The sequence below is a fragment of the Mercenaria mercenaria genome, chromosome 3 (genome assembly GCF_021730395.1).
Source record: "Mercenaria mercenaria strain notata chromosome 3, MADL_Memer_1, whole genome shotgun sequence".
Classification (NCBI taxonomy): domain Eukaryota; kingdom Metazoa; phylum Mollusca; class Bivalvia; order Venerida; family Veneridae; genus Mercenaria; species Mercenaria mercenaria.
The window spans coordinates 21,685,945-21,758,033 of NC_069363.1; the positions used below are offsets into that span (position 1 = coordinate 21,685,945).

General features: G+C 35.1%; 3 protein-coding genes and 1 long non-coding RNA gene across 4 annotated transcripts; 2 read left to right on the plus strand and 2 right to left on the minus strand.

Annotated features, from left to right (window-relative positions):
- Positions 1-6,921: 6,921 nt before the first annotated feature.
- On the plus strand, positions 6,922-10,869 carry LOC128555855 (uncharacterized protein K02A2.6-like). Its single transcript, XM_053539623.1, has one exon. It carries the CDS (start codon positions 6,922-6,924, stop codon positions 10,867-10,869), a length of 3,948 nt encoding a protein of 1,315 aa, XP_053395598.1.
- A 531-nt stretch (positions 10,870-11,400) lies between these two features.
- LOC123523621 (uncharacterized) lies at positions 11,401-12,789 on the plus strand. The gene is made up of 2 exons (XR_006681146.2): positions 11,401-11,674; positions 11,948-12,789. It is a non-coding gene; the product is annotated as an uncharacterized LOC123523621 (long non-coding RNA).
- Positions 12,790-14,801: 2,012 nt separating this feature from the next.
- On the minus strand, positions 14,802-30,015 carry LOC123525288 (exportin-2-like). Its single transcript, XM_053539624.1, has 3 exons — positions 29,934-30,015; positions 16,261-16,354; positions 14,802-14,992 (listed from the first exon to the last, which is right to left on the minus strand). Exons 2-3 carry the CDS (start codon positions 16,343-16,345, stop codon positions 14,802-14,804), a joined length of 276 nt encoding a protein of 91 aa, XP_053395599.1. The 5' UTR covers positions 16,346-16,354; positions 29,934-30,015.
- Positions 30,016-60,669: 30,654 nt separating this feature from the next.
- Positions 60,670-66,298, minus strand: LOC128555856 (uncharacterized). The gene is made up of 2 exons (XM_053539625.1): positions 66,169-66,298; positions 60,670-62,404 (listed from the first exon to the last, which is right to left on the minus strand). Exons 1-2 carry the CDS (start codon positions 66,296-66,298, stop codon positions 61,854-61,856), a joined length of 681 nt encoding a protein of 226 aa, XP_053395600.1. The 3' UTR covers positions 60,670-61,853.
- Positions 66,299-72,089: the final 5,791 nt, after the last annotated feature.

Sequence of the window (72,089 nt, forward strand, 5' to 3'; positions counted from 1 at the left end):
AACCAGATTAACTTCTAATTTTACTAGGCACATTTTCAATTTTCGCACTATCGCCTCCTCTAATATGTTTTATTAGAGTCACCATTTTCATATAAAATAGCAGTTTCCGAAATTTTATATTAGCGAAGAATATTGTGACTTTTTCAATTTTTTAATTATTTTGGATGTGATTTCTGCAATTGTCCATCAATATTATTAGATTAAAGCAATTTGAGTATGTTCTCTGAGCAAAATTTCACTTAAAAAATTGTTGAAGTGGGTAAATCATTATTCTAATTAGTTTGTATTGGTATAAAATGTAACTTAATTTGCAAGTTAAACTTCCAATAATCTAATTATATATTACACAATTATATTATATTTCTGGTGCAGCTGTGTTTATGAAAAGATGAATGTCTTACGTACATTCCTTTCAATAATAGTTGTGCCTCATTTGTTTAGATATATATATATGTGGTCAACCATCGGGTCAAGTTGCGTCCACTATACTAGAGGTCAATCAATTACCCAAATAATAATCCTACCTTGCATTTACATTTACACTTGTACGACAAAAATTTAAAGGCAGAATGCAGTAACTGTATGGTTTAAAACTTGGTGATAAGTCATTTCATTTAAGGACGTATGCTAGAATTTGGTGCCAAAATTTTCCCAATAACAGAATTTCTTCAAACTTTGGATATTGAAGGACAACCATCTAAGAAACAAAAAAAATGCAATAAAAATCATAGGTCACCGGTATCGAAAAAGAGTTATCTGCCTTGAAAACGGCATTCCCCCCAAAAATCAGTCTTAATTCGAAGTAGGCCTTGAGAAACAAAAATCTAACAACACCAAATCATAGAAAGGAAGATTTGTTTGACATGAAAATTGAACAGCATGTAAAACATGTATATTACTTTACGAAACAAGTATCAGTATACTGATATAAACTTTGAATTCCAGAAAATGACTGCCTTACAAATGGCATTCCTTTTCAAAGGGAGACAACTTTTCCTCGACGATTACTTAAAATAATCGGAAAAGGTCTCCCTTTGAAAATGAATGCCATTTGTACTCACGGTGGGGAAACCAAGAATGCAACGTCATCAAAAAGCAGCGCAAATGAGCTGGCCACACACAAATTAACGTCGATTCAGGTAAGAAAATTCTTGTAACTTTTTTATTACTGCAGCTTTCGACTCGAGATAAAGAGCACCGTACCCGGCCTGGAGTATACTATTCTGCGGTAGTGTTCCATGTTGTACGTATAGCTTGGTTTTTGCTCGAAAACGCGAACAGTTGGCAAAGAGGGTATGAGCTGTCTAAGAAAGTGAGTTTTGATCGTATTTTCGTGAAATGAGGACAGATTTGACGCTCATTTTATATCAGTGACGAGCATAATAGTCAACCACTGTTTTATTTTGCTATTTACAAGGATATCTGACGATATTTTATTCAAAACAAACAACATTATTAAAATGAGAACACCCACACTGACGACTTTGTTGGAGAACATCCACACTCTTAATATTTGTCACGGCAAACAATTAAACACATACAAAATGAGTCAGCATTCGGGTAACTTACTGTCAAACGTGTAGTAATTTGACTTTAATCCTGCATGACAATGCCATAGTGATGCTTGATTGGGGGTGGGGGAGTGGGGAGCGGGGTGGGGGTATCATGTACGAAATGCAATGATTATAATAATATTGTAGCCGACTAATATGTTTTCATATTTGTTCATTACTTTAAAGTAAAATATGTGAAAAAAGAGTAGTTTTAATGTGACTACATGCATTACTTTCCGATAATTGTCCTTGTGTGGTATTTACATGTACAGTATTAAGTTTAACTATGAACATGTGTCTGTATGTTTTAATAAATAATTTTAGTAGTGAAAATAAGTAAATGAATTAAAAACAATGAAATATTTTTTATTCAGGCATGTAATTTAGATCAACATCTTTTTTTCATTGAATCTGATAAGGTAATAATATTAAACACGGAATTAGACCGACACACATGTATTAGCAGACGAACAAAATGGATTCCGTCGGAACCGCTCCTACGAAGGCCATATATTCACATTGAACAGTCGTATACGTAATAACGATCACGTATTCACAGCGCTCATAGATTTACGGAAGTGTTTTGACTTCATAGATCGTGATATGATGCTGTACAAACTACTTCTGAACAAAGTTGATGGAAAAGTGTACACCTCTATTAAACAGACAGACAGAAAGTATATATAGCCAATCAACCTCTTGTATATGTATAAATGGAAAACACACAGACTGGTTCAACTGCGTCACAGGCGTTTTAACAGGGAGATAATTTGTCCCCGACGATATTTTCCGTGTTCATAAATGATTTAGTGTCAGAATTAAATGCCCTTGACATTGGGTTCGAAATTGGTGAACAGAAGCTGTCAGCTTTGTTATATGCAGACGATATCGCATTGTTAGCAACATCAGATATTGCTTGACGTTATGTATAGATGATGTAGAAAGTGGAGAGTACTAATTAACACTGAAAATCGAAATGTATCCACTTCAGAAAACAAGATCCGCACAGATGGAACATGAATTTACTATTGGCAGTAATGTACTTGAAAAAGTCGACTCATATAAGTATTTAGGGGTCATCTTTCACTGTTATAAGGACTTTTCTTCAACCTGCCAAGCGCTTGCTTTCAAAAGGTTTTAACTAATAATTCCAAGTTATGGTGTATATTTGTAGATTATAAACGTGCTTTTGATACTGTCAACCGTGAGGCATTATGGGAGAAACTTATTAAATCAGGTATAAGTTGCAAGATGATTAGAATGATTAAGTTACTATATAACAATGTTCAGTCAAGTGTACGTATGTCAAGCTCTATGAAAATGTCAGAATTTTTCAATGTCACTGTCGGCTTAAAACAAGGAGAACCCTTGTCACCGATAATGTTTATTCTTTTTGTTATTGATATAGTTGATAATCTTGATATGAATTCTTTGACTGAGAATGACTTAGATTTATTGTCAAAATATCTTATTTGCAGACGATATTGTTTTATTCACCACTGACCCAAATAGTCTGCAAGCACAAATTGATAGTCTATGGCACTATTCTGTTAAATGGGGCTTAGAAATTAACATAGATAAGACTAAAATCTGTATTTTTGAGAAACGAAAATGCAATCATAACGTAGAATTTTTCATAAATGATAAAAAAGTTGAAATTGTTGACAGTTTTATTTATTTAGGAATTAAATTTACACGTACTGGAACTTTTAGAGATGCTGTTAAGCTTATACATGATCAAGCTCTTAGAGGTTATTTTAATCTTCTGTCCTTATTTGATCGTGTGGATATGGATGTAAAAACAAAATTGTCTTTATTTAATTCAGTGGTCCTACCTATTTTACTATATGGCGCAGAAGTTTGGGGTGTCTACAAGTTAAAAGAAATTGACAAGTTACATGTTCGGTTTTGTAAATACCTCCTGGGTGTTAAAAGTCAGACCCCAAATTATGCGGTGTATGGTGAATTAGGGGTACTACCTTTGTCTGTTGTTTGTAAAATAAGAGCAATGAAATTTTGGTTAAAGATCATGAAGAACTCTAATTCTGCTTTATATGACATTTATCTCGACCAGTGTAGAACTATTAACGGTATTTGTTGGTCAAATCAAATTAACTCTATTATAGATCACCTTGGTTACAATAATATACGCACGAACTTTGATAATAATGTGAACTATTTCCCGTTGTTGAAAAGCAGATTATATGATCAATTCGTTCAAGAGTGGAGTGAATCTATAAATGCTATGCCTAAATGGGACAGTTACTGTAAATATAAAACGTCATTCTGTTTTGAGGATTATATTGTGAAATTAAAAAATACTGATTTACGAAAATTGTTTACTTGCATGAGATTAAGTTCACATCAACTGGAAATTGAGATTGGTAGATATAATAATATAGATAGAAGTAACAGACTATGTAAGATTTGTAACCAAAATGTTGTGGAGTCAGAATATCATTTCATTCTTTGTTGTAGTAAATATAGTGATATTAGAAAAAAGCACCTTGGTAATACACAATGGCCCACTGTCCAAAAATTTAATAATTTAATGTCTTCGAAAAATGCGAAGGTGCTTGTTAAGCTAGCTAAGTTTATTAAAGAAGCCACGCAATATAGAGTCGATACACTTAAAAACAATACTACATAATGTCACGTAAATTGTTATATATGTTTTGTTTGTTTGGATGTTTCCTAACATTTTTTTCTGTAATTTATACGTTTGTTTATTGTATGCATACACTTTTACTTTTTTGAACTGTATATGTATACATGTATTTGTATCAATTGTTAATATGCCATGTTCCTATTATATTTGTTAATGGCCAAAGGCATGTATAAGGCCGAATTTTTGCTGAATAAACCTTGAACCTTGAGCTAAAAGTGGTGGACGTGCACTCGGTAAAATCATCTCGAAGATACACAAAATTAAAGATTTTGGATTTAAAACCTTCGAAAAAATGTACTATTCATGTGCCACGCCCATACTGGATTACTCAGCTGCTGTCTGGGGATTTAAACATAGTCAAGCTATAGACAATATACAAAACAGAGCGATTCGTTATTTCCTCGGGGTACACAGGTTTGTCCAATTTTGGCTTTAACGGGGGACACGGCATGGCTACCAAGCGATTACAGACGGTGGATTAGTATTGTCCGATATTGGAATAGGATTATAGCATTTGATGACAACAGAATTTCTAAAAAGGTTTTCAATATGGATTATGATAAATGCAGAAATAATTGGTGTAGTGATCTGAAGGATATGTTACATAAGCTAGAATTAACGGATTACTTTGACCAAAAGATTGCTATAAACCTTGAACTGTGTAAATCTAGAATAGAAACTTATTACTCCGATGGAGGCAGTAAACAGTTTTGAGCTGTTAGTGTCGAATTGGCCGGTGAAATTTACAAATAAGAGGCAATTTACGGAATGAAGTGCATATTTGAACTTCTAAATAATAATAATTGCTAGAATTGAAGTTTCAGCGGCTAGAATTGAGTTTCACTTATTTAAAAAAAATCAGTTGAGTAGCCTTGATCTTGATAGTATGACGTAATGACTTGCAGGAGCGTATACATGCTTCCTCTGAGCTAGCTTAAAGTGGGGTTGTCATTTTAGCAGGGGCCTCAGGAAAACTGGAACAGTGAAGAAACGGTGCAGATGGCACATATATTTGAGCTTATTTTCAGATTTTACAGTGTTACTGGAGTATGGAACAGTGTAGCAGTTGGGGCTATCATTTTCAGGAAATTTTCTGCAGCGATTTAAAAATTGGCAAATTTAGCTTTTTTCGTCATCAGTTTCCGCGACCGGGAGAGCACAAAATTCAGGTCTTGTAAACAGAAAACTAGATATTAGAGATGTATTGTAGATGGTTTGTAACGATAGACATACAGTGATATTAATGTTGCAATATCTTTATTTCAGGTGTGTGGTTACAGACTTTTGTGTGAGGTTTTGAAAGTTAGGTAGGCGACTCCAGGCCGAGGAGCTCAGAAAACTGTTTACTGCCTCCTTAAGAGCAAATCTTGAAAATTTGTAAGTTCTTCCATGTGCATTTATTTGATGTCTTAGAGGTTTTTCAGTATGATTTGTGAAGGAATATGAGTTTTAAAATTAATTTTGAAGCAAAATGAGAGTTTTTAAGAGCAATAACTAAGGGGAGATAACCGCGATTCAGACATGAAAGTCAGTTTTACAGTGTTTTCCGAGCCGATATAATGAAAGATATATCTGTTCTGACACCATTTTACTTCGACATATGCTTACTGTGACATTAAAGTCGTCAAATAAGGCATTTAAATGCAAATCCATTGATTTCTATTAATTCAGTAAGCTTTTTAACAGCAAAATAGCGGCTCGGACTGTGGAACAGACCTCGGGGGTACTTTCGGCAGTATGTCCTCTGAATCAGTGTTTCGTTGTTCGTTTCAGTTTAGAAGTTATGTACATATTGCATATAACATAGACGCCAGTCACAGCACACAAAGTTTAGAGAATAGACATCTTTTTCCCTAAAATAGATAGGTTTTGAAAGGTTTGTCTCAAAAATAACGTTTTTCTCATATTTCATCACTCGCGAAAAGTGATCATTATCAAATTGAGGTCTTAACATGGACTCTTGGTCTGATGCAGTCAGTTCTATGGGTTGAAAGTCATGTACATCATAGCTTAATATCACAGTGCAGATAATTATCTTCAAATAGACACCATTTAGTGTCTAGGAATAGACAAATAAGCATGTAATGGTATTTCGTGAAACGTTAAGACGGTGACATATGGTGCTCATGCATGTGCTTGTAGCTTCCTGGAACAGGTCCAGCACAGTACCAGTGAGTTAAAATTGCTATAATATTCAGCCAGCTTGGCAGCTGAACATATCTAGATACTAAAAACATGGTTGAGACCTCATTTTTGTATGCAATGGGCCCTAAATGAAGCTGTAATGTTACTAGTTAATTTCGGTACGCGTTCCTGGTAGAATTTCTGCATACATGATGTATTTCAGTTGTTAAAATTTTCAACAGCATATGTTGGATATGTATGAAATTGGGTTTCTTTTGGTCTGAATTGATTAAATTACAAAATAAACAGCAAATGTCATACTATTGGTGTTGTGTATGATACTGCCATGTATAAAGTTTAATTATAATGGACATCTACTAACCCCACCTTTGGGAGGTTCTTAGCTTATAATGCTTAAACCATGTAGTATACTCTCTGCAGTTGTAACTTGTTAAGCAATGAGTAATAAACTATAAAACAATAATCTCTTCTCTCTTAATCCTGTAAAGACATAACAAAGTGGCGACGAGGATAAGTGGAATTTACATTTAAATTCTAAGTTAATGAATTGATAAAATGGCTGGATATATTGGAAAAATTGAACCATATGATGAAAACATAGATTCGTGGATTTCGTACGAGGAGAGACTTGTGCAATACTTTTCGGTGAATGACATCGAAGACGAAAAACGAGTTTCTGCCCTTCTTACATTGATCGGTGGAAAGACTTATAGTTTATTACGAAACTTATGTTCGCCGGTGAAACCAGCAGACAAGTCGTATGATGAATTGACAACGCTGTTAAAGGAACATTTGGCACCCAAACCGTTAGTTATCGCCGAAAGATTTAGATTTCATAAACGAAATCAGGGTACTAGTGAAAGTGTACATGATTATATAGCTGTTTTACGGAAGTTATCAGAGCACTGTGATTTTGGTGATACGCTAAATGATACCTTGAGGGACAGATTTGTGTGTGGTTTGAGGGAAGCAAATATACAAAAACGGTTGTTGTCGAAAACAGACTTGACATTACAAAAAGCCATCGAAGAAGCGGTTGCTATGGAAACGGCAGCAAGAGATGCGTCAGAATTACGAACATCGGCAGAACAAGTGCACAAGACTGCAAGATTTCCGGTAAAGACAAAAAAGCCCGAAAAACCGAAACAGACTCCACCTTTGTTCGATCCCTGTAAACATTGTGGTAAAACTAACCACCAGGCAAACAAATGTTTCTTTAAGAACAAAAAGTGTTACATTTGTAAGAAAACAGGACATCTGAAAAATGTATGTAAATCAAACAAAGTGAAGTCAGTAAGTGATGAGGAATATGACATCAACTATGTTAATTCGGTACGCGGTCGTTCATCAAACAAAATTTGGATTACGCCGGAAATTGACAATATTCCTGTAAAAATGGAACTTGACACTGGCTCTGCTGTTACATTGATATCCAAAGAGGAATTCCAAAAATTGTTTGGAAATAAGGAATTGGACAGACCAACGTCAATATTAAGGACGTATTCAGGTGAAGAAATCACACAAGCAGGGACAAAATTAGTACGTGTCAAGGTCAATGACCAATCTAAAATGTTGCGGATTTGTGTCATAAATGAAAAAGGGCCAGCTTTATTCGGAAGAGACTGGTTACAGCAAATCCAGCTTGATTGGAAGAACATTTTACAGGTAAATACAATTGACAATAATAAATTAAAGAGTCGGTTGAAGGAAATACTAGATCGACACCGCTCAGTATTTTCCGAGGGCATCGGAAAAGTCAAGGGCATGCAGGCAAGTTTATCGCTCAAAGAAAATACAACTCCAAAGTTCGTTAAAGCAAGACCAGTTCCATACTCACTGAAGCCGAAAATCGAGAAAGAACTTGAAAATCTCGAACAACAGGGAATTATTTCGAAAGTAAATAACAGTGACTGGGCAACTCCAATTGTTCCTGTAGTAAAAGCAAACGGAAACGTGAGAATATGTGGTGACTTTAAGGTTACTGTAAACCAAGCGCTTAAAGTAGACAAATATCCTCTCCCTAGAACTGAAGATATTTTCGCAAATTTATCGTCAGGGCAAAAATTTTCGAAACTGGATTTACGACAAGCCTATCTCCATCTGGAAGTCGACGACAAAAGCAAAAAGCTTCTAACAATAAATACGCATAAGGGACTGTATTCATATAGTAGACTTGTCTACGGAATATCTTCAGCGCCATCAATATGGCAGAGAGCGATTGAACAAATCCTCCAGGGAATCGATGGAGTACAGTGCATTCTCGATGACATGGTCATTACCGGTGCTACCAACGAGGAACATTTTAAAAATCTGGATTTAGTATTAACAAGACTAGAACAGTATGGATTACGAGTGAACAAAGACAAATGTGCATTCTTTCAAGACCGGATAAGCTACTGTGGTCATGACATTGATGTTAGTGGATTATGGAAATCACAAGCTAAAATTGGAGCTATTTTAGACACACCCAGGCCTACGAACGTAAGTTCTCTTCGTAGTTATCTTGGTCTTCTCATGTACTACCATAGATTCTTGCCTGACATATCTACGGTCGTCAAACCCTTGAATGAATTGCTCGAGAAAAATCGAAAGTTCGAGTGGAATGATAAACAAGAGCGAGCATTTCAAAATTCAAAAATTCTGTTGACAAAAGAGCCCGTGCTCACACATTATAATCCGGATTTGCCAGTACGATTAGCAACTGATGCCTCACCAGTTGGTATCAGTGGAATACTGTCTCATGTAATGCCAGACGGCTCGGAAAAGCCGATCGCGTTTGCGTCAAGAACTTTGACAAAAACTGAACAGAAATATGCGCAGGTCGATAGAGAGGCCTTGGCAGCCTATTACTTTGTGAAGAGATTCTATACATACCTGTATGGTAGAAAATTCACATTGATAGTCGATTGCCAGGCTCTGCTTTCTATCTTTTCTCCACAAAAACAGATAGCAGTAACGACCGCTGCACGCGTCCAGAGATATGCCTTGTATCTCTCGGGTTTTAATTATGATATAGAGTACAAGAGTACAAAGAAAAACTCAAATGTCGATGCATTGTCACGTTTACCCGTGCGTACGCAACAAGAAGATTGCAATGATGGCGCAGATGTATTTTACACTTCACAAATAGAACAATTACCGGTTACTAGCGCTCAAATTGCACGAGAAACGCGACGAGACAAAATTTTGTCACGTGTTTATGAAGAAGTGCAAAACGGTTGGAATTTGAGTGAAAATGATTCGGTGCTAAAGGCATACGCAAATCGGAAAAGTGAATTATCGATCCATCGTGGATGTTTATTATGGGGAATAAGAGTGGTCATACCTACAAAGTTACGGAAACAGATTTTAGATCTATTGCATGCTAGCCATCCTGGCATTGTGAGAATGAAGAATCTTGCAAGAGGATATGTATGGTATCCTGGCATTGACAAAGATCTAGAATTGCTTGTTAAAAGTTGTGTCGGTTGTCAAAAACAGCAGAAGGCACCTTCAGCAGTTAACCTTCACCCCTGGGAATGGCCTAGTTCTCCATGGGAGCGCGTACATATAGATTTTGCCGGACCATTTTTAGGAAGAATGTTTCTTATTATGGTCGACGCACATTCAAAATGGCCGGAAGTCATTGAAATGAAAAGTACTACGGCCGAAAGAACGATAGAAGTTTTGCGTACGGTATTTTCAAGAAATGGGTTACCTACAAATATTGTGAGTGACAATGGAACACAGTTTTGTTCAGATATTTTCGCAAAATTCATGAAAGACAATGGTATTTTGCATTTAAGGTCTGCACCGTACAACCCGAGCACAAATGGTCTGGCGGAAAGATTTGTCGGTCATTTCAAACAAAGTATACGAGCTATGCATTTTGAAACAGGAGATTTCAATCAGAAACTTAGTTGTTTTCTGTTACGGTATCGCAATACACCGCACAGTACTACAAATGAATCGCCTGCAAAGTTATTTCTAGGTAGAAGTTTGAGGTGTAGGCTCGATCTTGTCAAACCTAACACAAAACGTTATGTGTCTGATAAGCAAATGAAGTCTTCCTTTTCTGATGACAGAAAATTTCGAGAATTTGAAATTGGTGAAAATGTGCTAGCGCGTGATTACCGCGGTAGAGAAAAATGGATTGGCGGTACTATAGTTTCTCGTGAAGGTCCGCTTATGTATCAGGTAGATGTAGGATACAATATAAAATGGCGTAGACATGCAAATCAATTGCGGAAAACTGAAATGATTGAACCGCGATCGATAGATCAGCCGCATGAAACTGACATGGATTTATCAAAATCATTACCGCAAAATAATCCGACTTACAGCCCGGAAAATCTAAATAATCAGGCACAAGGTGACCAGAAAACAGTGCATGAGAAACAAGATAGTACGCAGAAAACTACTGATAATACACCTGTGGTGATTAACAGTAAACAGGACATTGTTTCTGAAAGACGATATCCATTACGGAATAGAAAAGCACCAGATAGATATGGTTTTGATTAGAGGTTTACTCCCCTAGATAAAACAAGTATTTAATGTGTTAATATAGAGTTAAATTAGAACTGGAATTTGGTCAATTAACACTCTTCAGGACTTTATCTCATACTTATTTTATTACAGATAATTTCTACAAAACACTTTCGTGAGGAATTTTACTGATATGAATAATCATGGGAAAATATTTCATTCATAAAAATTCATTCATAATTCTGTAGTATTAGTGTAATTGTTAAGGTTAATGTTTACTTCTAATGAATTTGATGCAGAAGCTTCAAATTAAAAAGGGGAGAAGTGTTGTGTATGATACTGCCATGTATAAAGTTTAATTATAATGGACATCTACTAACCCCACCTTTGGGAGGTTCTTAGCTTATAATGCTTAAACCATGTAGTATACTCTCTGCAGTTGTAACTTGTTAAGCAATGAGTAATAAACTATAAAACAATAATCTCTTCTCTCTTAATCCTGTAAAGACATAACAATTGGGATCACTTTTGTCTCCCTTAAAGAGGCAGTAAACAGTTTTGAGCTGTTAGTGTCGAACTGGCCGGGTGAAATTTACAAATAAGAGGCAATTTACGGAATGAAGTGCATATTTGAACTTCTAAATAATAATAATTGCTAGAATTGAAGTTTCAGCGGCTAGAATTGAGTTTCACTTATTTAAAAAAAACAGTTGAGTAGCCTTGATCTTGATAGTATGACGTAATGACTTGCAGGAGCGTATACATGCTTCCTCTGAGCTAGCTTAAAGTGGGGTTGTCATTTTAGCAGGGGCCTCAGGAAAACTGGAATAGTGAAGAAACGGTACGGATGGCACATATATTTGAGCTTATTTTCAGATTTTACAGTGTTACTGGAGTATGGAACAGTGTAGCAGTTGGGGCTATCATTTTCAGGAAATTTTCTGCAGCGATTTAAAAATTGGCAAATTTAGCCTTTTTCGTCATCAGTTTCCGCGACCGGGAGAGCACAAAATTCAGGTCTTGTAAACAGAAAACTAGATACTAGAGATGTATTGTAGATGGTTTGTAACGACAGACATACAGTGATGTTAATGTTGCAATATCTTTATTTCAGGTGTGTGGTTACAGACTTTTGTATGAGGTTTTGAAAGTTAGGTAGGCGACTCTAGGCCGAGGAGCTCAGAAAACTGTTTGCCCCCAATATATGGTCTCAACAAATATCGTCAGTTAGGAAATTAAGAACATATGATATGTTACATTTAAAACGGCGTTTACGCAAGAAAATTACATTAAGTTAAATTTGAACCGTCATGAATGATCAATGCTTGCACAATTTCGTATAGGTATACTGCCATTGAGAATTGAAACAGGGCGATACGTTGGAGAAGAAACAGAAAATAGACTGTGTACATTGTCACATGATTGTGTAATATGAACTTAGTAGAAAATGAGGTTCATTTTTTAGTTGACTGTGTTTTTTACGAAGAATTTAGGGATCAGTGGTCAGACATACAGTTCGTCCAAAAGAACAGTAATGATAAGCTTAGAACATAAGTGATGTCATATCGTCGAAAGGTTGCTAGGTATCTGGCGAAGGCCTATTCCAAAAGACAAAGTGCACTTTTTAAACGGTGAAGCTTGCGATACTATTGATACTATATAATTGTAATATGCATCATTTCAAACAATAAGAATTATTTATGTGTGGTAAAATTTTTACATATAATAAATTTAAAACTGTTTTAATCATCAAAATATCCACATATTTGCTCTGAGTTAATATCATATCTTATTTCATATTATTCCCAATTTTTAGATCATGTTATAAATGTGTAACAAGTTAACAGGTGACATATAGGCCCATTGGGCCAGGTGTTGTGAATGTTGATCATTTATTGTAATATGTATGTACTGTATATAACACATGTCACGTTAATAAACAATTTACTTACTTACTTCACATGTCTGAACAGAAAATTATTGTCAGCTGATCATGCCAATCCAACATAGGTCAGCACTGAGTAAATTTAGATGTGGAGTAGCTCCATAACGCAAAGAAACTGGAAGATTTTAAAATTTACCTGCCGAGGATAGAAATAGACAATTTTGTGAAGCTGTAGAAGACGAGTCTCATTTAATTTTACATTGTAGAGCATATGATCAGTATCACACATTTTTGTTTACTAAAACTGTTGAAATAGATCATTCTTTCATGTCTCCTAGCGATACTGAAAAACTGACCTTTATACCATATATATATATAGTCTGTAATTCTGCATTGCTGCGTTATATTGCCAAAACCTGTCATCTGGTTTTAAAGAAAAGAAATTTTTATCTTTGTAGATAGGTGTTCACTATGGTCATCATGCTTACACTTACATTAATAAGGTGGAAAGCTCTGTTTTAAATGTAAATAAATCTGTTACTTCCCACAGAAATCTGTGAGACTCTGGATCAAAATGAGTTACTTATTTCAAACGCTAAGGGAAGGTAGAAGATCATATTTTATTTTATTTAAATTATATTGAAAGAAAGTGCAAATATTGCAGATTACTTCAATAACTTGAGGACACGTCACGGCTGAGAACGTTTAGCATTATTGCAATACACAGTCGGTTTCCAATACATGTGCTCATTAGATAAATCCTCAATATCTATGAAAGGGATGTGTTTTGTATGATTGCAACACTATGAGTTGCTCTAATTAGTGACAAATGACTGAAACAATAGGAATTTGTACGTGACTTGGATAGACAAAACGACAGTGAGGTAACAATATATTCTTTTATTGTTTTTATTCACGAGTTGTAAGCTACAATATAGAATACCCATTTTTAAGAAAATCAAACTGGAAGTTAGAAATAACAGAAAAAAATAATTAGGTCATGAGTCATCACACACCTGTTAAAATTTGTCAGGAAGGCATCACCATAACATGGGCCCATTTCATTTTCCCTATCTGATCTTGTTTTAGCCGAAATGTTCACTAGTAAATATTATGTAGTTAAAAGAATTTTACTTACCATGAACATATTCTATGAATAAATATTTTGATACAATTTGTCCCCTGTGCACCATTTTTAGTAACATTATAAAGTATGTATGAATTTTACTATTCCATTTTATCATGCATGGTATTTTGTCATTTTTCTAATATAAAATAGGTAGTTCATGTAAATTAAATGATTTCAATTTGTTAGTTATGTATAAAGTCACTTATTTTTCATTTAAAGCATTACATTTTGTTGAATTTTCATGTTTTTGTAGTGAAAATTTTCAATTTTGTAGTTATTTTGTGGAATAAACTATTTTTTGATAGTATTTGTCTAAAGTTTATTACCAGTAGTCTTTTTATGAATAGAAAACTAATAATGGATGAATATTACACTGATCTTCAGTATGTGTCCCCTGTGCATCTTTAAAATAACTCAATTTTGAGTAGACAATTCTAGAAATTAGAATTACTGGACATTCTTGAAATTTGGCATGTGGTTTATAAACATGCAACATGTCAGAAAAAAGTTGGTTTTATAATTATATGATAGTTATTTTGCATTCAGCAACAACTTTTCTAGGTAAAGTTTTATTTTCATGTCAAATTTGTGCAGAAAGGGTGATTTTAAAAACCAATGTCCACAAACATATGATTAAATAAGTTTCAAACCATACACATACACCCATTACTTATAATTTATGTTGAAAAAATTACTGTTATACATATTTCCTTGTCATAAAACCATGCAACATTTATCACCCACCTTACTGGAAATTCACTGAACTTTCGAATTAAAGGCTGAAATATTTTCTGATTGGCATTTCTCAACACTTCCCCAAAGTTATTTCCTTCAAATTTGAAGTATTTGCTATAATAAAAAATAGGTGACCACCATAAGAAATAAGTTTGAATTTTCAACCCCTATGTCACACTTTTGCTTCATTATTTTGAAAACCACCTATATACTAATAGCTCAACCTTGACATTCAGAGGAGTAAAAAGGATTAAGTCTACCTACCACTCTCCAGTTACGTTTGACATAATTCTTGAATGTTATAGCTGCTGACACACGTATTGGCTGTTCAACATTGGCCTTATCTAGCAAGTTCAGCAACAGCAATGGATAATTCTGGTTACCTTCTACAGATTCCAGAAACTTCTCAGCTGAAAATGTAACATCAAATCTTAACCTTTAACCTGCTAAATTTATAAAATGGACTTGTCCATCATTTAATTTGGACAGGACCATTTAGAATTCAAAGGACTGTTCAATGAAAATTTACTGACTGAATAGCGGACAGTGCAGATCATGATCAGACTGCAGGCTGATCTTGGTTTGCACTGGTTACAAAGGCAGAATCACTTGCCGCCAGTAGGCTAAAGGTGAATGTTCAACTCCTGCTTACAGCAAAATACCAGGTATTTCTCACTGGATATGATAGTATATCTAGGATACCTGTCCAAAACTTGAAAGATGGGAGAATTCAGCAGAACAAAATGTTAACCCACTGCCATAAGACTTGGTTTAAACAATGCTAAATGCAGTGTAACAAACTGTCACAGGTATTAAACTACTGTAGTATGACACATTATGTTTTAAACAAGAGCTGTCTCCATAGGATGATACATGCCCCCGATGGCACTTTAAATGAATAGTTATGGCCGATGTTCGAGTTTAGGACCTTTGACCTACGGAGCTGGGTCTTGCGCGCAACACGTCGTCTTACTGTGTCACACATTTATGCGTAGTTATTTTAAAATCCATGCATGAATGACAAAGATATGGACCGGACACGCCCATCAATGCACTATCATGAAAAAAGACCTTTAACATCTAAGTGTGACCTTGACCTTTGAGCTACGGACCTGGATCTTGCGCATGACACGTCGTCTTACTGTGGTACACATTCATGCCAAGTTATTTGAAAATCCATCCATCGATGACAAAGATATGGACCGGACACGCCCATCAATGCACTATCCCTTAATGTCTAAGTGTGACCTTGACCTTTGAGGTACGGACCTGGGTCTTGCGCGCGACATGTCGTCTTACTGTGGTACACATTCATGCCAAGTTTGAAAATCCATCCATCAATGACAAAGATATGGACCGGACACGCCCATCAATGCAATAACCTTTAATGTCTAAGTGTGACCTTGACCTTTGAGCTACGGACCTGGGTCTTGCGCGCGACACGTCGTCTTACTGTGGTACACATTCATGCCAAGTTATTTGAAAATCCATCCATCGATGACAAAGATATGGACCGGACACGAAAAATGCGGACAGACCGACAGACGGTTCAAAAACTATATGCCTCCCTTCGGGGGCATAAAAAATTAATGCATCAATTTAACAGAATTAGACACTTAATATTACCTTTATTTCCAGTCACTCACTACCATGACTACTACTCAAATAAAACACTAACCTGGTTTTCTTACAGCTGGGTCCGGTGACAGGGTTTGTTGTAAGAAGTTAGACAATGTCTGAAGATTCTCATCTGTTATCTCCATTGTAATATCCTAGAAATATAAAATATCCATTTCAACTACCTGCTTTTCCACTTCGGTTTTAACAAAGTACAATGAACATTTTCATTTGGCAATCTCCTGCTTTAGCATCCCTGGGTATCAACTCTACGGAATGAATTACAATGTCACCTTAACAAATTGAACTTACACACATTCATTCCCTGGAGTTTATACTGTGATTTTTTTCTTTTTCCATTGTACCCCATGGGCTAAACCAGGATTATATAAAAGTGACTCAAGATACAGTGTCCAATCATCTATAAGAATGGACCTGAAGAATGTTGTATATCCATCATCATTGCCATATATATACTACTGTTTTAGACCCCGGGGCTAAACCAAGAGTATACAAAAGTGATTTGATTTTCGTATGATGTCATGTGAAGCATAATACAACAAGCAAACATTTAAAATGTATGTCAGTTTGTCTGTCTGCAAGCTGGCAAAAAGAACGAGATGGAAATTTATACAATAATCTGCGTCTACATGCAAAAATTATCAACCTATCCTCTAAAATCTGCTACACCCTAAAGCACTGTTCATTAACAGGTCGAAGAAATGTCTTTAGATTGAAAGACTCAAATAAGCCTAAAAAATAAAAGCAATGAAAACCAATGAAGGAATAATTAAAACCCTCATTTTAGAATGCGCAAATTTATTTCGTAGATAAACAAGAGCGCCGCCAAGCGGGGCAATATACGCCCGAAGGCTTACATCATAGGATGGGAGCAAAATTTTAAGAACTTGACTGTTGTAGCCCCAAAGGACTGGAACAACAAAAGGAAAACTTCAAAAAACAAATCTAAGTCCACAAAAAAAATATTCAAAGTCTAAAAAAAAATCCTTATCAGGTACAGGTATGTAAAAATACACCTTAAAATTGGAGGTACCATACATGTTGTACCACAGAAAAGTGGTCTCGGTTTTTCCCTACGGCCAATAATAAAAAAGTTTCAAAATAAGCTATTTATAGTAACATAAAAGGGAAGTAATTCCAAAAAAAATTTATTGTAAGTACAAACAAGAGCACCGCCTTGCGGGTGCTGACGCTCATCTGATTTTTTTTAATAATAGAAATATTGTCCTACCCATGATTTTCTAAGTCTAAAAAGTGCCATCACTCTTGCAAAAAGCAGGATAGAGTTATGTTTCTTAATGTACAGTGTCCACTTATGATGGTGAAAAACTGTTGCAAGTTTTAAAGCAATAGCTTTGATAGTTTATGAGAAAAGTTGACTTAAACATAATATTCAACCAAGAAAATGATTTTTCTAAGTCCAAAAGGGGCAATAATTATTGCAAAAAGCAAGATGGAGTTATGTTGCTTGCTGTACAGGGTCAGCTTATGATGGTGAACAAGAGTTGCAAGTTTCAAAGCAATAGCTTTGATAGTTTAAGAGAAAAAGTTGACCTAAACATAAAACTTAACCAAGAAATCTGATATTTTCTAAGTCCAAAAGGGGCCATAAATCTTGCAAAAAGCAGGATGGAGTTATGTTTCTTGCTGTACAGGGTCAGCTTATGATGGTGAACAAGTGTTGCAAGTTTTAAAGGAATAGCTTTGATAGTTTAGGATAAAAGCTGACCTAAACATAAAACTTAACCAAGAAAACTGATTTTCTAAGTCCAAAAGGGGCAATAATTCTTGCAAAAAGCAAAATGGAGTTATGTTTCTTGATGTACAGGGTCTGCTTATGATGGTGAACAAGTATTCCAAGTTTCAAAGCAAAAGCTTTGATAGTTTAGGAGAAAAGTTGACCTAAACATAAAACTTAACAAAGAAATCTGATATTTTCTAAGTACAAAAGGGGCCATAAATCTTGCAAAAAGCAAGATGGAGTTATGTTTCTTGCTATACAGGGTCAGCTTATGATGGTGAACAAGTATTCCAAGTTTCAAAGCAATAGCTTTGATAGTTTAGGAGAAAAGCTGACCTAAACATAAAACTTAACCAGGCAACGCCGACGCCGACAACCGCTCAAGTGATGACAATAACTCATCATTTTTTTTCAAAAAATCAGATGAGCTAAAAAGAGATCTGCCAAATAAAAACAAGAGCACTGCAATGCAGAGCAATATACAAAAAGCAGTCATATATGACCTTTGACTCTTAAGTGTGACCTTGACCTTGAAGCGAGTCATCCAGAACATGCGCTCTGCACATCGTTACAATGTGGTGAACATCTCTGCCAAGTTTCTTTGTTTATATCAATGCGCGTAAATTGAAGAGAGCGATTTGCACTATAAATATTACAATACATATTAATTAGGTGTAAAGTCCTTTATTAAAATCAATATTTATTTATTGTCATATATATCGATAATTACCAAAAAACAGATGAAGTTACTTGCAGCCGATTTATCCGGTTCCGTTGCATGTTCACCGGTTCCGGCGTATTTTCATACTTCCATGTAAATTAAGCGAGGGACACCCGAAGGGAAACTTACAAAGTATTTAAGATAGCTCAACACTCTGTTCAGGAAGTGCAAAATACAAATCAAAGTACACATCAAAATATATGTGAAGCCTGTTCTGTTATATCATCTTGGAAAAATAACCCCACAGACAGTCATGTTTGAGATGACAATAAAACATTGTGCATTAAAAGAATATACAGCAAGATTATTACACCAACAATGAACACTTTGTGAAAGGTAGGTTTGTAATATATCTAATACAAATATGTATGAAGATGATGCTGTCTTGGTATGGGTGTCAGCTATTGAAGGGTTCACATCAAGAATGCATGGAAGGCCAAGCTCAATAAGAACTGTCAGCTGAGTTTTAAAATTTTAAACATTTACATTCCTGTTTGTCAGTTCAAATGTGAATTTTAATATAAAAGGATATGGTGGCTTTGTCAGTGAAAAGGTCAAATGAATAACACCAGTCATGCCAGAGCTTTCATCCATGGTCTATATGTATGAAATGCCAATATGGAAGTATGTTATTAAACCAGATACTCATAAACATGGGGATTATCTGCTGTCTTTGGAAGCTGAGGATGCAATGTTTTATGTATTTCAAGAATAACAAGAGCTGTCCGTAAGACAGCCAAGCTCGACTATTCGAAATATTGTCACAGAAGCAGGAAAATATTATCCAAAATGTTAAATATCAAAAGAGTTTTAAGTTCGAAAGGGGACATAATTTGACCGAAATGCATATCAGAGTTATGGGACTTGATGCTATCAACTAGTTTTATAATCCGGAAGACACATGTTAAGTTTCAATTCCATATCTGCATTAGTTTTGGAGATAGTAACTTGCATGTAAAACTTTAACCAGGATTTTCTAAGTCTAAAAGGGGGCATAATTTGCCCAAAATACATGTCAGAGTTATGGGACTTGACCCAGTGAGGTAGGTTATTGATCTAGAAAAAGAAAAATAAGTTTCAAAGGTATATGTCTTTTAGTAATAGCTGTATGTACTTGCACGCAAAACAAACCAGAATTTTCTAAGTCCAAAAGGGGGCATAATTTGGCCAAAATGAAGGTCAGAGTTATGGGACTTGGTGCTGTCAACTAGTTTTATAACCCTGAAGACACATGTGAAGTTTCAATTCAATACCTGCATTAGTTTTGGAGATAGTAACTTGCATATAAAACTTTAACCAGGATTTTCTAAGTCTAAAAGGGGGCATAATTTGCCCAAAATACATGTCAGAGTTATGGGACTTGACCCAGTGAGGTAGGTTATTGATCTAGAAAAAGAAAAAATAAGTTTCAAAGGTATATGTCTTTTAGTAATAGCTGTATGTACTTGCACGCAAAACTTTAACCAGAATTTTCTAAGTCCAAAAGGGGGCATAATTTGGCCAAAATACATGTCAGAGTTATGGAACTTGACCCAGTGATGTTGGTAATTGACCTAGAAAAAGAATAAATAAGTTTCAAAGCTATATGTCTTTAAATGATAGCTGTATGTACTTGCATGCGAAAACTTAACCAAGGTGTGACGCCGACGCCAGGGTGAGTAGAATAGTTAGACTATTCTTTGAATAGTCGAGCTAAAAACCACTTTTTTACATGTGTATGCTTTATTTCAAACATATCATTGACAGCAAAACATGTTTTAAAATTCTACCTGTGACAGTGTCATTTACTTAAAGCAAAGTTGATATAAATTATATAGCATGAATAATGTAGTATGAAACAAACCTTGGCTAGAATGTTATCACAAAAGGAAATAACACAATCTAAATAGAAAACTCTATATGGTAATATATCAAATGGAGAAATAACATGTAAGAAATAATGTCATTTTTTTTTCTTTCAAGAATACATTGAAATCAGGGCATTCGGTAGGCTCTGAAACTCAAGAGTCATTGACTCTTCAGTCTTAATTTTCAAGGGTCAAAATCAGATTTTCAAGAGTCAAAATCAGCTTTTCAGGGGTAAAGCTATACTGCTATTAATGAAACTCCCATAGACTTTATCTAAAATAAGTACATTAGTCATTACAGATTTTCTTAAGCAATTCATATAATTTTAGTTGTCTTTAGTTGCACATTGCCTGAAAGTGGATGGGGTTGGTGCCTTGGCATGATTTTTCTCTCGGTAAATCAGGGTTCTCACTAGCAATTTCAAGTTGCAGTCCCAACTAGACTGAAGGACAGACTTTAACGTTTCGTCAAAACACAGGCCTCTATTGTACTGTTAAATTAAGTGTAGACCAACAGACATTTTGTAATCACAATTCTTCACCCAGATATTGTTAAGGTGAGATAAAAAAAGGTAAAGACTAAATAGGTGAAAAATGCAAACAAAAATGAAAGTAGGACAAAATCACCCCTGGACAAACCCCATCCCCCCACCCCTCCAACCCATTGCTGTTTCTGATCTACCTGGACATAATCCCCCTACTTTTATTTTAATACTTATTTTGCAGAAAAAATAATCATGTTAAAACCACATGGACAGCATCTTAAAACAAGAGGGCCATGATGGCCCTATATCGCTCACCTGTTATCATTGCACTTGAGGACAAGAAGGTCCTCAGAAAAAATATCTAAGTCCAAAGGACAGGAACAACAAAGGGAAGAAATTTAACCAAAAAGAAAAAAAATTCTTACAAGGTACAGATATGTCAAAATACACCTAAAAATTGGAGGTACCATCCATATTGTACCACAGAAAAGTGGTCTTGGTTTTTCCCTATGGCCAATAATAAAAAAGTTACTAAAAAATAAGCTATTTATAGTAACGTAAAAGGGAAGTAATTAAAAAAAAATATTGTAAGTGAACAAAAGAAGGATCTGCCAAATAAATCTGTTCATATAAATGAAATTTCAGATCAGTATCTTCATTAGTTACGGAGATATACCCATTTTAATTTGAAATAAAGGGAGGTAATTTGACATAAAATCAGTCCATAGTTATCTATCCCGATTGTCTCAGTCCAACTAATGACAATAATGAAATTTGAAATAAGTCCTATAAGTACTTACTGATATAAATCCATTTTGATTACAATCAGGGGAGGTAATCAGATATAAAATATCTCTGGAACCTACGATTGGATCTGATTTGTCATGGAATCCAAGATTTATTGTTGTTGAAGATATTTTGGAAGTTTGTATCAAATAAAACCACAAATGAAGTCTCTATATGGCTGCAAAAGCCAAAATAGCCGATTTTGGACCTTTAAGGGGCCATAACTCCGGAACTCATGAAGGAATGTGGCCACTTCAAGAAATGAACCAAGATCTTGTGGTGATACAAGTTGTGTGCAAGTTTGGTTAAAATAAAATCATAAATGAAGCTGCTATTGTGCAGACAAAGTCAAAATAGCTAATTTTGGCTCTTTCAGGGGCCATAACTCTGGAACCCATTATAGGATCTGGCCGGTTCAAGAAAGGAACCGAGATCTTATGGTGACACAAGTTTTGTGCAAGTTTGATTAAATTCAAGTCATAAATGAAGCTGCTATTGTGCAGACAAGGTCAAAATAGCTAATTCCGGCCCTTTCAGGGGCCATCACTCTGGAATCCATAAAGGAATCTCGCCAGTTCAAGAAATGAACCAAGATCTTGTGGTGATACAAGTTTTTTGCAAGTTTGGTTAAAATAAAATCATAAATGAAGCTGCTATTGTGCAGACAAGGTCAAAATAGCTAATTTTGGCCCTTTCAGGGGCCATAACTCTGGAACCCATAATGGGATCTGGCTGGTTCAAGAAAGGAACCAAGATCTTATGGTGACACAAGTTTTGTGTAAGTTTGATTAAGTTCAAATCATAAATGAAGCTGCTATTGTGCAGACAAGGTCAAAATAGCTAATTTTGGCCCTTTCAGGGGCCATAACTCTGGAACCCATAATGGGATCTAGCCAGTTCAAGAAAGGAACCAAGATCTTATGGTGATACAAGTTTTGTGCAAGTTTGGTTAAAATAAAATCATAAATGAAACCACTATCGTGCAGACACGAAATTGTTGACGCACGGACTGACGATGGACGAAAGGTGATCACAAAAGCTCACCTTGTCACTATGTGACAGGTGAGCTAATTACTAGGACATTCATAATTAAGCCTAATTATCACTTTTTCTAAACAAGAGCTGTCGGATGACAGCGCGCTCGACTATTCGAAGAATTGATTGAAGAATGGGGTCAAAATATTTCCATAGATTTTCAGACTAAACAAAAAAATGGATTAAACAAAAAATGTTCCTGTATTTGTGGATTTCGATTAGTCTTGCACTAAATGGCAATGTGTGACCATGATGGCAAATATGTTAAGTTATATGTTAGGCAAAACATGGACTTATATGAAAAATTTAACTAATTTCTAAGTCCAAAAAGGGCCATAATTCAGTCAAAATAGTTGACAGAGTTATGTACTCTTGCCTACAGATGGAAATCATGTTGATAAACTAGTGTTAAAAGTTTCAAAGCCACAGTTCAAACAGTTTTGACAAAACGCTGACTTGTAAGAAAAACTGAACAAATTTCAAAGTCCAAAAAGGGCCATAATTCAGTCAAAATAATTGTCAGAGTTATGTACTCTTGCCTACAGATGGAAATCATAATGATAAACAAGTGTTTAAAGTTTAAAAGCCATATGTCAAATAGTCTTGACAAAACATGGACATTTACAAAACAGAACCAATTTCCAAGTTCAAAAAGGGCCATAATTCAGCCAAAAAAGAAGAGAGAGTTACGTACTCTTGCCTATTGATAGAGACTATTATACTGAACAAGATATAAAAGTTTCAAAGCCATATGTCAAACACTTTACACAAAATATAAACTGGTACGAAAAACTTAACCTAGATTTCTAAGTCAAAAGGGGCCATAATTCAGTCAAAATGCTTGATGGAGTTATGTACTCTTGCCTACAACTGGACATTGTGATGGTAAACAAGTGTTGAAAGTTTCAAAGCTTTATCTCAAAAGACTTTGTCAAAATGTGGACTGGTACGAAAAACTTAACCGAGATTTCTAAGTCAAAAAGGGGCCATAATTCAACCAAAATGCTTGATGGAGTTATGTACTCTTGCCTACAACTGAACATGGTGATGGTAAACAAGTGTTGAAAGTTTCAAAGCTTTATCTCAAAAGACTTTGTCAAAATATGAACTGGTACGAAAAACTTAACCAAGATTTCTAAGTCAAAAGGGGCCATAATTCAGTCAAAATGCTTGACAGAGTTATGTACTCTTGCCTATAACTGGACATGGTGATGGTAAACAAGTGTTGAAAGTTTCAAAGCTTTACCTCAAAAGACTTTGTCAAAATGTGGACTGGTACGAAAAACTTAACCAGGGTGTGACGCCGACGCCGACACCGACGCCGACGCCGTGGTGAGTAGGATAGCTCTACTTATTCTTCGAATAGTCGAGCTAAAAATTCTTTAATTCTGCCTGGTAATTATTACGTGAGAAAACAATTGGAGTTATGTCAAAAGCTTCGTAATCCGTTGTTTACAATCAAAGGTTGTCACCTATGCATATGCAATCACGCCGACAATCACATGTAATTGAGTTCATCATATGTATGCCTTCTGTCTCGCGGTGTAGTGGAAACGGGCAACGCTGATTGGCTATACGCGGCCATCGGTGACAAGTGAGTAACTCCGCCCACTTATTTTGCTCTCGAGTCAATCCTTGTGTATTCGTAGGTTTATGTAATCAATAAATTTTCATGGTTTTAATGCTTGCGTCCCACTGCAGAAAGGTGCGTCCGGGGACTCCCAAGCTGCAATAAACACGCATATACCGGGACCAATTATGCGTACAGGGACCGAGAACCCTGTGTAAATTCTTCAAAATAAGAGCTGCTTTTGCAACAGTGATCATATTTTTCTTAAATGCAGACTTTTTATTGGCCTTTTATATAAACTGTGCTAGGAAAATCTTGTAAAAAATGATAAAAATGTCCGGAAATGGCGGCCGCGAAAACGAGTGACAAATATGGAAAACGAAAGTAAACATTTAAAATTCTTGATAAAGCACCCTTTTTAAATTTCATTTTTTCACCATACCATTAATAATTTCTGCTTTTAATTATTTAATTTGTTTTTGCCCAAACAAAGCCTTGGCAATGATAATAAATTTGCTATAGACCGTACAGCCGACCGGCTCATTTAATCGTATCAAGCACACAAAATATTTAACAAGTGGTACAAATACGATAATCTAAGGCTGCATTGTTTATCAATTAACTTTTACACATTGATCAATAAACACCTTTGATAATGACATGGCATTGTTGTACTAAATACTAGGGTTGGATATCGTTAAGGACGAAGCGGTCCGATACCGATACCAACGAAACGATACAGTATTTTTAACGATACCGATATCGATACCATGCTTTGTAGTACATCACATAAGCAGTGATTTGCTTAGTATTATATACACCTATATAAGTAGATATACATGAAAATTTGCTGTGATAAATAAACATTTTAAGTCTGTTAATGGAATGTTGTATCATTAGATTATGAAAGAGTAAAAAATAAACATATCTTACAGACTAGTTTTCCAAAATAAAAATCTAGAGTAGATACCTCGCTCACTATGTAATTTAAATCTATGAATACACTCACTGTAGTAATGCTTTTAAAGCTCAGTACTGTCTAGAACTGTTAAACTGAACACTTATTAGCTTTCAAATTACCACTCTAACAAGTCAGACTCATTTTCACTCATGATAATCTTCGACTAGGTTGACTAGTAATGTTTTTAATGTGAAACACTTTGCAACACATTTTAAATTGAACAATAACCTTCAAAACACTTCAAACAACCAACATTCCAACAATAACATTATTTCTAATGGTTCGCGAAAACCGATTATTTGTTTACTAGGTTACAGCTTAGTCTCGTAACTTTTTATTTACATAATTTTTTTCATTAGTTTTAAAAGAATACTACAAAGAAAAATAGTGTCGTATATTTTGAAATGAAGTATTGGTTTACGTTGTTTAAAACGGCGGGAAAAGAAGTATTTCAGGTAATATTTAGCACACGAAAAAACTATTCGCACGGTTAGCTCTCCATGTCAAGGGAGGTTACTCGAAGCGGTATCACAGTAAACAATGTCGATCGTGTTATAACGTTATTTGCTTAAATTTCTGCTTTATTTTGCCGCAGATTTTGTAAGAATTTTGTTTTTACTTTTATGGAAATACCGAAACAGGAACCGGTTCTTTTACGAAACGGTATATACCGGTACCTTTCGAAGTGATTATTCGGTATTGTACCGATACCGGGAACCGGTATACAACCCTACTAAATACATAGTTTACATACCGCGAGATGACCACGTGTCAGTCGACGCGTGGCATGATTGACATCTGTCAGTAGCTAATTAACATACGACGCTCCGCCTACTGCCATAAATTCGCTTGTGCTGGTGAACAATATCGAAATTCACTGGGATTTTGACTGACAAGGGACAGAACTTTCGAACTCAAGAGGCATCAAAGTAAATTTCCGCAAGTCAAGCCGACGCACAGGACATATTCTGTGCGGGTCAAATACGAGTTTTTCTCGATTTTCGCGGGTCAAAACCCAGGACCTCCGTCAACCGAACACACTGGAAATACAGGTCCATGACAATTTATATTTTCTACTGGTACTTATCATTTGGACCTAGTCTTCTTCTCAGATATCTCAAATCATGGAAGTCTATATCCTTGGATGCTATAGTTACAAAACTACCATCATAAAATTTATTCATATGAATATATAACTTAAAAATCAATATTGACAGCCTTCCAATGTGGTTTTCTTTTAATACATTCTTTTGTGCAGCTTTAATAATAATACTCTGTGCAGACCAGTCTCATACTTCAATTTTAAAGGTGGAGGGGTTCTGTTGCATTGACATGACATCTAAAACAAACCAAAAATATAAAAAATGTGTTAAAATGCCTATAGTAGCAAATATATATGTCAGGGGATATTACAATTTTAACATTTGTTAATAATGCACAGACAGACAGACAAACAGACAAGCTTAAAAGCAAACTGGCTCCTTAGAAGTTAATTCAAGAAGGCAAGTTAATGTCTGTAACATATGCTTTCCAAAGAATAATGGAATCAGCTGTTTTTTGGTTCCCCCCCTCTGGATACCTCTTCCATATGGCATTTCATCAACACATCCATCAGAACTGGAGAAAAGGGATACATTGTAAAATACACATGTTTAGTAACTTCTGAAGATTTTTTCCCCAAGATTTTTTCTGTGTTAACAGACAAAATAGAAGTACAATCTGATAATAAAATGAAATGGAATTTGTTTCTTACAAAAAATAACTGCTTCATGTAAAATTTACTCTCAAAACGCGTCACTTGGACACACTCAATTTACACCCATTTGGCGCAATATAATTAAATTTTTTGTTTAACTTTAAAACAACTCCGGGAGATGAAATTTCTAGGAATAGTTACTTGTTAATGAAGGATAATACGGGAAAACCGAAGGTTTTTCCGTCTATAGATAATGTGTACGTGTATATATGTCAAAGTAAACCTATATACCGTTCAACTTGGGAATATGTTCTATACCTTCACCGGTTTTGTTGTGTTGTTCTCCCATAATTCTACCGGACCTGCTGCCGTGCTTGCGCAATAAATAATTTTCAGGACGACATCTGATAAAATAAAATTTCTTATGAACGATCGGGCGCCGCATTATTAAAACAAAGTATTCTATCCAGTTGAAAATTGCGGTATCAATAGAAATCGGTGTTATTCGGGTTTCTTCATGAAACGAGTTTATGGATGATTCAAGCGGCCCGCTTTTTGTTTCCAATAATGAATTATGATGTAAGCTACATTACTGCACTGTTTGAATAACAAAACCATTGTTTATTTATTTCTTTGAATGTAGAAAACCCAATAATTTCAAAAATGTCAATGTAAAACGAATATAGACACGCTGTCCTAACAAAATTTATTTATATACATAATTTTATCACATATTTATGTCACAAGTCACTGTGGTCCAGTGGTTAGCGCACATATTTTCCATGCGCGAGGTCTGAGTTAGAATCTCGTAAGGTGCTTGAATTTTTTTTTTAGCTCAGGCCCAATTTATTTTTTTTTCTTTATATTTATCACACTTTTTTCAATTACTGGAACACAAATCAATAATAAGTATAGTTAACCAATGTTCTGTCTGTAAATTTTGAACAAAATATTCGAAGGCATGGAAAAGCATATATCGATATTGCTTATCTCCCCTCCCTTCCACAAACCTTCACATACATTGCAACTACTTTCTAAAAGTCAATTCATTGACTAGAGTTTTAGTAAAATTACACTTGGAAAAAAATGTTGGCTATAAACTTGAGAGGCTCACTACGATCACTATCAAGCTAAGAAATTAACCTTAATCATATTCAAAAAAAGGTCCCAGACTGTTAGCAGTTAGGTAAATTAAACTGAATTTTGACCAAGAGTGTTTGTGTTATATATAAAATTCCGGTCAAGAACTTTTTACAATGAATTTGAAATAAGAATTTCACAAGTAAATGGTTGTTTGTCATTCTCACATACACGAGTTTTACCATAGCTGTATTAGTGGAACACAATTTGTCCTAAAAGAGTGTCATTTGACAATAATGGCATTTAAAAGAATTAAAATAGTCCGTGTTTAGGATAGCAGGATTATGTAAGTTCCGGTATCTATACTACAAAAGAATATCAGAACAAGATGATATTGAATGTGATGTTACGCAGGCATAATGTGTAAATTGTTGTGTTTTATTTTTTGGACTGTTTTGTCGTTTTTAGAAACTATTTGTTTGTAACAAATGAACTGAAAGGAATATGTGCATTTCCGGATTCAGAAATTTGTATTAGAGAAACACATTGATAGCAAAGGCATGATCGTTGTAAACAGAAACAAAATTGGTAATATTATGTATAAATAAATGACTTGCATTTATCTGTATATAATAAAATATTTATCAAAAACTACTGAGGAAGAGTGTGTTTTACGCATGCTCACTGACAACACATAAAGGCCTGATATTGGGTCACTTTTGAATGATTGTTGCACCATATATAATACTATGAGGAAAATTTTGTAAATGACAAAGTGTTCGAATTTATCAATGTTCGTACAGCCCCCATTTTACATACCCCTCACTCACTTCGTGTGAGTTAAAATTTGATTTCTGAATATAAATTTGAATTATGTAAAGTTTTCAGCAAAAGCATTATTTTGATACCAATAAATGATAACTATTTGCAGAAATAAAAAAGTGACAGGTAAAAAATCCCTCGTTATCTGTCCGGGTTTATGCAACAGTTTCGTTTTTGTCGTGTTGAGCGACATGTGAAGTTTCCACTTTTCTCTATTCTATCATCAGTACAACTAATGGTGCATTTTGGGACTAGATTCTGTGCACTTAAATATCACTGTTATCTTTAACTCATGAACACTATTTTCTATTGTCTGTCTAGTCTTGATACATTTGAAGAAATGATTAGATCTATGTTCATTTAAACAAAACTTTTTAAAACATTTCCCCTTCTTATTTTTATAACAATAGCAAAACCATCAGGCTTACTGTCAAAACTGAAAGCCAAACAGAAAATATCAGAAAGGTTATCAGAAAGAACAATTTAATGCAGAAAAAAAGAAAGAATCCGTATCACTATCACTAGGTTTTCCCGTCAGATAGGCAGCGCCTAATTTCATATTAAAGCAATAGTTTGATCATTGACATCTTATTGTTTACTCGATATTAATTCCAAAAACTTCGAAACCGGTGAAAAATGGCGTCAAAATAGGCGTGCGTAAAATTATGTGGTGCGACGATAAATTAAAAGGATTGCCAAAACTGTTTCTGTCGCTGCAAAAAATAATATCATGAGAAAATACATAATTTACATTGGATTTATCTTCTAGAATGGCATTCACAAACTAAAATATTGCCAATCAGACATTATTTTTTCATTATATACCCCACCCATTTTGTATCACATAGGATATTTTGCGCATTACGTTATGTAGTGTCATTACAAGTTAAGAAGACGTAAGAACACAAAAACAAGGACCAAAGTAAAATTTCTAATCTAGGAAAGTACATCAATACCGAGTCGTTTTACCTAAATCATACGAAAGGAATGTAGACGCATGGAAATTTCAAATTTCACACCGGTGGCGCACTATCAAACGGTGACGCCGTAAGAATGAGAAATTGTGGGGCCGTAGGCTAAACACCAATAAATCCGGCTGTTGTTAATAGGACTGAGACGATTACTCAGTTAATCGGATCCGATTCGATTACAAGGTGAAACCGGTTTAAATTTTTCAAAACTGCTAATCGCACTCAAACAATAAACATCTTACAATCCTACTATCCTAATTGTATAAATGTGTTTATCGGTCATAAACATCTGTTATTCATGTAACGGTATTTGATCTAATAAAACATAAATCTAATATTGACTTAATTTTTTTATATATTTTTTTTGTAAAACATTGGAGGAAAAAATGAAAAATAATAAATGGTCTAAATTTTCATCAAAAAAGCCTTTGTCTCGACTATATTACTGTATAACCAACACGTAAAATTGGACACTTTCCGTTGTACCGCTCTTTAGGTTAAAAAACTCGCGTGTTCTAAGATAATTTATTATTGTCAATAATTCACAATCTTCAAAATGGAAGATAATAGAAAACGAAAATTTTTAACTTTAAAGATTTGATATAAGCCGAACTACTATAGATAAATAAGGCCTTTAGCTTAATTGCTTAGACTAGCACTCTACTTCGCAATATTGCGACCGATTAACCAGTTTGATTCGATCTCATACAAAAGATTAACCGGTTTCAACATTTTGAAATCGTCCCAGCCCTAGTTGTTAACGTGTTTTCGACACTGTCTAGCATATCAGATTTTCAGAAGAACTATATCGCTATAAAAAGAAAAAGAAAAAGTTTTGTTATAATTTTCAAAAAGGGGCCCCTGAAGTTAAGTATGCATAAAAGTATGGGAAAGTGGCTTTTATACTCCAGTTCCGACCTTATTCCTGATAGAATCAACGCCAAGAGCGAACGAGAGAAATCAACTTCCATATGATCCTAGGCCCAAGCGTTCTTGAGTTATCATCTTGGCTGTTTGCAAGACTGGGAACGTGAGTGGCTCATGTCATTTAATCCTGACAAGTGTGAAGGTATTCACATAACCAACAAACGAAATCCATTTGACTTCACATAAAGCATCCATGGAACCCGACTGAAACCTACAGAAGCGCTAAATATCTCGGAGTCACCATCACACCCGATCTCTCTTGGAAAACCCAGATAACTAACATCACCAAAAAGGCCAACTCCACAATGGCATTCATCTGCAGGAACATCCCCTCAAATCCACCAAGTGCCAAAGCAACATCCTACAAGACATGTCTCCGTCCCACAGTGGAGTATGTTTAACTTTGTGACCCCCATACGCCGACAGCCACATCAACAAGTTGGAGATGATTCAACGAAGAGCTGCAAGGTTTGTCAAAAACGACTACCAACGAACAAGTTCAGTCTCGGATATGCTCCACGAACTCCAGAGGGACACACTTCAGCACAGACGCAATATGTCCAGAGTAACCATATTGTACAACATTAGGCATACCCGAAATTATTCCTGATCCTTCTTTACGGCAATCCAGATCAGCCAGAATCCATAAACAAGAGTACAACAAAATTTTCAGTAGCAAATCTGCCTACCAACACAGCTTCATCCCAGCCACTGTTGTCCTTTGGAACCGCCTGCCTCAATGTGCCGTAAATCAGACTACGCTAGAGGGCTCTAAGGCTGTTCTAGGAAATACCAACACATTCTAAATGTCCGTCTTTGTTTTATCAGTTTTTTTAAACTGTGTACAAAAAGAAACTTTTAGTCTTTTAGATGTAAATAGTTGTATCTTGCTGCTGCGCATGTACAGTATTTTAATCAAATCGCGAGTATACTCTTTTAGAGTGATGCGATTACTGAAGATGATGATGATGATGATGACGAAGCTGAACACCAAGCAAGGGAGCTACTCGTATCATTTTTCACGTCATTGGTATGACACGGCCGGGGATCAAACCCACGACCTTCCGCGCTCAAAGCGCACGTTCTACATCTAGGCTATCGAGGCGGTTAATCAACTTCACACTTTATTGAATACAACCCGCTGAATTAACTCTCTTGTCTCTTTTCGGGACATAAAATTCTTACGCCGCCATTTTTAACTAACATGCGATAGGAACAGTGTGGGAGAACACATGACCTAAAATAATGCGTAACACTGATAAAAATGGCGGCCACGGAACCAAATTTGACGGAAAATTCGAAGTAAGTGATATTTATACGCAACTATTTTTTTTATCAGACATAGCGCAAGCTAACCAGTATAAAATCTCTTTCCGATGGTATATCTCTAAAAATGATAGCTTTGATAGTTTCTCAGATTACATTGAGGTTTTGGACGAGTCGAGAACTTTTTCAAACTAAACTCTTATGATTCCTTACATGTATCATTAATAATTTATCAAAAATAAAGATTTCTAGGAGGTATTAATCAAGTTGTTGCTGATATGTATTTACGTTATGTAAAAACACATATTGTTTGTCAATAGTTTGACGCTACGACTCAATATAAGAGGAATTTTAATGAAAATGAGAAAATGATGCGTTACACATAAATATTCCGATTAAAGAAGATAATGCTTAACACGAACGTTTCCTTTCATTAGTTTGATACAGCATTTTCTTGCTATTTACTACAATTCTTATTTTGAAATTTTATTTGAATTTCCCAGTCTTCAGTGAAATATCTATATATATTTTGTTTTAGTACTTGACGTCAATTAACCGTGTAAAACGGAAAATATCCATACTATTGTGTCAAATCCACGCGCCCACTTTCAGGCTTGAAAAACCACACCATTTTGAATGTCCATTCCAATTTCAAAAATATATTTTAAAAATAAATCTTACCAAGATCTTGATAAGATTTATTTTTAAAATATATTTTTGAAATTGGAATGGACATTTTGAAAGCATATAATGCAGCAAAGCAAAATAACAGCAGACTCGGTTTGTTTGAATCTGTTCATGATAAGTAATGGAATGTGGCTACTGTGCAATACATAACTATATAAATCTGGTATAATAATAATAATAATAATACCCCTTACGACCACTAGCACCGAGCTTGTGCCTTATTATAATTATACTTTAATTAATTATAATTAACTGAAAAGAGATTTCTGAGTGAATACAGTAGTGTCACCTCATATAGTACAGAGGCCAACTTGTAGGAAACGCATTATTAGTCTTGTTTGCTTAGGCACACCATGAACTTGGCTGCATTGAAACGTTTCGTTTTGCCGAAAGATACCAGTGGAAATTTTAAGGCACGTTTTGATGAAAATTAATTATGATTAATTAGTTGTCCTGAATAATTGTAATTAATTAATTATTTGTCCCAAAAACCAAGTAATTAATTGTAATTTAATTGATAAGATTGTCAAAATAATTGTAATTAATTAATTATTTTATAAAATAATTAGGCACAACCCTGGCACCGACTTAAGTGGAATTCTATTACAGAGATATTGAGGCGACTCAATGATCCCAAAGGACCAGAAAATATAACAACACGAATTCAAATACGGATATACTAGAATACAAACCTTACATAGAACATATAATTGATACAGAAACTATATAACACAATAATGGGATAAAAGAAATAGCTTTCTGACACTTGAACATTCTACTCTGGATGCAAAGAGCTTAACATAGACCAACTCCCCAAAACTGAATTAAGTAACATTTATATATTTATAAATACCCTACAACTGATTACTATGGCATTCCATTCATGAAATCTGATAGCTTGTCCTGTTTTTCGCAGACCAAACAATGGTGGACGCTGGGAATAAAAGTAGAACAATGACCTGCGCGACATAACCCTGCGCGACCCTTCCCGTGAGACCTTTCCATATTTGGTTGTCTATTTTTAATACACAAAGCAATAACAATAAGCTGAGTCAGTTAATTTCAACCCAAAGACAATAGTTATATAATTTACTCCATCTAACGTCCTTCAGAATTAAATGTGTCTGTCCTGAAGAAAAGCAAGTTTTATAAGAAACGTAAAGGAGAAATAACAACTTTATTGACTATTTTTTCATGTGAAAATAGGTAAATTATTATCTTTATTATTATTATGATGATGACGGAAAAGATCAAGTGGAAGATGATGATGATAACGGTATAGGTTATATAGGTATACTATAATAATTTATCATAATTGCTGTAGTTGTGTAGCAATGTGTTTAAACATTAGTTTTATAATACGTATTCACACTTGTCCTAAAACAGATTTGTCACTGTATACTGCATACAATTTATATATTATTACGGAAGTATTGTGTAATTTTGACTGTCATATATTAATTATTTCAATATTGAATATAAACAATAACCTATATATACTGTATATATATTTATATATATATATATATATAGGTAAGTGTACAGGAGATACAAGAAGTTTTGTTTTACTTCGGATACAATATAACAAGTCAACATTAGCTAATGAGCTATTTTCCGACAAACATATATAAAACTGAGATTAACAGAGAAACGCAGCTAAAAGGGGAAAAAAGAAAGGTAATAATAGTTTTTTCGGAAGCACAGAACACCCCAAACACAGCCATCGAGCCATGCATCGCAAAGTAGGCCCGCGTCAAAAAGAAACTGAAGCAGAAAAATATATCAGACGAGAAGACAGAATAATGTGTTTAAGCATGTTTAAGTAAAAAGTAAGAGATTTAGATCTATGACAAGGTTAAAAGTGTACATAAGTCTACTACACTAAAATACAATAAAATGTGATTGTCATGAAAGTATAAGAAATGATACTGATAAATAATACTTATGATAAATAGTTTATTAAGAATTAACTTTGCACCTTTTTTGAAATTTATTATTTCTATCTTCTAATGAAGAAGAACAGTTACCCCATGTAATACAGCAATAGTCAACGTAAAGTAATGAGTTGCATTTTTAAATAAATTATCAACACGTGTATGCCAAGACAAATAGGGTAGTATGATTAACCAGGTCAAAGGCTTTGGATAGATCCAGGAAATTAGTACCAAAAATTAAATTAGTGTCAACAATTGTAATCCAGTCGTCTTAAGATTTTATTTTGGGGGGTCTGACAGGATTGGTTGACCCTAAATCCTGATTGACGATTATATAGTAATTTCTTTGTTTCAAGATACTGCCTTAAATGCTTGGTAACATGAAGTTCTAGTATGAAAGATAGTGTTTGGCTTTTTGAAAGTCTAAGGAAATATGTTGGTGGCTATACTATTATTAATTATTTTAGATAGCACATGAGCAATAACAAAAGCAGAAAGTTTTAGAAATTTGGAACTAAGGACATTATAACCTGTAGACTTTTTAAGGTCAAGAGACTTTAGTTGACTTTCAACAAATGACAGATCAACTGGGGGAATTTCGAACAGTGGTGTGTCATGCAGATATGCTGAATTGATGTATGCACTTTTCATATTTTCATATGTTGAATGAGGTGGACTATTTCACTTGAAAGCCTCACAAACGGAAATAGAATTAGCATTGAAAGTGTAAGCTGTCATATAGATGGATATGTTATTGGTTGATCTTCATCATCTATATAGTTAGTTTGAAGTTAAGACTTGAAATCTGATAGTTCATGGAGACTGTTCCATAGCTCTTTAAGTAGTGCATATCATGATTTATTGTTTTATTGTAGTATTGACCTTTAGCATCATATATCAGGGTTTTAACTTTTTGTCTCCATAACTTATAATTGTTCGGTCTTGTTTCTTTTATGGAAATAGTCTCTTGTTTTATTAGCATCAAAGATTTGTTCAGTTAGGCTGATTTGGTCTCAAAACCCAGTTTGCATGTTTGTGTAGTACAGAAAGGAACATATCAATGAACAGAGTCATCGGGTTATCAAATATGTCAAGAATTGACCATGGTTGATGGGAAATATCACTCATAAAGTGAACTGCGTTAGGATGTGTCAATGACCTGTTATTAATGATCTTATGTACAGGACCTTTGATATAATTGTTCTCTCTTGAGAAGGAACACTTTGAATTGGTAAGTCACACTTGACCGAGCAACTGACTTCGCAAACTGTTGTAATTACAAGCTGGCCAATCAAACTCCGTGACTTTAGAAATAACCTCTGACGTTAAAATTATTCTTTCCTAATTGAGGCGACTCTCTGGTTGATCGCGCTCACCGGGTAACATATTACTAAACCTGAGGATGGAAAAATGGCGTTGTTGAAACATGCCAAAAATATCTTATTTATCATAAAGGTAAACATACGTCGTTACCTCCGAATGCATGGTCAATATGTGAAAACAAACCCCATTGCGGCCCTCTGATTGTGCGCAACACATTCACGCTTCGAATGACCTGATGTCACATTCACGAAATTTAGGAAAGATACTACTAAATTATAGCCATGAATTACTTGATCAATGACCACTAAGTTTGTTGTGTGCGAGGACGTAGACTGTTTAGCGCATCAAATCACTACATTAGGATGTTAAACAGAAAAAGAATAAAGCGAATATATATGTCAATAAGGTAGAATGGTCTTGTCCTTGTGTCCAATCTTGGGGTTCCAAACACTGATGACCAATATTTAAAACAGACATTGCAACCAAAATTTTACAAGATGATCATTATATATTTATATAGATGTGCCCTTGAAGGAACTTTTGCTATGCTTTAACTTGTTTGAATAAGCTTTACGTGTTATACATACAGGATTATGATCACTTAATCGAGTAGATTGGAGCATCTACTGGGAGTATTTGAAAAAATGTGGGATATCCATGATCCTCAAGGGCCAGAAAATATAACAAAACTTTAACAGGTTCGAGTTGTATAACATGATTGTTAACATAGGTAGTACAATCATCAAAATTACATTATAACTAACATTTGTAGTTTGTGCATGATTAGTGAGTATACTTGGGACAAAGTTAGTTCCACTGATTTGGCCAAGAACTGTCTCCCATCAACCAGTTCCTAAGAACAGGCATAAACATCATGATATTCAACACAAATCATTACCTAATTAATTTGTAATCGTATTTCAGTAAATTGATACGCGTTTGGTACTCATTTCTATTAAACAAAAGTTTTGTCCTTATAGACACGGTGTCAAATAAAATAACGCGCTTATTATGCAGCTAACTTAATAATACAAAAAGCTACAAACTTTCTCGTTCTTCTAGGAGCAAGGTATTGCTTTAATGGCCCTTTTATTATATACACATACCTATTCTACTGTTATATCAGCTAAATGGACTATAATTGTCGAAAGATAATGCTAAAAATGTGTTTGAAACGGTGAACGTTTTGACGAATGGAACATCGCAACTAAGATAAGCAGTCTCGCCATTTTTATTTTCCTGTATCCGTCTGGAGTTGAATACAAGGTTATGTATTCATTAGTGATACAGACTGTATTTCAGTCAAAAAATTCGTAGGTATATATTAAACACAGATATGTGACATTTTCATCCGCTCGTAATTACATCTCACCTCTGTCTGCATCGTTTGAAAAGATTGCTCATTTCAACCTCGTATTCCTTTATCTACAAACTGCCAATAGAAACAGCCTCGCCATCAATGCATCAAAATATAGTCTGACGGCAGGCAATATATAAGTAATACAAAGACATGCTAATTTTTCAATTTCACATTTATTCCTTTGCATTACAGGTCAATAGTTACGTAAATTACTGTTTATCGGAAACATGCTCATTTGTCAATAAAATCGTTGTTGGAAGGGAAAATGTAATAAAGTATAAAACATGGTATATATATGGTAAGCATGCCACGCAAAGTTTAATTTAGAAATTCAATATATTTCTTTTGTTCTAACAAATATAAGAGCATTGAGCGAAACAACTTATGAGATTATAACCTGCACGAATTCAGTATAACTATTGTAAATATTAATGGTCTCGCTCTCGTTTCCAGCAATATATTTCTGCTTCATCAAAAACCGACTCGAATTAAGTCAGTAAGAAGTAATGGTTTGGGGAATATTTGATATGATTATAAGGCCATAGTGGTCGGATTTGGTTTCTTTAAGATTATCTAAGCCAATATATCTTGTTTTAGGATGTTAGCGTTATATTAATACGCTAGTCGTAACTGAAATATCCTGTAATTCACGCGGGATTGATTCAGACCATGGTAAATCTAAACAAACTATTTTCTTTCTTCTACGATTTATGAGATATTTTCATCGAGGATATCGGTGTTTAAAAGACATCACTACAAGATATCAAAAAACATTTATAGACAATTCTTACAGAACGAAATACCTCAGGTACTTTCACATTTTGACCCATATTTATTTCTTACTGTTTCTCCCAGACGACATATTTTATCAACGTGTTGCCTGAAGCACCAAAACAGTTTTAGCATACGAACGTCATCTTCTTAATCAACTATTATCGCTTGAATATTACACAGGACAATAAATTATTTTCATTACATGCTTTAAAGCTGCCAGTTTTAATATTTTCAACTGTCTTAACATGGCCTACTGTTTAGTCTCTCAGCTTGAACATTTCGGCCTGGGTGGCTTTCATAGCTTTTGGTATTGTATAATCACCCCTTGGATATGGTGCCTGCTTTTTAATTTGTCTTTTGGCAGTTCCTGTGATATGCAGGCTCCATAACCTAGATCCCCTTTCTAAATTCCAGTTTGTTTAGCTTTACCCATTTTTTTCTCGTTTAGAGAAAACCCATTATTTTAACTGAGGACCATACGCCGCTTTTCATGGAATAATTACGCGCTAGTGTATCATTGAAGGTTCCATGTGCGCCGCGGTATGAACACATCTGCGGATGTCTCTAAATTGCTTTTAGTACTTTTAGCATGTGTAAATGTTGAGTTCTGCTCAACCCGGGGCTAGAGGGCGTGGACGGTAGCATCCATTTCAACTGCCGTCCATCAACAAGCTCAATTAAACCTGCAACATTTTCGTTTCGGTTGAGCGACCTGTGGAGTTTCCACTTTTTCTATTTTACAACCCATCTGAGACACACCGCATGTTTAGTGTTCAACCCGTTTACAGTTGGACACTACGCTTCTCTCTTTGATTGTGTCTGACGGAAGAGGGGGAGGACTCTGTGATAAGCAGTTTTTAAATCCCTCCAGGACTGAACTGTTCTGGTTTCTGTCTTCTGGCCTGTTTCGTCGGGCCCTTATGGGTATTTTTCTTGATGCTCTGTCTTCTGCAAAGGCACTGAGTACATACGTGTTTGGTTCTTAAGGTTTGCTTTTTATATAATTATACACAGGGATATAAACTAGCTTTTTTATTTAGGGGCCCAGACTGTCAATAATAAATGTTTAACATTAGGTATATGGGCATTTTCTCCAACAATTTAGGGGCTCAGCCCAAAATCTAGAGACCATGGGCTACTGGGCCCCTGCTAATTTATATCCCTGATACAGGAGAATTTTGTGTTTTACATGCCATACCTTTTGTTTCCATTGCGTGTGTTAGAGATTCACCTGGTGAGGATTACTTTTATTTACACTGTCCCGTGACTTTGTAACATGGTGGGGTTAAGAGTGAGGTTGGCTGTGCAACATCAACCGGTTTTAACTCCCCAGTTGTGTTTTTCTTGCCACTGACCGTTCCAAGGCGGGGCCCAACTGTGTTCCTTTAATTGTTAATTTTGTCCTCGTGTGTTTGCTTTGTATGTGAGTGTGTGTGTTGGCGGTGTGCACCTCTGCGTGCTGCGAGTTTCGTTTTGGGGAGGCTGCATTTTTGGAACGTGGCATTTCCTGTTAGATAGTTATCCTTGTTTTTTTGGGGTGAGGTTAGTGCACCGTAAACCGGTTTAAGCTCCCAAATGATTATTTTGCCGTTTCAGGCGTTGTCTCACTTTATTTTTATTTGTTAGTCCCCTTCCCTGCCTCTCTCTCTCTCTCTCTCTCTCTCTCTCTCTCTCTCTCTCTCTGTGTGTGTGCATGCGTGCGTGCGTGCGTGTTGCGATTGCGGGCTGCTGCGTTTTTTGGAACGTGGCTTTTAGGATTGTGTCTGTTATGATCCTGTTGGATACCTGAAAATATAGCATGCTATTCTTATATAAAAGAAAATAGACTATGACAAATTGATATATGAAAATATGAGTTTGTATTACAAAGTTCTATTTTCTTTTAAGTTTAAACAGCCATTCTGTCAAAGTCCATTGGTAATATTTTATCATCATCATTTTTTGTGGCGATTTCGAAATCAAGATGGCCACCCCAAATCATGTTATTTTTACATTTTCATATCAGTTGATATTCAACTAAAATGTACGGTGTGCATTTTATATACATGTATTACATAAATGCCAGAATACGCTAAACAAGTTCAGACGGGAATTTAATTCTATCTTATGTCTTTAAGATGGAGTTATTTGTGCTTAAAATCTCTTGTTATTTCACAAATGATGTATGATTTGGTACTTCGTCAAAGCACTGACATGACATGAACAAAATACATTCATTTAAACAACATATGTCTAATTCAAGCATATTGTATGTCTTATATGGTAATATTCACTATTTCTAAGGAATACTGTAAAGTGATAAAGACAAAATAATGGGAGGTAAAAAAAAATACATGCGTTTGCTGCCTGGTATCATGTATCATTGAAATTATTCAATTATTAGTGAGTTGACTGCATTCATTATATAAAATAAGTCAAGGTAAACTTGTCATTATCTTTTGGGTTTTGATAAAAAAGGAGATAATTACAAGATGCGAAATATTTATCCAGATATTTTAGAATATATATTCACATTGTGATGGCGATCCGTATGTAAATTTATAACAACGGTAACTTTTCTTTCTAGTTCCCACATCAACAAAGTGAAAATAGAAATATTGACACGAGAAAAAATACCACGGAATATTGCATCTCTGTTGCATTTCCTAGCTCGAACCACCTGACAACCTCCATCCATAGTTGAAACGCTAGAACATTGCCACAGGTTATCAGCTAAATGTTTCCACAACGGACAGAACAAGTTCTATCCTTTCTGTCACATCATTACTATACGTGACATCCGGTAAAGGCCCAGTGTCTTAGGTTGGTGGCCTTGCGACCTGAAGTAGCGGCGGCCCGGCAAACTCATGTATTTATTTGAAATATACGATAAATTAAGAAACCTGAATACAAACGTTGAAAAATTGTAACGCAGCCTATGAGAGTAGACTTAAGAAACAGTTATGTTTTTGGTTAATTTATACTGAAGAAAATACATAAAACAAAATGTTTAATTACTCTGATTTTTTTTCAATCCCGCGGCCTAGTGGCCTGGCCGCCTTAAACGAAGTCGGATTAAAAATGTCTGAACTTATGAAAAGTAGCCTATGTTCCGTGGTGTTACAGTTCAGCTATGTTTAAAATGATTTTCTGTTGTTATTATTATTATTATTATCATCATCATTTTTAATATTATAACAATGAACACCCCCACACCATTCTAATCATGATAATCAGTTTGACAGTCATTACCAAAACAAATAAATCTATCGAAATGATTCCATCCTGGTAAAGATCGATTCGAAGCACAGCACGCAACTAAAGTATCGGAAAAGGTAATGCAGAATGCAGCGCTTCAAACCCCTAGCACCGGGTTAGACGGAATTTTGTTTTACAGCTAGTAAACCTGCTTGAACATAGGTCGGAGCAGTTCACATTCAGACAACAATGTTATGGTATATAAATAAAATTATATATTGCTAGACGCCTTTATACTAAATTTACTTCTAGAAAAGATGTATTTTGCGAAGAGAAGTAAGATTTTTTGCTTAAATGATAACAATTTATTATCCCTCGCCGATGAAATCGGGAGGGGGTATTGAAATGGCGTTGTCCGTCCGTCACGTCCGTGCGTGCGTTCGTCCGCAGACATATCTCAGTAACTAGCAGGTAGAATTTCATGAAACTTGAAATAATCATGAACCAACATACTGCCATGATGCCCGTCAAGTTTTTGTTTTGATTGGTCAATTTTCCTTAGAGTTATTGCCCTTGATTTAATAAAAAATGCCCAAAAATGTCCGTCCGCAGCCATTTCTCTGTAACCATCATGTTGAATTTCATAAAACTTGAAATAAACGTGCACCAACATACTGCGATGATGCCCGTCAAGTTTTTGTTTTTGATTGGTCAATTTCCCTTAGAGTTAATTCCCTTGATTTAATGAAAAATCCACGTCTGCAGCTATTTCTCAGTAACAAGCTGGTAGAATTTCATGAAACTTGAAATAAATATAAACCAACATACTTCGATGACGCCTGTCTTCTTTTTTTTTAATTGGTCAATTTTCCTTAGAGTTATTGCCCTTTAATTGTTTAAAAATCTACAGATCTGTACATAACAAACCAACCAATTGTTAGAATTTCATTAAACGTCTTTCATTCTTTTCCATGAACATTTATTATAAACATGTGAAGTTGTGCACCCACACCTGATCACCACCTTGCCTTGGTCACACCCCCTCCCCTCCCCCCCCCCCTCCCCCATTTTATTTTTCATTTTTAATTTTCCATCAATATTTATAATCAACATATGATGTTTTGTACCCTCACCCAGTCACCCTCGCTGCCCCCGCCCCCATCACACACACACACCAAAAATAGCATTCATCTTCTGTTAAATTGATTTGGACTAATGACAATATTTTCTTAGTAACATCCTTAACTTTTGCCGGATATACTGTTTTGCCGTTCCTCACCACAAACCCTTTCGGCGGGGGATACCAATTCATCGAATTTGCTTGTTTACTTAAGTTCAGAAAGGAGATAGGAAGTTAATTCAGTTGATTCAAATTCTCTACATACTTTATGCATTAAACATGTATGAGGAGAAAGTAACAACAGTTGTGTCTGTGAATACAGTGCCTTCGCCATTAAACATACTTGCCTAATTATTGTATTATGCGGAATGCCTCTCGAGTGCCAAAGATTGTATGTAACTGTCAAACTGCAATGTCGAAAATACTTTATATTGTTAAATATTTACAGTTACTCTTTAAAATGTAACTAGGAATACATTTTGCAAATATCTATTTACAAAGAACTTTAGAAAATGAACAGTATGTTCCGTTATTTGTAGATGAAAGTTAAGTGTAACGAGTGCCTATACGTCAGACTTGCATTGAAATTGCAGTGGTATGAAATTTGACAGCACAGTATGTATGGAAATTTGTAATACAACACCTTGATGTTAGTGTTTCCACATGACTATTTATATGAAATACCTTTAAAAGGCCCAGGCACTGGTTGTAGCGGTGGTGTGCTTATATGTTACATGTGTACTTGTCTGCTAAGTAATGAATTATATAAATTTCGAAATTATTCTAATTATGAAGTTGAGCAAAAATTGAAATTATACCCATCTCTTTCGTCTATTTGCATTTTCAGTGAACAAGTAAAGACTGATTACGTCTGCCTATCGCCTCTCAAATGATACCAATTTGTTTTCCCTGATTCTGTTCATGAAATAGCATGTTACCTCCGCGATTTATATAGAAGAAATAAGCAGGAGTACTTCTAAGTCAGACTTATACACAATGAAGAATGCTTAATTGAATATTTTATATAGTTCCTTATGTCATTTGGGAAATTTTTTATTTGAATATGTGATTGATGATCTTTTACATCATCTAGTAGGGATGTTTGCGGCACAATATTAACTGAGTTTCCAGAATGGGATTTACAGACAATTATCCCTTACATAACTAATGGTTATCATGGTACATTTGGTATGAATCTCAATTGCATTTTATCTTATTGTCGGCAAATCTTATCTCCTGCATTGCAGATGATTTCGAATTAAGTCAAAGTAATTTAACGCAGCTACCATGAGTTTGATTGAATATTCTATATGCAGATAATCCACATAAGATCGAACTTCATTTTCTTTTCAAACTATCTATGACAATAGCTACTTTTTCTCTTTGATGTACAATGCCAGGCTCTCTTTCATTGCCTCAATCTTGTTACCGATTTTAAACCAAATATAAACACATATATTTTTTTATCTAATTGGCAATGCTTCGTTCAATAAACTTCAATAAACTTCATGGTGTAAAATCAACTTTAGGTGAATGGCACCCAGGTAACAGATCTGTTCGCAGGGAGGAAGTTGTTCTTTACCACTGTCGGATAGGTCAAAGGTTTGTTTCATTTTTATCAATTGAAGAAAGAACATCAACCTGAATGCAGTACTTATTCTAAACATGTTTGAATTGATTGTCTGAACTTTGCTACACAGCGCAGTGTATATCTTGAATTTCAATCTTCGAAAGAGTTGTTTGAAACACTACCTGTCAACCATGTATTGTCCTTTGTTTTAAACAGATAGGCATCTACATCAATTATTGCTATATTGATTTGTTAACAACTAATAATGGAACACCATATAAAGATTAAAACTTGAAATAACTAGCACCCTAACTCCAAGTAATAGGTTTCTCTTTCTTCAAAGATTGTCTCGCATTATGTCAAATGTTAAACAGTATTAATGGAAAATATAAACAAAAAGTTCGATTTTCGTTTTTAGCTCAACAATACGAAGTATGGAGAGCTGTCCTACTCGATCCGGCGTCAGCGTTGGCTTCCTTCCACGTCCGCACCTTGGTTAAAGTTTTGATGCGCTTTCACTTTATCTCTGTAATTACTTGATGGATTTGTTTCAAACTTAAAACAATTATTCCTCATCACCACCCGCGTCATGTGACACAAGGGTCTTAACTCTTGCACAAATATTTTATGAATTATTTCCCCCTTTTTATTTGGAATTTCAGGCTAAAGTTTTGGTGCACTTCCACTCTATCTCAGTTATTACTAAATGGGTTTGATTCAAACTTGAATATTTGTTCCACATCACCACAGAAAGTCCATTACTCTTGCACCAATTTATAATGAATTATGGCACTATTTTACTTTGAATTTAAGGTTAATTTTGATGCATTTTCACTATATCTGTTATAAGAGAAAGGGTTTGACTCAAACTTAGAATAGTTGTTCCACATCATCACACACATCATATGACACAAGGGCCATAACTCTCACACCAATATTTCATGAATTATTCCCCCTTTTAATTAGAATTTCAGGTTAAAGTTTTGGTGTACTTTCACTCCATCTCAGTTATTACTAGATGGATTTAATTCCAACTTAGAATAGTTGTTCCACATCATCACGCACATCAAATGACACAAGGGCCATAACTTTTTACTTGAAATTTCAGCCACTATTTAGATTTTATGCTTTTTCACCATATCTCTAATGTTACTACATCCACATCATATAACACAATGTCCATAATGCTGGCACCAATATGTTATAATTATACCATCCTTTTATTTGGAATTTCAGGTTCAAGTTGTGATGAATTATGTCCCTTTTATACTTGTTATTGTTTTGATACACTTTAACTGTATTTCTATTATTACTTAATATATTGGACACTTACTTATCTTTATCTCTGTTATTACTTAATACTACTTTGTTTTCCAATATATTCATCCACACTGAGTCATTAAACACTCTATTGACATCTTTAGTTTTCACAGCTGTTAGCCTAATAAAGCTAACATGCAAAACATCCAACTTCTTCAAAATCGATCAGCGAAAAGCTTTTACATGTAAAACATCCCACTTCTACTTGACGATCTGCGAAATACTTTTATATGTTAAACACCCCACTTCTACTAGATCGACCTGCGACATGACATCCCACTTCTACTAGATCGATCTGCGAAATGTTTTAGCAGGTAGAACATCCCACTTCTACTAGATCGATCTGCGGAATGCTTTTACAGGTAAAACATCCCACTTCTACTAGATCGATCTGCGGAATGCTTTTACAGGTAAAACATTCCACTTCTACTAGATCGATCTGCGGAATGCTTTTACTTGTAAAACATCCCACTTCTACTAGATCGATCTGCGGAATGCTTTTACATGTAAAACATCCCACTTCTACTAGATCGATCTGCGGAATGCTTTTAAAGGTAAAACATCCCACTTCTACTAGATCGATCTGGGAAATGCTTTTACATGTAAAACATCCCACTTCTACTAGATCGATCTGCGGAATGCTTTTATATGTAAAACATCCCTATTCTACTAGATCGATCTGCGGAATGCGTTTACAGGTAAAACATCCCACTTCTTCTAGATCGATATGCGAAATGCTTTTACAGGTAAAACATCCCACTTCTACTAGATCGATCTTGGAAATGTTTTTACAGGTAAAACATCCCACTCTTCTAGATCGATCTGCGGAATGCTTTTACAGGTAAAACATCCCAATTCTACTAGATCGATCTGCGGAATGCTTTTACATGTAAAACATCTCGCTTCTTCTAGATCGATCTGCGGAATGCTTTTACTTGTAAAACATCCCACTTCTACTAGATCGATCTGGGAAATGCTTTTACAGGTAAAACATCCCACTTCTACTAGATCGATCTGGGAAATGCTTTTACAGGTAAAACATCCCACTTCTACTAGATCGATCTGCGAAATGTTTTTACAGGTAAAACATCCCACTTCTACTAGATCGATATGGGAAATGCTTTTATATGTAAAACATCCCACTTCTACTAGATCGATCTGCGAAATGCTTTTACATGTAAAACATCCCACTTCTGCTAGATCGATCTGCGAAATGCTTTTACATGTAAAACATCCCACTTCTTCTAGATCGATATGCGAAATGCTTTTATATGTAAAACATCCAACTTCTACTAGATCGATATGGGAAATGATTTTACATGTAAAACATCCCACTTCTGCTAGATCGATCTGCGAAATGATTTTACATGTAAAACATCCCACTTCTTCTAGATCGATCTGCGAAATGCTTTTACATGTAAAACATCCCACTTCTACTAGATCGATCTGGGAAATGCTTTTACATGTAAAACATCCAACTTCTACTAGATCGATCTGCGAAATGCTTTTACATGTAAAACACCCAACTTCTACTAGATCGATCTGGGAAATGCTTTTACATGTAAAACATCCCACTTCTTCTAGATCGATCTGCGAAATGCTTTTACATGTAAAACATCCCAATTCTACTAGATCGATCTGCGGAATGCTTTTACATGTAAAACATCTCGCTTCTTCTAGATCGATCTGCGGAATGCTTTTACTTGTAAAACATCCCACTTCTACTAGATCGATCTGGGAAATGCTTTTACAGGTAAAACATCCCACTTCTACTAGATCGATCTGGGAAATGCTTTTACATGTAAAACATCCCACTTCTGCTAGATCGATCTGCGAAATGCTTTTACATGTAAAACATCCCACTTCTGCTAGATCGATCTGCGAAATGCTTTTACATGTAAAACATCCCACTTCTTCTAGATCGATATGCGAAATGCTTTTATATGTAAAACATCCAACTTCTACTAGATCGATATGGGAAATGATTTTACATGTAAAACATCCCACTTCTGCTAGATCGATCTGCGAAATGATTTTACATGTAAAACATCCCACTTCTTCTAGATCGATCTGCGAAATGCTTTTACATGTAAAACATCCCACTTCTACTAGATCGATCTGGGAAATGCTTTTACATGTAAAACATCCAACTTCTACTAGATCGATCTGCGAAATGCTTTTACATGTAAAACACCCAACTTCTACTAGATCGATCTGGGAAATGCTTTTACATGTAAAACATCCCACTTCTTCTAGATCGATATGCGAAATGCTTTTACATGTAAAACATCCAACTTCTTCTAGATCGAACTGCGTAATGCTTTTACATGTAAAACATCCCACTTCTTCTAGATTGATATGCGAAATGCTTTTACATGTAAAACATCCAACTTCTACTAGATCGATCTGCGAAATGCTTTTACAGGTATACACTCCCACCTCTACTAGATCGATTTGGGAAATGCTTTTACATGTAAAACATCCAACTTTTACTAGATCGATATGTGAAATGCTTTTACATGTAAAACATCCCACTTCTTCTAGATTGATATGCGAAATGCTTTTACATGTAAAACATCCAACTTCTACTAGACCGATCTGGGAAATGATTTTACATGTAAAACATCCAACTTCTACTAGATCGATCTGCGAAATGCTTTTACATTTAAAACATCCCACTTCTTCTAGATTGATATGCGAAATGCTTTTACATGTAAAACATCCAACTTCTACTAGATCGATCTGGGAAATGCTTTTACATGTAAAACATCCAACTTCTACGAGATCGATGAGGGAAATGATTTTAAATGTAAAACATCCCACTCCTACTAGATTGATATGCGAAATGTTTTTACATGTAAAACATTAGCGAAATGCTTTTACATGTAAAACATCCAACTTCTACTAGGTCGATCTGCGAAATGTTTTTACATGTAAAACATCAGTGAAATGCTTTTACATGTAAAACATTCCCGTCCTACTAGACCAATCTGCGAAATCCTTTACATGTTAAACATCCTACTTCTGCTAGATTGACCTGCGATATGCTTTAACATGTAAAACATCCAACTTCTACTAGATCGATCTGTGAAATGCTTTTATGTGTAAAACACCCCACTTCTACTGGATCGATCTGCGAAATGTTTTTACATGTTAAACATCCCACTTCTGCTAGATCGATCTTCGAAATGCTTTTACACATAAAACATCCCACTTCTACTAGATCGATCTGGGAAATACTTATATATGTTAAACATCCCACTTCTACTAGACCGATCTGGGAAATGCTTTTACATGTAAAACATCCCACTTCTGCTAGATTGATCTGCGAAATGCTTTTACATATAAAACATCCCACTTCTACTAGATCGATCTGCGAAATGCTTTTACATGTAAAACATCCCACTTCTGGTAGATCGATCTGCGAAATGCTTTAACACATAAAACATCCCACTTCTACTAGATCGATCTGCGAAATGCTTTTACATGTAAAACATCCCACTTCTGCTAGATCGATCTGCGAAATGCTTTTACACATATAACATCCCACTTCTACTAGATCGATCTGGGAAATGCTTTTACATGTTAAACATCCCACTTCTACTAGATCGATCTGCGAAATGCTTTTACATGTAAAACATCCAACTTCTGCTAGATCGATCTGCGAAATGCTTTTACATATAAAACATCCCACTTCTACTAGATCGATCTGCGAAATGCTTTTACATGTAAAACATCCCACTTCTGGTAGATCTAGCTGTGGCAACCTTGTATATTTAAAACCTTTCATTTCTTCTAGATAAAACTGCGGGATCTTTGTACATTTAAAACACCCCACTTCTACTAGTTCGACTGAGAAATCATTGCTCAGTTAAAGTACGGACATAAGAACAAGCTTCATAACATTCCACAGATGATTCTGAGACCATCTTTACATCAGTGTTATCGCAATAAGACAGTTCCGCATGCTCGCATCATTTCTACAGGGTAGAATTTGATTAAATCCTTAATATACTAAGGAAACAGAGATGCTCATTCGTTTGACTATTTGCTAGGCTGATCCCAGGACATGTGACCGGAGTTCTCTGAAATACATTATTTTCACTGACCTGACCTTTCATAACGTCTAATATAAGATATACCAATTTAGACTATTTTATACAACACACAGATTCTTTATTAAAGGCGATTTTCCTCCGCGATGATTGATGATGTGTCAGTTTTTCATCCGATTACTTCTGTCTGGTGTCAAAGAATAGAAAACTTCCATGTAAGCCAATTGTACTAATACTTTATGAGGAAGAAATGAAGAGTAATAACAAAATGACGCGTGTCCCATACGCACATTTTATGAACGTGATAAGTTCAAAATATAAATGTCATTAGATGGAATTTGTTTATAACATTTTCCATAATATGGTCATCATCACTCTAAGTAAAAATCCTAGCCGGAATGAGTAAATTCAATAGTTTTACTCAGATTTAAATATTGGCCTGTGATCTCTGCGATTTTAAACTGCAAAGACGCCACATAGGAGTACGTTAAAACCCAACAAAAATTAAGGTAAGACTAAAGCGTGACAATTCCTTTCATTTTACCTTGTTGAGACTGATTATTAAACATAGCTAGCGGCTGATCATAAGAATACTAAAACAGCATTAACTTGTAAAATTACATTATACCGAGCCTTTTATGTCTAACTGTTGTATATTATACTTCACAGAAACAAGATAAGCGTACCAAGAATATTGATATAGCCAGGAGACACAAAATTAGGACTGTTCAATTGATTTAAACAGTTAAACAGAATCATACATAGTTTAACAATTGTCAAATTGGAAGTCTTTTTTCAGAAAATTTAATAGATCTACAAAGCTTTGATTTGACACATGATTGTGTAAGTCTCTCACTAAAGGAATTTATGTTCTCTTGAGAAATAAATGTATGTTATTTTTCAGTAGGCACGCAAGAGCTATAATTTCTGCTTCTGTTATCTCAATCAAGTCCATATAAATATAGTTTTCTGAGTTTGAGTTTACGAATTAAAAGAAAACTTTTTTCCCTTATGTGTAAGATAGTCACGGACAGTTGATTATGCGCTATAATACATAGCGCATTGATTAACGGTAATAATTTATGAAAAGTGGTCATTCAGCTTTGCGAGGCGTAACTGTTCACACGTTAAATTTTATATTTAAGTAATGTTTTGACGTTATTGGCAGTGTGAAGTAAGGATAGATGAACTAATGATTAGTAAATCGACATATACAAGTTACATTATGAGAGAAATAAGCTTTCATGTTGTTATTAGGCATATGTTTAATGCCAAACATAAATTTATATGTATAAATGTATTGAATATTATGAATTGTTGTAATAATATGGTTAAAATTGTGTATTTTTCATGTTGCGCCTCGCAAGTGCTTCGTATATGACGATTATCAAATAATAATCTGAAATGTTATTTGTAGTTAGAGTTATTATTTTTGGTAAGGTTCGTAATGTACGTGACGTTATGGTCACGTTAGGGAACATAACGTGCCTCGATTAATCAATTTCTCGCACGAGCAGTTCACAGGTGTGGTAAGTTTGGTCACCGGTTCATTCCTTCACTAACTAAGCGGACAAGTCGACACTTCATGTACAAAAATTATGTTCATCACATGTTTGAAGAGCTAGCGTTTTCCAGTAATGTTGCCACAGAAATGCAGATAAGTTTTTGAACAAATTTTATCTTTTTACTTTATTGCGTATTTCATTAAATTAAAGATGAATGAATTGATACAGTAATTGTTCACTACAGCTCGTGAATAATTTCAAATGCTAGTTCATGCATGTTGAACAATCATTGGTTATTTATAATATAAAGAAAAACTGGGTTCTCTTCGAGGGAAACCCCCGTTTCTTTTGAAAATTAGCAACAATCATCATTCTTTGTGTGTTACCACTTTGTTGAGGCATTGTGTTTTGGATTGGCTGACGGTTTTACATTTGTCATGTCCTAGATTTGACACGTCGCAAAATTCTAATAATTTAGGATGAAAACACAAATTTTCACACTGCTTATACAGTCAAACCTGAACGACTACCCAAAGTGAATAAATGAAATGTCCTTGAACATTTGAGAACGTGCATATTTTATAACAGCATTATCAACAACATTTTATTAGTTTCACTACTGACTTAAATATACACTCTATTACAAATAAAATGCAAAAATTAAAAAATGATTGAAAATTCAAGAGATTATTTTCGATAATGAATGAACGAATCTTTCTATGGTTGTTGCTACTATCAGTTGAATACTTTGAAAGCGTGATAATTTATCATGCTGTCCATTATGGTCTTGTTGCTGTCGTTGCAGAAGGTGATAATACAAAGTATACTAGAACGGATTTAGTAGACTTATGTACAGAAATAGACGATGTTGATGAACACGACTAGTGGTCAAGACGATTCTTATGATGATCACAATGATTATCATTTTTATTACTGACGTTGTTACTTAAGAAATATAATATTGTTGTTATTTACTAATTGTTCTATTTCATCATTTTGCTGGTATCCTCATGACGATGATGGTGATGACGACGATGAGCTATTAATTATACTTGTAAACGCAAAAGTAAAATATGGTGATGATGATGATGATGATGATGATGATGATGGTGGATATGATGATGATGATTAGACTATGCATCTTACTGTACATTGGGTGAAACTTACAGCAATACTATGTTGACCTTCCGAAACGGGAAATGGTTTAAAAATTAATGCATTAAGTATAAAATTGTGTCACACTTTGTTCAGTATACAGCAGTACAATCTTTTGTTTTGTTTTATTTTTAAGCAGGTATTGAAAAGAAATTTCTTTTGAGCCATCGGTAAAGAAAAACACACATGTGGACAATAGACATTTATGCTGGTATTGGGTAAAGTAGTTAGAATATCTTATTTGGTAGCAATACCTGAAGGTAAGTAGTCAGGTAAAAACTAAATGTTATTAAACCGTTGTCTTTGGTCCCTTTTGTTCTACAATCAAAATCGGTTTGTTACCAAACTATTTACGTTAACGCTTGTTATTAAAACTATTTTGCTGTGGTTGTTATAAAAGCGGAAGATAAAATTTAAATGTTATTGAAACGTTCTTTTTGGTCCATTAAAGTCGTCCTGTTTTCTTTTACCATATATGATACAGACTATACATTGGTTTATGTCCGTAACATCTGTGTTAACGCTTGTTATTAAACTGTTTTGCTGTGGCTTTTGTAAAATCGGATTTCCTACGGAGGTGAAATTGGTCGAACCGAATTGAACGGCATACAAATTTTGCTTTCGAATTGCGACTCTGGCTGTGTTTTCTGTGCTATATGCTTCCTGTGCATGCATGTATTACGTAAGAAAATAATTCCGTATTATACTGCCAATGGTTTAGCCGCGCAGGAATTGCAGTAACATTGATTCAGTATAATATCTTACTGCCGCCATCTAGGTAATAATTTCGTCCACAGTGCCAAAACCTAGGGCTGTGCGCTTTATGACTCTGTCTTAATAACGGAATCATTCATCAATAACTAATAACTGTATAGTATTTCTGTTCTTAGATATTTGATTGTGCGACGTTTAACCCAACAAAATAACTAAATAAATTTGATATTTGATTACTTTTATTTAGATGCTTGTGTATGCAGCTTCTACATCTTTTTGTCATAGGCGTTGTGCTGTTGATGTATGCTATTATACAGGAGCCAAGGAAGAAGCACTGTCGATTCAATCAGTACACTAGTAATAGCAGGGTGGCATGAGAGACATTGTCAAATCTAAATATACACTGGGAGTGGTAGGGCGGCATGACCTCGGTAGAATTGTTTCACCTTAGACTGGTGAAAACAAGTGGAAGCTTTGCTAGCAGGGTAAGCAAAAACTATTAAGTAAAACTACTGATCTATTAAAATATACTTAATTACATACTTGAATAATGGCTGGGTTGTAAAGTACGTGACTTATCAAGACAACTGCCTGATCTATCTCGGGTAAGATCCAAAACAATATTAGGGAAAAAGTAACTGTTGCATAGTGTTGGAAGCGTTTGCTTTCGGTTGATTAGGTAAAATCAAGAGAAATAACGGTCAAATACAGCTGAATATAGCTTAAATTGTTATTTTTGAAAGTAAATAAGCCGGAAAATCTGATATTATTAAAGAAATGAATGTTTGCATGTGGCTATTAAGTAATTAGATAAGATATTCAATGAACCGTTTTATGGGCAAATTTTATTTCATAAAATATTTGGTGGCCCGCAACACACTTTGTGCATTTCGGTATGGCATATTGTATTCATAATTATCAGTAAACTTTAAGCAATCAGAGCTAAAACCATCATCATTATGTTGAGAATTCGTTGAGCATCTTGGCCTCGGATTTTCGGTAGCTGGTCTTGTCTAGCACAATGCTTTCTCCTTGCATTGTCTAGGGCACGTGTTCTTATCATATTTAGAGCCTCAGCATCATAGCGTTGTCTATTTAGTTTCTATGCATTTTGGCTAGAAATCATTTCATGCTTCATTTCATGATACTTCTATCTCATACAATATGCCATGATATTTCATTAATTTTCTGTAATGATATTATAATAATAAAAGTCAGGCCTTATCCCATTCAATCAGCACTTGTTATTCATTGTCAATAGTCAGCCGCTCTTACTAATATATGGTTTAAATCTAGGTCACTTCTCATCATGGTTAAAACAACATGCCTTTCAGAGTGCGGGCGAGTCTGTCGCTTCTTATATTCATGCCCTACTGATAAAATAAATACCATATAAACGTGCAATGAATGTTCTCTTTAATAGTTTTGAGTTCTGTTTAGAAACCCTGAGCATATATGTAATATATTGTTCAGTTGTTTTACCTTTCATTCTAACACGACCCGCTTCATTTTCCTATAAAACAAAGAAAGCTGAAAACTGTGTGTTATTATACAGCAATTCATTTTCCTGACGTCACGATTATTACGTCATAGCGTCAAACGACATAGCAAGGCGCTTGAAAAGAAACCAACAGAAAACAGGCAAGAATGTCGTCAAAGATCTACCTTAAAATTCTTGGAAACGTGTCGAAATAATATAGATCTATCTCATCTAGTGATTTGCTCTTGAATAAAATCATTGTTTGTCGTTCAGATGCGTGTTATTATATTACTCGGTCTGCACCCTCGTGATATAGATCTAATTACTTCGCATCTGAACTCCAAACAATGATTTCATTCAGCGACAAATAACAAAATGAGATAGATTCTATATTATTTCTTAATATTCCCCGCTGTATTCAGTGTTGTATATCAGCTGCAAGAGACGCATTCAGTGTTGTAAATCAGCTGCAAGACAGGTACTCAGTGTTGCATATCAGCTAAAACGGAACACATTCAGTGTTGTATATCAGCTGCAAGAGACGTATTCAGTGTTGTATATCAGCTGCAATAGACGTACTCAGTGTTGTATATCAACTGCAAGAGACGCATTCAGTGCTGTATATCAACGGAAAAAGACGCATTCAATGTTGTATATCAACTGCAAGTGACACATTAAGTGTTTTATATCAGCTGCAAGAGACGCATTCAGTGTTGTATATCAGCTGCAAGGGACGCATTCAGTGTTGTATTATTAACTGAAAGAGACGCATTCAGTGTTGTATATCAACTGAAAGAGGCGTATTCAAGTGTTGTATATCAGTTGCAAGAAACGTATCAAGTGTTCTATATCAACTGCAAGACACGCATTTAGTGTTGTATATCAACTGCAAGAAACGTATTCAGTGTTGTATATCAGCTGCAAGAGACGCATTCAGTGTTGTATATCAGCTGCAAGAGACGCATTCAGTGTTGTATATCAGCTGCAAGAGACGCATTCAGTGTTGTATATCAGCTGCAAGAGACGCATTCAGTGTTGTATATCAACTGAAAAAGACCCATTCAGTGTTGTATATTAACTGAAAGAGACGTATTCAGTGTTGAATATCAACTAGAAGAGACGCAATCAATGTTGTACATCAGCTGCAAGAGACGCATTCAGTGTTGTATATCAACTGCAAAAGACACATTTAGTGTTGTATATCAGGTGCAAGATACGCATTCAGTGTTGTATATCTACTACAAGAGATGCATTTAGTGTTGTATATCAACTGCAAAAGACACATTTAGTGTTGTATATCAGCTGCAAGAGACGAATTCAGTGTTGTATATCAGGTGTAAGAGGCGCATTCAGTGTTGTATATCTACTACAAGAGACTCATTTAGTGTTGTATATCAACTGCAAAGACGCATTTAGTGTTGTATATCGACTGCAAGAGACGAATTCAGTGTTGTATATCAGGTGCAAGAGGCGCATTCAGTGTTGTATATCTACTACAAGAGACTCATTTAGTGTTGTACATCAACTGCAAAGACGCATTTAGTGTTGTATATCGACTGCAAGAGACGAATTAAGTGTTGTAAATCAACTGCAAAAGACGCATTTAGTATTGTATATCGACTGCAAGAGACGAATGTAGTGTTGTAAATCAGGTGCAAGAGGCGCATTCAGTGTTGTATATCTACTACAAGGGTCACATTTTGTGTTGTATATCAACTAAAAAAGAGGCGTTCAGTGTTGCATATCAACTGAAAGAGACGCATTCAGTGTTGTATATCAACTGAAAGAGACGTATTCAGTGTTGTATATCAACTGCAAGAGGCGTATTCAGTGTTGTATATCAACGGCAAGAGACGCATTTAGTGTTGTATATCAACTGAAAGAAACGTATTCAGTGTTGTATATCAACTACAAGAGACGCATTTAGTGTTGTATATCAACTGTAAGAGACGTATTCAGTGTTGTATATTAACTGCAAGAGACGTATTCAGTGTTGCATATCAAGTGCAAGAGACGCATTCTGTGTTGTATATCAACTGCAAGAGACGCATTTAGTGTTGTATATCAACTGAAAAAGACGCATTCAGTCTTGTATATCAACTGCAAGAGACGCATTCAGTGCTGTATATCAACGGAAAGAGACGCATTCAATGTTGTTTATCAACTGCAAGAGACGCATTAAGTGTTTTATATCAGCTGAAAGAGACGCATTCAGTGTTGTATATCAGCTGCAAGGAACGCATTCAGTGTTGTATTATTAACTGAAATAGATGCATTCAGTGTTTTATGTCAATTGCAAGAGACGCATTCAGTGATGTACATCAACTGCAAGAGACGTTTTTTCAGTGTTACATATCAGCTGCAAGAGACGCATTCAGTGTTGTATTTCAGCTGCAAGATACGTATTCAGTTTTGTATATCAACTCAAGAGACGCATTCAGTGTTTTATATCATCTGCAAGAGACGCATTTCAGTGTTGTATATCTGCTGCAAGAGATGCATTCAGTGTTGTCTATCAGCTGCAAGAAACGCATTCAGTGTTGTATATTAGCTGCAAGGAACGCATTCAGTGTTGTATTATTAACTGAAAGAGATGCATTCAGTGTTTTATGTCAGCTGCAAGAGACGCATTCAGTGATGTACATCAACTGCAAGAGACGTTTTTTCAGTGCTACATATCAGCTGCAAGAGACGCATTCAGTGTTGTATTTCAGCTGCAAGATACGTATTCAGTTTTGTATATCAACTCAAGAGACGCATTCAGTGTTTTATATCATCTGCAAGAGACGTATTTCAGTGTTGTATATCTGCTGCAAGAGATGCATTCAGTGTTGTCTATCAGCTGCAAGAAACGCATTCAGTGTTGTATATCAACTGCAAGGGACGCATTCAGTGTTGTATATCAAGTGCAAGAGACGCATTCAGTGTTGTCTATCAGCTGCAATAGACGCATTCAGTGTTGTATATCAACTGCAAGGGACGCATTCAGTGTTGTATATCAAGGGCCTGAGACGCATTCAGTGTTGTATATCAGCTGCAAGAGACGCATTCAGTGTTGCGTATCAGCTGCAAGCTGCAAGAGACGCATTTAGTGTTGTATATCAGCTGCAAGAGACGCATTCAGTGTTGCGTATCAGCTGCAAGAGACACATTTAGTGTTGTATATCAACTGCTAGAGACGCATTCAGTGTTGTATATCAACTACAAGAGACACATTCAGTGTTGCGTATCAGCTGCAAGAGACACGCTCAGTGTTGCGTATCAGCTGCAAGAGACGCATTCAGTGTTGTATATCAACTACAAGAGACGCATTCAGTGTTGCGTATCAGCTGCAAGAAACGTATTCAGTGTTGTATATTAACTGCAAAAGACGCATTTAGTGTTGTATATCAACAGCAAGACATGCATTTAGTGTTGTATATCAACTGCAAAAGACACATTTAGTGTTGTATATCAGCCGCAAGAGATGCATTCAGTGTTGTATATCAGCTGCAAGAGACGCATTCAGTGTTGTATATCAGCTGCAAGAGACGCATTCAGTTTTGTATATCAGTTGCAAGAGTCGTATTCAGTGTTGTATATCAGCTGGAAGAGACGCAATCAGTGTTGTTTATCAACTGCAAGGGACGCATTCAGTGTTGTATATCAGGTGGAAGAGACGCATTCAGTGTTGTATATCAACTGCAAGGGACGCAATCAGTGTTGTATATCAGCTGAAAGAGAGGCGTTCAGTGTTGAATATCAGTTGCAAGAGAGGCATTCAGTGTTGTATATCAGTTGCAAGAGACGTATTCAGTGTTGTATATCAGCTGCAAGAGACGCATTCAGTGTTGTATATCAACTGCAAGGGACGCATTCAGTGTTGTATATCAGCTGAAAGAGAGGCATTCAGTGTTTTATATCAGCTGCAAGAGACGCATTCAGTGTTGTATATCAGCTGCAAGAAACGCATTCAGTGATGTATATCAGCTGCAAGGGATGCATTCAGTGTTGTATATCAGCTGCAAGAGACGCATTCAGTGTTGTATATCAGCTGCAAAGGACGCATTCAGTGTTGTATATCAAGTGCAAGAGACGCATTTAGTGTTGTATATCAACTGAAAGTGACGGATTCAGTGTTGTATATCAACTGAAAAAGACGCATTCAGTGTTGTATATCAACTGGAAGAGACGCAATCAGTGTTGTATATCAGCTGCAAGAGACGTATACAGTATTGCATCTCAGCTGCAAGAGACGCATTCAATGTTGTATATCAGGTGCAAGATACGCATTCAGTGTTGTATAACAGCTGCAAGGGACGCATTCAGTGTTGTATATCAGCTGCAAGGGACGCATTCAGTGTTGTATATCAGCTGCAAGAGACGCATTCAGTGTTGTATATCAGCTGCAAGAGACGCATTCAGTGTTGTATATCAACTGGAAGAGACGCATTCAGTGATGTATATCAGCTGCAGGAGACGTATTCAGTGTTGTATATCAGCTGCAAGAGACGCATTCAGTGTTGAATATCAAATACATGAGACACATTCTGTTCTGTATATCAACTGCAAGAGACGCAGTCAGTGTTGTATATGAGCTGTATGACACTCTTTCTTTGTTGTGTTATCAGTTGCATGAAAGTCGTCCAGCGCTGTATATCAACAGCATTAAAAACTTAAGCTATGCATAATAAAACAGGTCTGATCAAGCTCAAGCTTAGGTACTATTAAGAGGACAGAATGTACTTTGAAAAAACAAGAAAAGTAGAATAATAAAAATATGTTTTCGAGTAGTGTTCAGTTACTTGGTGAATGAATATTGGATTGGCAATTTTTTATTTCTTTAATGAAAATTGCAGTTCAAATAAAATGTGTATCACGTGTGTCGAAATGGTATACTGTACAATAAAATCTGTAAAAAAGATCCTTTGGAAGCAAGGAATGCGACCAAGAAGAAGAATAGCAGACTCGGTTTGATTGAGTCTGTTCATCAGAGGTAATGAAATGTGCAACACCTCTCACGCCCCCTAGCAACAGCTTAAGCGGAACCCTATTTCACATATGTTGATGGACTCCATGATCCCAAAGGACCAGAAAATATAACAACACTGAATCCAAGTACAATTGTTATCTGTCAATCACAGCGGTAAGGAGGTTGTATGTTAACATTTGTATTGTTTAAATTTCACAAGGACCAAATTAAGTTAGTACCAAAGCAATGTTAAGAAAAAATATCTCCCCAGAATTACTTTGAAAAGATTCTGATCATGGTATTGACATTCGATCTATACAAAATTACATATGATGTCATTAACATTTCGACCTATCAGAATTACGGTTTTGTCTGACAGGAAAACTTACATACATGATTATTGTTCTTGTCATTACTTCATCAGGAAGTTTTTGCATAATTGGCTTATATTGAAGAAAACTATAATTTTACACTGGACGGAGGAAATTGAAAATGTGACACATCACCATTCATCATCGGATGAACCTCTTTTATACCGCAAACTAGATGTCATCATTATTATGTGTCGTATTTGTATAATAATCCTCTGTTGCAATAGCAGTGTGTAAAACACACCTTGCTCCATTGTTACCATTTTAAGTGTAATGCTTAGTTTCTGTTAACTAAAAAGTAGATTGAAACGTTTTTTTTCGTATACGTAACATTAAAGTCTAACACCCTCACGCCCTGAAACGGCCAGACATAAATGTCTTTGGCGACACCTTGCCTTAAACACATTTGTCTTCCGATTCCTGTTGTTTAATTCTTAGAGCCTGACAGGTAGGCAATCAGTAAGCATTCCATCAGGAGGCTCACAAAATGGCCACATTGGAACGGCTCCCACTTGGATTCGAACACTTTATCCACTTAGCCACAGTGTATTGTATAATAAACTGAGGGAATTACAATTATCTCATAACCAGTTCTCAAAACAACAAATAGAATAAATAATCAAATGAATTTTATTAGATCTAAATGCATGACACGATACCAAAGATCAAACTATTTTATATGAATCAGTAATATTCAATCAATTATTACTAACTAATAAATACCATATGAAATTCAATGTAAATCATATGTTAACAATAAACAAGAATAAGCCAAAGAGCTTATACTGAGCAAATCCCGCTATCAAACTAATATGAATCATGGGAACACTACTGCTTAACTTCAGATAAATCCTTATTTATAAGGAACACAAGCAAGACAAATAGCAATACAAGCAACACAAATAGGAATACAAGCAAGACAAATACAATATACAAAGACAAAAACTATAAACAACAAGATTAAACAAAATTTGGGTGGGCGGGTGTGGCAAAGATTTTCGAAAACGATGTGTATAGTATCGTGTCAAACAAAAACTGTAAAGTAGTCCCAGCAAAACAGCTGATTTAAACTATCGGCGGATGAATACAAAGTTATTCATGTGTAAATTTAAATATTTATTTGACTTTCATTATGAAGAGTATTAAAGGGGAAGAAATCTTGCTTACCAAATTATTTATCCATTCTGACTATCAGAATAGAATAGAATAGAACCAAATAAAACCATAAAATATATGATCGCTGTTATATTTGTTAATTAAAAGATTTTATGGCATAAAATGCTTGAAATTATCTCATAACCAGTTCTCAAAACAACAAATAGAATAAATAATCAAATGAATTTTATTAGATCTAAATGCATGACACGATACCAAAGATCAAACTATTTTATATGAATCAGTAATATTCAATCAATTATTACTAACTAATAAATACCATATGAAATTCAATGTAAATCATATGTTAACAATAAACAAGAATAAGCCAAAGAGCTTATACTGAGCAAATCCCGCCAAAACCCGCCAAACCAAAAAAAAAAAGGCAAATTAAAGAAATTATAGCAAATGAAATGAAGCAAATAAGACAAATTAAATAAAACATGGTAATTAAATTGAAGGAAGTCAATGAAGCAAAATTTATTAAATACTTATGTAACTTGAAATCACTTACATGACTGCATACTGTTACAACTGTAAAGTAATAATCATGACAAGATGTTACTAATGACACTATATACATCATGTTTATAAATTACAATATTAAAAAATAAAAAACCATACAAGATATAAGCCCTGGTCGATTGTGAATGTTATGATCTCAACATCAAAGGAGTCCTAGTGAGACATGAGTAACGTGAAAGCTACCATTACCACATGTCTTAAACCTTCAAAGAAGTAAAGGTACCTTCTTCAGAAGGAGAAATTCACTAGAATGATATAAAGGTACTATCATTACAAGTGTAAAGGTCTAAAGGAATAAAGTACTTCCTTCACAACCCTGTAAGTCCAACTATCAAGTCCAAAAATTTTTGAAATCACAACACATACAAACGATCAAAACTTCCAGTACAATCTAATGAGTAATGAAAAACGTATTCTAAGAATCATATAATATATTGTAACACATTTTATGTCCTTATCCAATGAACCAAAATTTTTGTTTGATATTTAATGATAAGGATATATCTGTTTGTGCTATGTGTTGGTGATACCCTTAATATGTTTTAAGGATTACATTGCAAGTTTACCTTTAAGTAAGTGAGATACTGTGTTAATGAAAAACTTGCGTAACTGACGAGTACCTTCCAGGTTAAGATGGAGGCCTTTATCTCTAACAGCAAAAAGAGCACGTACTGGTTTGCCGTATTTGAAAAATGGTCTAAATGAGTGAATAAATTGGCAGTATCTTTCTTTGCACTTAACTTCTAATAACTGATTAACCTGCTTGATCTTATCCTTAGTCTGTTCATAATCACATGGACGTGGCAAAATGGATGAAAAAACAATATGAGTATGTGGGTTAACATTTCTGATCAATGTAATCATATTATTATAAAAACTAATAATATCGTCCACAGAATATTCTTCGTTGGGATTTCTAGGGTTTATGTCATTTGTACCCACATGTATAATTGTGACGGGTTTAGAAACTAAGTAAGGTGAACTTTGAATCCTTACTGATAGACGAGTAATACCAATTCCAGGAAAGGCTATCACTTTAGTATGCCAAATACCACCCACATCCTTGGCAATTGAATCCGAAATAATATGAACCATCACACCTGTAATAACAAAAAGGGACTTGAGACCAACCTTGACTACTTTTCAATATTGAACATTTTAGAGAGAATTGTAACTTTATCACACCAATTGAGTTCTAAGTATGCTTTATAAGCATCAGATTTCCAGTCTCCAAGAATTTGTATATGTGAATGTGGAATGTCTAGACGATGAGCTAAAGTAGTAAAACCTCGTCTAAACGAATGACTTGAAAACTGGTCAGCATCTAATCCTATATCTTTTATACAGTCCCTTAACTTCTTTTGAAATAAATAATAGGTAATTACTGATCCATTGGTTAAAGTAAATAACACCTTTCTATGATAAGGAATTTTTAATGCAAGCGTACGCTCATATGCAGCTACAGGACATAACCTTTTATCCTTTAATCTTAATAATGGATTAATTACTTCCCTTTCACCAAATTGAATGGTTTTTGACCAATTAAAATGTACTAAAATGTAATTGTCAAAAAGTTGAACACAATCAGTGCTTAAAAATCTACCTTTCTCAATATCATCTAAAGATGTGGGAACCAAATTAGACTTTCTTGCACACAGAAAAAAGGCAAATAGAAATAAACACCAATAAACAATATTGTCTACATGAGAAAAATCCAAAATTGAAAATATCTTTATCAAAATTTCCAATGTTATAGGCTCAGCACGTTTAACAGACCACGGATTCAATCTAGCTATTCCTTTAAAAGATAAGTTTAATAAATAAGTATTAATATGATCAATATTGTAACCTAGGCATAAATGTAACGTTTTGACCCCGCTAATATAATTTTTCACGCTTTGAACTGATTTAAAGGATCTGCTCAAAAATTGAGCATATAACTGTAATGTAGCAGTTGATGCTGGTAAAAAACAAAGTTTAAATTATAAGCAAAATAAAATAAAGCTTTCCCACTGAATACGCAAATTTTCATGCGTTCCTTCAGCAAAGGCTGATTTAAGGGATTTTTGTAGGTCCTGCCTCAAAATTCCAATCTGCGACTCTGAAACACAACAAAATCACCAATCACTGTTCAATCTAAAAAGATCTTCCGATACTGGGACATCTATTAGAGGAGACACATGAGGAATCTGATCATAAAATTGCTTCCTGTATATAGGATCTAAATCCCATCTGGATAAACAGTCTGATAAACGATTTTCACTAGAACTGAGATGTATTGACCGGAGTTGAAACTCGTTTACTGAAGCAATGAAACAGATTTCACGTAAACACTTCTGTAAAAAGATACTTTTGGCTTTACCTGAATTGATAACTATACATACTGCTTGATTATCACAAAAGATAACCACCCTTTTCCCACGTAATTCATCACACCACAACTTCACAGAAACAACAACTGTCAACATTTCTAAGCAAGTGATGCTCAGATTTTGGTTGAGAACAAATTCAGGGAAAGTACTATGAAAAATTTTGTTTCCACAAATACTCCCACAACCTGTCATGCAACTATCAGAACTGAAAACCGAATCTACCTCTAACCATTCTCCATAATCAATGAGTGCTTTCCCCTGAAATAAAGGCAAAAACTTGTGCCACCATATCAAATCTTTTTTAACTTCAACTGGAATTACAAACACACTTTTTGTATCAGTATAACATTCACGTAACCAGTTCAAAATTCTATTCACGAAAATCCTACTTGATCTAACACATGCACCTACAAAATTTAATTTTCCTAGTAATTTTTGAATATCTTTTAAAGAAGCAGTTTCTTTGTTTAACCAAGTTGAAACTAGTTGTTTGATTTCTTCAAGTCTCTCCTCTGTGACCTCCATTGTCATAGTACGGCTATTAAAAAGAACACCAAGAAAAACCATTATTTCTGAAGGAGGACAAGCTTTATCTAAGGCTTCCTCAATACCACTCCTAACGAACAGTTCTCTGAGCAAAGAAAAGGCAAATATAGCTTCCTTTTTTCTTTCAACTCCACAGAAATCATCCAAATAGTTGCAGACACAAAACCCAAATTTATACATCATAAAGGCAAAGGCATTAGTTACTCTCTGACAAATATGAGCAGATGACCTTAAACCCATGGCCAGAAAAGTGTCAAAAAATATATGGTGTTTCCAAGTAAATCCTACAAAGTTATAACTGGACGGGCAAATACTAATTTGTCTGTAAGCCCGTTGAAGATCAAGTTTAAACATCAGGCAACCTTGACCTTTAGTCTTAATTAAAGACACAAAGTCATCTATCTTTGGAAAAACCAAATCTACTTTTTCACCCAGATATAACTCTTTTGACACAAATTTATTCACTCCAGTACCATCCTTTGGATAACTTAAATCTAGAATAACTCTACGTTTATTAGGATCTGCCTTAGGTACTGTGTTGAGGGGCGAAATAACCATACCTTCTTGAAAAGGACATGTAGTAAATGGACCAATAATAGCACCATGTGAGGCTTCCGTTTTTAAGTAATTTAACATGTGACCTGGGTAAGCTAGAGCACCCGTATGATTTTTTACATTTTTTGACTTGCAAATTAAAACCTTTTTATCTTCTTGATCTACTTCAATAGGGAATCCGTATTTCAATAAATCACATACTAATGTGTCTGTATAACCACACAACATTTTACGAAGAAATTCAGTATCAATCTTTTCATTTACCGGAATTTTACAGCCTTCAAAATTGTATTTACCAGATGCCTTTACTGTTTCACTAATCTCAATTTTTCTTTGAGACGTAGTACATAATTCTTTTTTAACAGATGAACAAACTTTGCAATCTTTCCTGTGATTACAGAAGCAATCAGTTGACCAAGATTTATTATTAGTTGAATCTGGAGCATTCATAGATTTTTTACAAAATTTTGGTAAGAAAATATCAACTAATTCATTTGAACTTTTTCCATGTTTTGAATCTGAAGACATTGACTGAATACCATTAAAGAGTCACGGATTGGCATGAGGACAGGCACTTGAACATTCCGGGTGTACTAATTCTTTTTTGTCTGTTTGCCAACACGTAGCACAAACATGTTTTGCAAAACGAGTTTTACCTCCTTTTAGTGCAATAATATGTGAAGATTTCTGAGGACATTTATTCCTTTGATATTTACTGCAGAACCATATTCTAGGTTCTTCATTTGAACCAGTACTTGTGCTTTCCTGGGGTAATTCAAAAAACGGTTTAGGTCTTAATGAAACGGGCTCTGGGTTTCTATTATAACGTACTTTGTACCTGGGTAAAACCGTCGATTCAACATACTGAAAGTCATCTCCCCATTGACTATGGCCTAATTCGATTTCCCTCAGAACAGCGGCATATAATGACTTAACTACTGAAAATTCATAAGAACTGTTAAGGTACATTAATTTCTTTAACAGTTTTAATCGTGCTTCTTTTTCTTTTGTTCCTGTTTTTGTGGAGGTAATGATTTCCAACTCTCCTGCTATAAATAGGTTGAATTCTATTTTTTCAAAAGAGATGTTCCTGTTTACAAAATCATATCTTAGATTCGAATGAGGGTATTTTTGTTTGTTCTTCACTGAATCTGATGACTTGGACGTAATGCCAGATTTTGTTTTGTGTTTTTTATGTTTTTTACGTTTTAACACTTGTTCTACCACTGTGTCATCAATTTCGTCCTCTGAGCTATCTGAATCTGAACTAGAGTCAGTGCTACTGCTAGAAGAGTCTGCAATCTCAAGCCCTAGTTTTTTCAGTTCTTTTCTGACTTGTTCTCTGAGGTTGGGCATCTGCCTCAACGTATCAATATTTAATAAACTCGTACCTGATTGTCCTGATTCTGTTGAGGTAGATGGTGTTTGTCCTTCCTGAAAACTAGCTGCTAATCTTGATTTGTGTTTTTTCGGCTTGGCACCGCCTGATTCCCCTGAAGATGGGGTAAGGCTATTTTCCATAGGGCAAATGAACTACTGTGGCCATAGTCGACCTAACCCTAACCTCTAGTCAGTATATTAGAGTCATAATTTTAGTGGTGCAAAGCCTGGACTATGGCCGACAAAACTATAGAAAGTAGTGTTTCCCCTGAAGATGATTCTTTGGATTTACCTTTACGTACCGGTTCGGTGAGGGATTTCTCTAATTCACGCACCGCCTCCTCTCGTTCCTCGACCTGTTTCCGTAACGTTTCTAGTTCTTTCTTCTCTTGGAGTTGCTTCTGTTTCTTATCCAACTCTGCTAACTTGTTTAGAAGCGAACTTTTTTCATCACCTGGATTCACCGGAAGTGTGAGTTTTACCGGTGTAGATGTGTCTTTCGGCTCAGAAAGTTTATCTGCTATTGAGGCTCCAGCGGGAGCTGTCTCTTCGGCGATTTTACTCTTCTCCTTCCCTTTCACTTCGGTAACCGGGCTTAACCCCGACGCCATCTTCTTATAATCTATCTTCTTTCTGGAAGATCTTTCACTTTTCTTCATGAACAAAGTCACTGGATTTCGCCGTTTTTAAAAAACGTTATACAATGTAATTCCCCACTGGGAAACTCTCACTCAAGAATTTAAAATTTAGTCCATCATCAAAAGTTATTTCTGCTTTAATTTTTCTAAACTGATCCAAATTTCAATATGGCCACAGTGAAGACCGCCAAATTCAACAAAGATTTTCTAAAACGATGTGTATAGTATCGTGTCAAACAAAAACTGTAAAGTAGTCCCAGCAAAACAGCTGATTTAAACTATCGGCGGATGAATACAAAGTTATTCATGTGTAAATTTAAATATTTATTTGACTTTCATTATGAAGAGTATTAAAGGGGAAGAAATCTTGCTTACCAAATTATTTATCCATTCTGACTATCAGAATAGAATAGAACAGAACCAAATAAAACCATAAAATATATGATCGCTGTTATATTTGTTAATTAAAAGATTTTATGGCATAAAATGCTTGAAATAGTGTCCGAGGTTAGTATTTACAGTGGAAATTTCAGTTTACAGTATATTCCACTAAATACCGCCTGATGTAAAATGTCAAACATGTTTAACCATGCTTTTTATACTATGATTTCTATTGAACATTCTTCACCATAATCAAAGGTCTTTTGACAAACGTGCATGTTGCCGACGAAAAGTAATTTGAATAACTATTGACCGTGATACATATGAATGAGTCTGAAATTGAAAAATTAGCATGTCTTGCAATTTCTTATATTATAGCTTGTCAGACACGTATTGATGGGAGTTCTGTCATATTGTAGATAACTGGAATCGGGCATAAAAACCGAGACCTCTCCAAAAAAGACGCAGACACCAGAGATAATAATGGCGTCAACCAATGTAATTATGAATTCGGAGGAAGAAATTGAGAGATGAACTGGCACGCAGACATTAGCAAAAGGTCAATCTAAAGAAGGCCTAGACTAGACTATAATCTTTTCAATGAATTAAAAACAGTCATTTATACATGAATATTTTCAGCAATGAGATAAATATGCAACATCCGAACAAACAATCGAGCTGTATTCGTGTTTGGATGATGGTATGAATTAGATATATCTTAATACTAAAAGCGAAAATTCCATAAATGAAATTAATAAAACAAATCTAAAAGTCAAATAGTTCCTCTAAATGTATGCATTATAACATCTGCCTAATATTCTAAATGGTTTACCATTTCAAAGGATATATTTGTAATTGTATAAAAAACTTACGTTTTATTCTACAGAACATTCATATGCTTACTCCTGTTTATCCTGTGAAATGTTACTGACGATCGGCAGTTGTTATAATCTACGGGTAACTAAAACCAGAAAAGTATATTTATACGTGTGACTTGTTGAGATTTCCATCGCATCACTGCTCCAGTTATATAAAAGGAAAAAGAGTAGAAAACGAAGGAAAATGACACGCAGGTATCTGGAAAAGGCCATGCTAGGGAAAGCCTAGACTGAACTAGATAATCTTTTGAATGTTGGAATCTATACATCGCAATTATGTACAAGATATCGTCTTGTAGTAATACCGCGGGTTTTTTTTTGTTATAACATCTGAAAAATCTCGAAGGATTGGTTGGTGCCCGAACCCAGTCGGACGAGGGTGGCAACGTATCCCTAGTTATTCTTTAGATGTATAACGAAACTAACTTGCGTTAAGGCTGTTCAAGCATAAAATAGAAAATGTTGAAACTGTACATGTCGCCGAACACGGAAAATGAAAATGTGGTAGACTCAGTAGCCTGTTCATGGACGGTATAGTGGAAATGCATGCTACCGTCCACGCCCTGTAGTTGAGCAGAACACAGCATCTGAATATGTTACAGGATCAAAAATCAATTTAGAAACATCCGCAGAAGTGTGTATACAGCGGTGTACATAAAACCTTTAATGATACGCAGCATATAATTCCATTAAAAGCGGCCTATTGTCTTCAGTTAAAAGAATGGGCTTGAACAGTGGGCAAAACTAAACAAACTGAAATCTAGGGAGGGGATCTAACTGCCAAAAGACAAAATTAAAAAGCCAGCACCATACCCACGGGGTGATTAGACAATATTCTAGCTATGAAAGCGGGAGTATTGCAACCATTATTGCCGAAATGTTGAAGCTGAAAAACTAAACAGTACCACAATAACATCAAAAATGTGCTGAACGATCTGAAAAGATCAAAATATAACAGCTTTGATTGAATGTACGGGGATACTTATTACGGCCGTCATAAGGGATAATAAATCTGTACAAAACTGAGAAATGAATAAGTTGTACATCAGCGCCATTGTATGTCCATGAAATACGCGGGAATGTCGGCTTTAATATCATTCCCTCGTACACTGTATACGCCATTGCCTGAACATTAGCTGTGGTTTTCATACTGGTCAGAGCAAGTGGTTCCGACGTTGTTTGAGCGGTGAATTTTACGCAGAACAGATGGAGAAATATGGCCGATTGTATAAATTTCCGGTCTTGTAAGTATGATTTAAAGGAATATCTGCCCATTATATAACATATTGAATATAAACGATGGGTGCACCTGGAGCGCAAAGGTCTCCGTTTCTTAGCACACGTATCCATTGAGCTGAGATTTGTGCCGTTTATATAAACACTTCTGTACAGTCCGGCGGGAGAAGGAAATTTTTGTCAGCTTTTGACAATATCGCATCATATATAGTGCTTATCGGGAACAAGTAATTATTAAAACACTTCTTATCTAAAGGGCTACCTCTTAAAACAAAGCATGTGCATTTTCATAGAATTATTCGGGTTTGTTTCAGAAAAATCGGCCGAAAGCATAACACAACGCAGTTTCGAGTGGGTCGCTACGCAACGCAATCAAGTGGATACCGCTCTGTGTCTTACTCTTCAAGTAACCTAAAGGAAAAAGATAAAAACGAATGTGTTTCTCTAAGATACTACTTTACTAAAGTAGCATATTTTCATTCATGAGTCATCTTACACGTCGGATGTAAGACGTGTTTTTCCAGCATCGACGAAAACATTGGAACATTCTGTACAGATTTTATTTTTAAGCCATTCACTTAAAACATTCTCAGTCAATAATCTATTACATTAGATAAACCAGGTAAAAAGTGAGGTTTTACCTTACTAGTAAATCATCAAAACTAAGAAAACGATTTTGCTATACTCTTACCAATGCGCAAATCCGTTTTTCAAGTAACACACCACATATTCCGGAGGCACACTGGTTTCCCATTTGTTTATCAGCGACCGTTACGAGAGCTAAAATCAAATTTATTTGTACCTAGATCTGGTGCTATTTGGTTTGCATAATCTTGATTACTAATTTTTTTTCTCTTGCTGCCGTAATAGGCATATGAATGTGTTGGATTTTTAAAGAAGAATCACGCACAATCATGGTTCTTCTGTGTTTGTTTGCCTGTTGTTTTTTGTTAATTAAACAAGTGCGTTTTGGCTATGCAATGAAAGCATGTAAGCTCGAAATTGTGCGTGGAAAACTGTTTATACCACAGCTACAATTTAACACAATCTTACTCCAGAAGGCAGTTTATTTGCGGCATCACGTATTTCATACAACAGTATAATTACACTATTATGTGATACATGTAATATGAATGCACATTATTGTAAACACAGTCTAATGACGTAGTAACTTTGCGCACAAACTACAAGTGCCTTATATTGAAATCGATAGCTGGTGGGAAGAAAATTTAGCTTATTGTTCCACAGGCGTAGGAGCCGAGGTGGGCGAAGTATAGAAGTTGCTACCCCTTCCGTCCAATATTTCAAAATACAGATATAAAATGCATGCTAATAAAACAGAAATTAAGCAATGGTATGATTCTATCTCGGCTTCATCTTTCAGTCTGATGTCACATTTGCACCTGGCTGTTCCTTATTTCTGATGTAAGTCCACTGTCTTTCCTGAAAGTGATTATTTTTATCTCCGGACACGCCGAAGACTGTTCGATTATTCCTTATTGAGCTCAGCTATCAACGAAAAGTCAAACGTATATCATATGGGCATCTGCAAAAACGATGTAGGTATTTTGCACTTTTACGTATGAAACTTTTATAATTGCATTTTTTGTTGTCTACCTGAGGGAAATATTACTAGTAATTGAACAATGGCATATCATTTTAAGACAAATGCAATGACTGTTGGATTATATGTACGGTAAATGCTGTACTGATAGCACGTTTGATTAAACGAATAGAGCAGGTCTTTACCGACTAAATAAAGGTCGGCATTAAATCTCCCACATTCAGTGTACGCACGCATTGAATGTTCACAATTAAACCTATGTTAAACCTAACCCTAACCTTTAGACAGTATATTGTACACTCAATACGTGCTAGTCTGTCTGTTTTCATTTTTGAATGGCGAGCATACAAGCTTATTTCGACGTTTTTTTTCATGGACGACAATTAAAATCTTTTGTTTTTTCTTGTCATTTTCAACGTTCTTGTTTCTCTATGGTTTATCTCTCTGAACATAGATGAACGCTAAAACAGGCATATGAATGAAAACATGTACAGACAATTGATCAATATATTTTACCATGGATCACATTTGATTTATTTTGTACTAACAGCTGAAATGCACAATATATCAGTAATGAAATAGCAATGAGTAAAAAAGAACGAAATGTAACTATACTGATTAAAGGAGTTAACCCGTTTGTGATTGTTTTGGTACACTGTTCAGTACCATACGTGGTGGAGTTACATCCGTTAACTGGTTCTTGTTTTTACTAACTATTATTAAGTTGATGATACTGTTCGATATTCATTTTTGCTTTAAGTCGGGGTGGAGTGTGGTGGGGGTTATTAGAAATGGCGGAATCAGTACAATGATATTGAACTTTCTAAAGTTGTTCTGTGTGAGGTTTTAATGACTTTTTATGACTGATAAGACTTTGCAAGTAAAACACAGAACAGTAGCCACTTGACTGCGTTGCGTAGCGACCCACTCGAAACTGCGTTGCGTTAGGTTTTCGGCCGATTTTTCTGAAACAAACCCGAATAATTCTATGAAAATACACATGCTTTGTTTTAAGAGGTAGCCCTTTAGATAAGAAGTGTTTTAATAATTACTTGTTCCCGATAAGCATTATATATGATGCGATATTGTCAAAAACTGACAAAAATGTCCTTTCCCACGCCGGACTGTACAGAAGTGTTTGAATAAACGGCACAAATCTCGACTAAATGGACACATGTGCTAAGAAACGGAGAAATTTGCGCTCCATATGTACCTACTGTTTTCATTCAGTTCGT

Excerpts from the sequence above, each read along its gene's own strand:
- LOC128555855 (XM_053539623.1), top strand. The coding sequence starts at position 6,922 with ATGGCTGGATATATTGGAAAAATTGAACCATATGATGAAAACATAGAT.
- LOC123525288 (XM_053539624.1), bottom strand. The coding sequence starts at position 16,345 with ATGGAGATAACAGATGAGAATCTTCAGACATTGTCTAACTTCTTACAA. Across the intron at positions 14,993-16,260 it reads CCCAGCTGTAAGAAAACCAG|CTGAGAAGTTTCTGGAATCT; the intron begins GTTAGTGTTTTA and ends TTACATTTTCAG.
- LOC128555856 (XM_053539625.1), bottom strand. The coding sequence starts at position 66,298 with ATGGAAAATAGCCTTACCCCATCTTCAGGGGAATCAGGCGGTGCCAAG. Across the intron at positions 62,405-66,168 it reads AACAGAATCAGGACAATCAG|GTGTGATGGTTCATATTATT; the intron begins GTACGAGTTTAT and ends TTGTTATTACAG.